This window comes from Prionailurus bengalensis, chromosome A3, assembly GCF_016509475.1.
Source record: "Prionailurus bengalensis isolate Pbe53 chromosome A3, Fcat_Pben_1.1_paternal_pri, whole genome shotgun sequence".
Lineage (NCBI taxonomy): Eukaryota > Metazoa > Chordata > Mammalia > Carnivora > Felidae > Prionailurus > Prionailurus bengalensis.
Genome location: NC_057354.1, coordinates 22,277,632 through 22,341,188, shown reverse-complemented (window position 1 = coordinate 22,341,188; position 63,557 = coordinate 22,277,632). Strand labels below are relative to the sequence as shown.

Here is a 63,557-nt window from a genome sequence, read left to right as displayed (position 1 = left end):
GTATTCTTAGGCTCTTAGAGGGACACACATATCTCAAGGATGTCCCTTTTGAAGTTGTGTCCAGGACCACCATTACCTGGAGGTTATATACTATCACATAGAGAAGAAATATTGAATAATAAGGTTAAGTGTATAGACTTCAGTGTTAAGCAAACCTGCTGTCACCACTTGTTAGGGTGAGGGACGTTGGGCCGGTGGCTTAAGTTTTCTAAGCCTCCTTTTCTTCTGTAGAAGAGAGATAATGACTGTACTTACATCATATGACTGAAGGAGTTTCCTGCATCTAAAGTGCTTGGCTCGGGGCACCTGGGTGGCGCAGTCGGTTAAGCGTCCGACTTCAGCCAGGTCACGATCTCGCGGTCCGTGAGTTCGAGCCCCGCGTCGGGCTCTGGGCTGATGGCTCAGAGCCTGGAGCCTGTTTCCGATTCTGTGTCTCCCTCTCTCTCTGCCCCTCTCCCGTTCATGCTCTGTCTCTCTCTGTCCCAAAAATGTTGAAAAAAAAAATTAAAAAAAAAAAAATAAAGTGCTTGGCTCAGCTCTTGGCACCTTCCCCAATTAGCTCCTAGTTACATACTTGCGCTCATCACCTCTGATTCTATTAATTGAAACATCATAAATACATTTAGATTACTTTTGAAAAGCAGGTAATCCTCATGGTATTTATTGAATTTGGGAGGCAGAAATGATTTGAATCAGATTGCATTCCAGTGCAAGCTGGATTTCGCTACAGTGAGGAAATTGGGATTTTTGGTTGGGGAAAAGAGATTCTGGAACTTTGGACTACTTCTGAATGGGATTCTACAGGTGAGAGAGGGTGATGTGGGCAATTACAGGGTTGTTTCCAAGGTGGGAAGAAGGCCTCACCTTTCCCAGAGGCTGCAACCAGAGGTGGCCCATTGATAGGTTTTATTTGATCCATATGTTTTCTCAAAAACTGAATAAGCTGCTAACTTAACTGAGAAAGTAATAAAAATACAGGTTTGGGGTGCTGGATTCTTTTTTTTTTTTTTTTTCATTTTTTATTTTTGTTTTTAGGGAGGGAGAGCATGTAAGTGAGGGAGAGGGACGGGGGGGCGGGGAGGGGGGGGAGCAGGGAATTCAAAGCAGGCTCCATGCTCAGGACAGAACCCCACACGAGGGCTCAATCCCATGACCCTGGGATCATGACCTGAGCTGAAATCAAGAGTCAGACCCTCAACTGACTGAGCCACCCAGGCTCCCTGGGTTTTCATTTGTCTTAAAAAAGAGAATCTGAGCCTGTGACATTGGGCCTGATCACTACATGGCAACAATCAGCTGGAGCCGAGCAGCAGCAACTCCCTGTCGGTGGGGCCTGCTCTTTCCAGCTTGCCGGAGCTCCGTCCCCACAGGTGTCTGTGCCTCTCACCACAGCACGGCGCCTCTGCTGTTCCACCTGCCAATTTCACCTGCCTGGTTCCTGTCGACTATGACTTTGGAAGCCTTCTTTGCTTTTAAGTGTTTGTTTCTTATCCCACTCTGTGGGGAAAGGGTAATATTGGGCTCTAGAGTGGCTCCTAGTGACCCTACTTAAGCTGGCACCACACCAGCTCCGTGGTGGGGGAGGGATGACAGCAGGGGGAGCCCACCCAGCTGGGACTTACACCTAGAACCAGATGGGTACCATTCTGGAAGACAGATCAATGAGACCTGATGGACAGAGGTGTAGAGAAAGGGTAAAGCCTGAGAACAGAAGTGTAGGGGCTGCAGGAAAGGAAGTCAGAAAACAGCTTCCAGGCTGGTTGAGGGTTGGCCTGTGGACCCAGAAAGGAGCTGGGGAGTAAAGCACAGCAGACTTGCTATGTGCCACGCTCTGTGCTGTGTCGAGCTGTAGCCGGGAGCAAGACGGACAGTTCCCTGCCCTTGATCCACTTAAAATCGGAGGAGACAGGGGAAACAGACTGCAAATCTGAAGGGCTTTCAAGGAAGCACTTTTTACCCAGCGGGGTTGGGAAGGCTAAGCTGACACCAGAAGGACAAGAGGGAGCCTGTGCAGAGCTGGGAGAGAGCACTCTGGGCATAGGGTCAACATATGCAAAGACGCTGAGGCAAGAGCTTGGCATGGCATGTTCGACCTGAAGGCAGGCCAGTATAACCAGGGTGTAGTTAGCAAGGAGGAGAGTATCCTTGGAAGCCAGAACAAGTACAGCTTTTAAAGGCTGTGGTAAAGGTCACAGATTTTATTTTAGGACCAATGGCAAATTTTAGGCAACTTGAATTTTATGCTGGGACAGAACAGAGTGTAATAATGTGTAATAATGATTGCAGGAATAGAATTTAGTGATTCATCGCTTAACATATAACCCCTAGTGCTCATCCCAGCAAGTGCCCTCCTTAGCCCATTTAGCCCAACCTCCCACCCAACACCCCACCAGCAATCCTCAGTTCGTTCTCTGTGTTTAAGAGTCTCTTAGGCTCCTGAAACTTCTCCTGGACCCATCTCTGCACTTTCTTGTAAAATCTAGTTTAATAAGAATTCTGCTAAGTCAGTTTAACCAGAACCTACCCCCCACCTCGATATCTGATCAGGTCCTTCATCCTCTACCAACCCCCAGGTGATGTCTGAGCACCCTGGCCTGTCTACAGCAGGGATCTTGTTAAGGTCCATTTGGTCAGAAGCCATCCACCTATCCCCACCCTACTCCTTGGCTATAAATCCCCCCTTGCCGATGCCGTATTCTGAACTGAGCCCAGTTCTATGCCGAGGTCTCTTTCGCCCTACTGCAGTAGTCCTGAATGAAATCTTACTATTTTTACTAGGTGGCTCTGGTTTTTCTTTGACAATGTAGTAGTGCTGAGCCTGGCTTTCTCTAAGAAGTATTAAACATGGTGATTTAGAGCCCAGCTGACCTGCTTGATTAGCTCTGTGCCCTTCTTTACCCCTCAGGGTCTTAGTTTCCCATCAGTAAAAATGGGGATAATACCTCCGAGAGCTTTAGAAGGATTAAATGAGGTCACAGCCAAAACACATACCACAGTGCCTGGCGCTTAGCATTGACTCCGTATTTGCTCTGGTCAGCGCAGATATCAGTATCACCGTTATTTCCCGTGTGTCATTAGTAGGATCACAGAAAGCAGTTTGTACCAGGTCCACGTGTTTATTTGTCTGATTGTTTAATTCACTCGATTCCCCAGCTCGCATTTCCTGAGGGACCTGGAATCGTGAAACCACATAAGAGCGCTGCCCTGGAATGAGGAGTCCGTTCCCGGCTTTGCTCCCTCTGCGCGGGTGGGACCTGGCTGGGGCGCCTGACCTCTGTGAGGCCACCCCTCCCTGCCTTTCTCCAGAGGGCTGTGGGAGGGAGCAAATGCAGTAATGGATGGGAAACCTCTCTGTGAACTTTAAGTTAATACAAACATAAGGGATTGTTATTAAAAGCAACAAGTCCCCCATTGATTAGAGCATTTCCTTAGGGGGAAAAAAATAACACTGGGTCTTAAGTGGGACCCCCACGGGAATGGGAAGCTCCCAGCCCCTCTGAGGGGAGGGGTAAAGTCTTTTAAGACCATTAGTGTTGTAGTTAATGGTGATAAAGCACCGGAATTGTGGCCATCATGGTTTTTTCCTTTATAATTGTATTCGCCTTGAAAACCACAAGTAGCAGTGGGTCCCAGTGGTCATTATTTCATTTGAAAAACTAATTGGAAGTTGGGAGAGTCCTCAGTGTTTGTTTCTGTCGGCGTGGAGGAAAGAGATGAGCAGGTGGGTCTGGGGGAAGGAGGGGGCCTCGGGGCTGGCCATGGCGAGCCCACCATTCAGCAGCTTCCTCCTTTGTTCTCCTTCCTTGGCAGGTTCTCGGCCTGCCCGCCTCTCTTGGTTGAAGTGGACTGCCAGCCCTCAATGGCCAGCCTTCTCCTCTGGAGAGGGCTTTTGTCCCCCATTGTTGGTATGGTCTCCTTGGCAGAGCCGCCACAGTGGTCCCCTGCAGAGCCTTTCCCATGCCTGACATTCTTTCTTGGAGGGTAAACTGGGGACTCCCAGGGAGAGCAGGTGGTCTAAACCCTGTGAAGAATCAAGCTGGCTTTACAGTTCTGGTGCAGGGAGACAGGAGACCTGCCTGCCAGGCCCCAGGTCAGTGCTGTGTGTCCCTGGCTGCAGAATGGGAGTAGGGATTGCTTGTCTCTGAGTCCCCATCAACTCCAAAATGCTGTGATTCTTCTTACACTTTTAATCAAAACAGACTTCCCATCACCCGGACTTTTCATAGTTGGTTTTTTGTTTTGTTTTGTTTTTTTTAATTACAGCAAAATACACAAATCTTAAGTGTACAGCTCAATGAATGTTTATATCTAACTACACTGGTGTAACCATTGCTCAAAGCAAAATATAGAACAATTTATCCCCCCGGGAAGCTGATGGATTCTAAGAGGCATGTGTAGGGTAGATGATACGCGAGGGTATCTGGCCCAGGGGAGAAATGGTTCATCAATAGAAAAAGCTGAGTAGTCACTGGCCTAGGTACCTGTGGTCAGTGGCTTCAGTTCTTTGCTTTCCCTTATAGCAAAACCTCAAAGTGTGCTGGGTGGCTCAGTCAGTTCAGTGTCTGACATTGGCTCAGGTAATGATCTCAAGGTTCATGGGTTTGAGCCCCACATTGGGCTCTGTGCTGACAACTCGGAGCCTGCTTTGGATTCTGTGTCTCCCTGGCTCTTTGCCCCTCCCCCATTCACACTGTCTCTCTCTCTCTCTCTCTCTCTCTCTGTCTCTTAAAAATGAATAAACATTAAAAAAAATTTTTTTTAACTCAAAAGGATTAGCTCTACCAGCACTATTTCATAGAGATGTAATGCAAGCCACATGGGTGCTTTTTAAATTTTCTAGTAACCACCATAAAAATGTAAAAAAAAAGGGGGAGGGTACCTGGCTCATTTGGTGGAGCATGGGACTCCTGACCTCAGGGTTGTGAGTTCAAGACCCACAGTGTGTGTAGATGTTACTTAAGTAAGTAAGTAAATAAATAAATAAATAAATAAAATCTTTTAAAGAATAAGTTTCTTTAAAACATTTTTTTTAATGTTTATTTATTTTTGAGAGAAAGAAACAGAGCACCAGCAGGGGAGGGGCAGAGAGAGGGAGACACAGAATCTGAAGTGGGCTCCAGGCTCTGAGCTGTCAGCACAGAGCCCGATGTAGGGCTCGAACCCATGAACCATGAGATCATGACTTGAGCCGAAGTTGTACGCCCACTCAACCAACTGAGCCACCCTGGCTCCCCAGTTTCTTTTTTTTTTTAAGAAAGATATTTTTTTAAAAAGTAAAAGAGAAACAGGTGAAATTAATTTTAATATCTTATTTAAACCAGTATATCTAAAATATTATTATATAACCAATATAAAAAAAAACATTGTGGTATTTTGTATTCTTTTTTCATACTGTCTTTGAAATCAATGTCTATTTTACATTTACTGCACATTCCGGCTTGTACTAGACACATTTCAAGTGTTCAGTATCCACATGTGGCTAATGGCTACCATATTGGACAGCCAGGTCTATAACTACCAGCTCTGATTCCTCTCCTTCCATGCTCTTGCCTCGGGGCCTTTGTGTTGGGTTTTCACTCTGCTTGGAATGTTCTTTACCCAGATACTCACACAGCCAACCCCCCTCTCCTCCCTCAGGCCTTTACTCAAATGTCACCCCGTCACGGAGGCCCTCCCTGGCCACAGCACAGCACAAGTATGGATTCTAGGTACAAAAATGCCCTCCCACACTCTTCAACCCTTTAAATGTTTCTCCTTTGCAACTGCTGCCATCTAACATTTCTGTATTTACTTGTTTTTATTATTCTTCCCCCTTATTAGACTATAAGGTCTTTGCCTGTTTGCTCACAGTTGTATTCCCAGTGCCTAGAACAGTGCCTGGCACATAATGGGTACTGTATAAATATTTGTTGAATGAATAAATGATATTGCTCGTGGATGAACAAGCCACCGGTGGATGAAGGATGCCTTTGGCCCAGAGAGGATGGGTATGATTAAGAGCCTGGTTCTGAACCAGCCCGCCTGGGTTTGAATCCCTGTACTCTCACTTGTCAGCAGTGACCTTGGCAGTTCAGTTACCCTTTCTGTGCCTCAGTGTTTTGTCTGTGAGATAAGGATATCGAGACCTCCCATTAGGCTGTGTGAGGAGCATATGAGGTTCTATGCATGAAGCTTCCCGGCTACCACTCCGCGTACTTGGTAAATGTTAGCTATTTTTGTAGTATCCCTGGTAATACCTCTTTGGGAAATGTAACTGTGTAAAACACGTAAAAAATTAGGCAGAAGATAAAAGGAAATTGAGATGCAGAACAGTATGGGGGAATTTTATTGTATCTGTGAAGGAAAAAGGTAGGTCAGAAATTAAATAGGAGTAACTGGATGCAGTTGTGTTTTGGCTGCAGGTGGCATGAGACACAGGTGGAATCCTCATCCTTGGGAATTCCTGTTTCGGAAAGAAAGATAAAGCTCAACTAGGGAGACCGAAGCAAGGGTGAGTTTGGGCAAGACACCCGGAACTAGCGTGACAGGTGCTCCAATGTCAGGCCTAGCTGTCTGGCTTCCAGAAGAGGGACTATGGGAGGAAGGGAAGGATCTCACGGCTTCCAACACAGCGAACATCAGTCTCAGCCCCAGCTCTGCTCACCTATTCCCACGGAGATCCTGGGCCAGTTACTTCCTCTTGAAGTAGCCACCTCTAATCCCCAGACAGGGTTAGATTAGGTTATTCCTTCCGGCACGTACATTCAACCACACCCCTTACATCTCTTACCACTTATCACAGATTAAATAATCCACTGTTCGGGGACTTGCTTAATTTCTGTCTGCCTCAGTGCGTCAGTGAATTCCACGGGAGCAAGGACCACTGTTGTCCTAGTCACTGCTGTAACCCTCAGTCCAGGGCCTGGCACGTCGTAGTCAGGGGACGATATTCCAGAGAGAGGAGGACAGGTAATTCTGAATCTCGGTTTCCTCACAGGGCCATTAGGTGGACATAAAGTGTGGTGGGTGCACAGATGTGCCGTCTTCCAGATCATTCTACTCTAAGCTCTAAGAATTCATTCTTCTGTTATGTGTCCTCAGGCCCACCAGGAGATCCTAGGATTTGCAACCCTTAAGCTGGAGGGGGAACAATGTTTGGAGCAGCCTCCAGGCCCCTTCCTGCCCGCTCTGTGACCTTGAGCTCTGCAACTGTCTCTGGCTTTTAACCTGCAGGAACACAGCCTGTGTTCTTAGCACTTGGCCCTCCTTGGGGCCACTACACCCTATCCCACCAGGGCCTGGCGGGAGCCCTAAAGCAGGTGAATGATGACCTAATCCCAGCGTGGGCTGCTCGGGGGAGGCATTATTTTTAGAATTCTAGTCTTAGGATCCTTAGGGGTGATTGGAGTCCCTCCTCCCTTCACAAAGGAGGAGACAAGGAAGGCAACTTGCTGTGTGTGCCTCCCAGGCTGGCTCTCGCCCCTCCTGCAGCCTGCCCATCTGCCTGCCGCTCGTGTCTCCACAGGACTGTGGTTGGTGAGATCTCTGGGCTCTTGGTGTCTAATTAGGTTGGGAGGAAGGTGCGGGAGCACATGGAGAGCTCTGCTGGGAATGGATTTGCTTAAAAGGCTCATCCAGAGGTGACTGGCAGAGCCCTGCTGGGACATGTTTGTGCTCACAGTTAAAATCAGGCTCAAAAATACAGCAGTTTCTCCACAAACAGTCCTGTCATCCCTGGGGAGCTGTGTCTGTGAAGTGGAACTCCGTGTGAAGAAGGGAAGAAAACAGGTCTTGGGTCTGGCTTTCCAGTCCCTGACTTGGGGCCAGCTGCTGCCCCTCTTTCCTTCAGTTTCCCTCCTCTCTAAGCCGAGAGCACTCCCTGATCTTCCCTGATACCCAGGGGAACATGAGGGGCCATGAGAGGAGGGGTGACTGTCCTTCCCAACTTTCCTGGTCGTGAGTGCTGCCCACGCTAGTCTGCCCGAGGGTGTTGGGAGGGGCTGGCCTTTCCTTGGCCTTGTAGTTTTGGAAACTTGCCAATGGACCCAGGATGTGCCTGTCACATCGTCTGCATCAGAATCCCCTGGACATTTTTTAAAATTCAGGTGCCTGGTTCCTATCCCAGAACTACTGAGTAGGTAACATTTTTGTACACAGACGCTGAGCCTGGCCTCTTGCTTCTCACTGGAGATACAGCAGTAGATAAGATCTGGTCTCTATTATGCATTTGCTCCCCTTCCTCCAGTCCTTCATGTGTGTAGGAAGGAACCTTGTTCCTTGGCAGGAACCCATGTCTTTGGAGAAGAGGAGATTCTTTCCTTTTCCTGGCAACCCATGCGGAAGGAAGCCTGCAAGGTCCCTAACTACACACACACACGCGTGTGCATGCACACACATATTCCTACCTGTGCTTCTGCAGCAGGGCCACCAGGATGCTCTCCAACGCCATCTGCTTTTGACCTGCCCACACGCTGTCCACCTGACGGCCAAGCCGTACCTTTGCTCCTTGCTCCTGGTTTCTCTCTCTGTTAGATTAGAAAAAGAGCAGCAGTGGAGGTGACTATTTGGATAGGATGTGGAGAAGCCTGGGAAAGGCCAGGGCCAAGTAAGCAGAACAGGTATGTCCTTATACCTATTCCAATATCTGGTGTGGACTCTTTCACCCAATCGAACTAGATTCAGCAACACTTAGGAAGGTGCTCGATATAGTAGTGAAGAGCATTGGCTGTGAAATAGATTTACAAAATACCTCCCCACAGATTACTTGTTAATTATAAAGGAGAAATGTTAACTGGACAGAGGAGAAACGTGGCAGACATCACGTTAACCAGGCGATTAAAGTTACCATCACCAATAAGGGGATGAATTGACATCATGTGCCTCCTGATGTAATGCACCAAGAAGGAACAATATCACTGCTATGAATGCATAACCTGAATCTAATCAGGAGGAAGCATCAGGCAAATCCAGTATGAGGAACGTAGGGACGTTCTATAAATAATAATTGAACTTTACTAATAAAAAATGTCAATGTCACAAAAGACCAAAGAGCAGTTCCAGATTAAAAGAAACTAAAGAGACATGGCAATTAAATGCAATCCATGACCCTGGCTTGGATCCTGGATCAGGAAAATGAAAAATTGCCATAAAGGACATGTTGGGAAAACTGGTGAAAGGTGAATGTATACACTAAGTGATAATTACACTGTGATTATATCAGAGAATGTCCTGTTGTTAGCTGTTTGGAGACACCGTGCAGAGCTCCTTAAGGGTAAATGGTTGTGATGATCGCAGTTTACTCTCATATGGTTCAACAAAGTAATGACAAAGTGCACATGTGTTTGCGTGTGTATATAAGCAAATATGATAAAAATATTAGCAATTGCTGAAGATAGGGAAAGGGGATGTGGAATTCCATTGTATTATTGTTGCAGCTTTTCTGTATGCGCCAAACTTTTTCAAAATAAAAAATATACAGGCTGTGATGTCAGGCTCTTTGGATGCTAGCTGTCTGGTATGCGTCCTTTAGAAGCTATGAACTGCCCCGTAAGATGGGAGTAAACAGTACCTACTTTGTAGGGTTGTTACAGGCAAGAAACCAAGAGTAATGGCTAATATTACCAAGGGCTTCCTGTGAGCCCAGCACTGTCCTGAATGTATGGAAATGTCTGAGGGCACAGCCTCTGTGTCCAGCACAGAATCATGATCAGATGGTGACTATCATTGGTATCATGCCTGTTGGAGCCTAACATGGGGAGAAGCACATCGTTGGTGTTCAACAATCATAGCATAATTAGAGGTAAGCTGGGGCTTTGCGTTAGGGCCTTTCTGCTGTGGCAAATCCAGAAATAATAGATGCTGTGCCAGGCAAGGGACCAAAAGTCCCTCCAAACTCTGATGCTTGGAAGACTGGGAAAAAACCCACTAGACCTGCTTACCCCTGCTGCCTGCTCATGATGTCCTGCAGTAGCTTGCGGGCAGACAGCTGACCCAGCACCTTCCGGTAGCTGTTGGTGAAGATGGCATCTGCATACCGAGGCATTCTATATGGAAGGAGTCAGACGTCAAAGGGAGGGGTGGCAGGGCCAGGTGAGGAAACGGGGGTGGGGTGAGGGGTACTCACCATGTCCCCGTAACGTCCTTCTGCCCTTTGCCCTACTCATCCCCGGAGAAGGTAGGACCCAGGGCTGGGAGGCTTCTCTGGAACTCAGGATCTGCCCCCCTCCCAAAGATAGGCAGTGGGGGCTGCCTGAGGAGATGGCTGGGGCCTGCTTAGGGCTCTGTTCTGCACGCCCTAAATCATCCCCCGCTGGGCTGCAGGGATGGTTCTGGGACATTGGGTATCTAGGCCCTGGCGGCGGGACTGCTCACCTGAGGGGCAGGGATGGCGGGGAGCAGTGGGAGCCACTGTCGAGGGTGAGGATCACCAGGAAGAACACCCAGAGCAGCATCCTTCACCCCTGCGGTGGCTCCTGGAAAACGACAGAAGGAGAAGGTCAACTGCAGCCATAGCCACAAGGATGCCTTTTATTGGCTGGGCCCAGTTCTGGGCTTGGCTGTATACAAGCCCTAGTCCTCGTCATTTGGAGGTGGTGAGGTACGAAAAAGAACCCAGACTCTGGAAGTCAAACAGACCTAGATTCAAGTCCTGTTTTTGCCAGTCACAAGCTTTGACCTCATTTTCTGCATCTATAAAATGGGCCTGATAAGCTACCCTGCTGACCCTATAGGGTTACATGGAAAATTAATGACATTGGTGAAAATGCCCCTTGCTGTAAAGCATCATATGTGGAATTCAGGCCTCAGCAAGGGTTGGGGGCTACACCTTCTCCTAGTCTCCTAAGTCACCCCACCCACTGTGACACTTGACAACAGTGAGCAGGGCCAATAGCTCAGGCTCTGAGTCAGACAAATCTCAGTTCCTATCTGGGCTCCACCGTCACCAGCTCTGTGTCCCAGGACACGTGGCTTCTCCTTTCTGGGCCTCAGTTTCCCTATCCATGAAATGGGTCTATGACTATACTGACTGCATAGGGCCCTTGTGAGGATGAGATGAGATGAGAGTTGCTTGGTGCATAAGGAATTCTCCCAAACACTTTTGCTGCGACGACCTCAGATCAGACCCACTCGAGGGGGCAGGCTCTCGTCCTGTTTGGTTCTGTGTGAAGTCAGAGGGAAGGGAAAGCTCTACTTCTCGCTCCAGACATTTCGATTTCGCTGAAGGCTTTTAGCCTTGGAAGAGACCAGGGAGCCTGGGGAGCCAGTGTGGCAGAATCATCTAATAGATCATGTAATTACCCTTAATTGGGGCCTGCTGACACCGTGCTCTGCAATCAGGGAAAGAACAGGCAACGTGAGAAAGAGCCCGCCTGGGCTCAGGGAGGAGGCTCCACGGTCAACCCAGACCTGCCCAGTGTGGAAGCAGGGGCTCAGCTAGGAGACCTAGGAATTGGGTCTCCCCAACTCTCATGCCCCCCTCAGTAGAATATCCATTCCATGGGGCTACAGGCCCATGCAGGGACCCAGCCAGCCCAGAGAAGGGCAGGAACCCATCCTAGCCCAACTTCACCCCCTGTCTTCCGTGTTCTCTCCTGTCCTGTTGAAGAGCGATCTCCAGCAAGCAGGGCCGGCACTGACAGAATCCACCTTCCTTTTCTGGTCTCGCCCGCCCTCTTAGGGCATCCCCTCCCTTCTACCAGACACCAGGGTCTTGACTAAGCCAGGGAGCATCTGCAGAGCTGGGCTCAGAGCAACCTGTGACTCTGCACCTCCAGAGCAGAAGGGAGGAGCCCTCCAGGCCTCACTGTCTCCCCAACAATCCTCCAGTTCCTGCTCAAATGCTCTCTGCCAGCGAGTGGCAGAGAGCTCACTACCCCCGAGCCAGGACGTGCTATCTCCAGGCAGCTCTTCTTGTTAGGATTTTTTTCTCATTGTGTCAAGTGCAAAAAGACGTGTTAAGGCTTCTACTCTTCTGGGAAGGACTGGGGCTGGAGGAAAGATGAGAACATGGCATTTGCCTGCCCCTCCCTCTCCCCGGCTTTGACATCCACCCTCTGTGCCACCCACAGCTTCTGCACCCTCATCCACATAAGGTGGATCTGACTTAGGCCTTTGCTCTCCAGACCAAGGATCTCAGTCTTCTGTCCTCTTCGTCACACCATATCACATCTGGCCCCCCGTCTCCCGGCCCGGTTCCAGGCTGCCTCTCTAGCAATGGAGTTTCCTAAGCAGGGAGTTCTTTGGAGGTAAGGAGGGCCCCTTGTAACGAGCCCTCTTTTTTTCTGTCTCTTGGCTGGACTTCCTTGCCTTCTGTGCTGCTGATCTTTAAAAAAATTCTTTTAAATGTTTATTTATTTATTTTGGGAGAGAGAGAGATAGAGAGCGAGCAGGGGAGGGGCAGAGAGAGAGGGAGACAGAATCCTTAGCAGACTCCACACCAGCAGCGCAGAGCCCGACACGGGGTTCGAACCCCCCAACCGTGACATCATGACCTGAGATGAAACCAAGAGTCAGATGTTCAACTGACTGAGCCACCCAGGTGCCCGCTGCGGATATTTGAAAGACCTGGGCACGTCCAGGCCCCTAATCACTTCATTCCCCTGCTCAGAGGCCCTTGGTTTCTCTCCAGAGCAAAGCCCAACCCCCTGCTCTTGGGCTAAGCTCTCCCTTGGCTTCCCCACCTCCCGCCCCTTCTCGTGTGTTTCGCAGCCCGTGTGCTCCCCTGGCCTGCACAGCCCACCCTCGCCCTCTGGAGCAGGTATCAGGGTCTTCATCTTACAGCTGAGGAAACGAGCCCAGAGAGGAGAAGAACCTTTTCTCCATGGTCCTCCATCACATTGGTTTCTGACTGGACACTTCAGAATGGGCCTCAAAGTTCCCAGGCCAGCAGGCCCCTCCCGCTCCGTGGAGGCTGCCTCCCAGATACAATACCCTATTCGCAGCTCCCTATTCAGCTCCCCGTTCATGGGAGGTGCTGCAGGATTCATCACCTGCACATGGGAAGCCGTTCTGAAAAACAGAAAGCTTTTGCTCTTTGTCACTGGATCTCCAGGGAAATTAAAAAAAAAAAGGGACACACACAGGAACACCTGCCTGCTTGGCGCCTTCCTATGTGCAGCCAGTGGTTTCAGGGGGTTGAAAATAACCTGATACGAGGGCAGACTTTGGAGGGCAAGTCACAGTAAATTCTGTAACCCCTAGCTTATTTGGAACGAGGTTGAGCAACTGTATAGTCTGGTCAACCAAGAGGCACATTTACTACAAACCGTGTGCCCCAGGGGTGAGTCAAGACACCATTGCAACCTCTAGGCTTGGGGTTGCAACCTCTGATCCTTGGGGTTGCAAAATTCCACTGGACAAAGTTGGGAAACGACAAGAATTCTCTTGCTTATGGTCCGATGAGAATTAGATGTTGTATCACCACGGATAAAGTAGCTATTGACAGACGTATTCCACGCGAGCAATCTACAGAGACAGAATCCCACTGAATTAAGTGTAGTACAAATTCAACAGCATCCTCAACAACTCCTTGATAGCTCCAAAGGTATTTTAAGGTTTATCATCTATCCTCATGAGTATCAATTAGCTTTCTGCAGTGTTGACAAGTGAATTCTGCGGTTAGATCTAATTGAGGTCATCAGGATTCAGGATAAATGGACACTTGACCTACATTAGTTGGCACCTCTTGCCAGCCTCTATGCCAAGAATGCTATGAGAATTCTCCAGATGCACCTTTTGCTAATGACAGAGGTCAGGTCTCATGTGCCCAACCTAGCAAGGCCACTTTTGGACAACTAGGAAGAAAATCTTTTACCTTTCTTTTTTATTTTAAGTTTATTTATTTACTTTGAGAGAGAGAGAAAGTGCGAGCAGGGAAGGGGCAGAGAGAGAAAGGGAGAGAGAGAATCTCAAGCAGGTCCTGTACTGACAGCACAGAGATCGATTTGGGGCTCAAACTCCATGGACCGTGAGATCATGACCTGAGCCAAAACCAAGAGTCAGATGCTTAACCAACAGAGCCACCCAGGCGCTTCTCGTTTACCTTTCTCAAACATTCTGCTTTGTAATTTAAGAACGCTGAGGCACTGACGTCCTGATTTAGTTTATAAACTGTTTCAGCAATAGCATTCCAAATTGAAAGAGATCTAAGTTTTTAATGAGGAAGCATCTTGAATTGTCACTCAAAAGAGAGACACCCCACCTCCTTCCTGAAAGAGTTTGAGGCGGCTTATGGTGAAAGACACAAATACTACGAGACCATCAAAACATGGATCAAGAAACAAGCGTGGGGGTAATGGAGTGCTCCAGGGGCAGATAATTGTGTCTGAACCCTCGAGTAAGGAGCGCAGCAGCAATTGAGCAAGAAAGCAAAATGTTATCAATTTCCAGGCAATTATGTTGAATGGGTTCAGAGCGATAGATGGGATGTATTGATTTGCACAGCCACTTGGCTCCTTTCCGATCCATGGCAGACCCCCATTGTTGATGGGAGAATCTAGCCAGCTTGTGTCTTGCCCCAGACACCTGCCTGCACACCGGAGAAGGAGTGCTGAGATCTCATCCGCCCCCTGACAAACCCCTGGAACACATCCGTCTGCCTGCCCCTTCTCCATGGTTGAGGTGCCATGTATCCAAAACAACCTCAACATGGAGCCAACCATCAAAAGCGTGTTCCAGAGCCCCTAACCAGGTACCTGAGTGTACTCACTAGTCCACAGGCGACGAGGATGATGGTGGGCCTCTTTGACTCGGTGTCTCTGAGTTGGTGAGGTCAACCGTCTTGCCCCCATCCAGCCCAGCCCCCAGGACCACCCCCTCTCACCTCCGATATGGCAGGTGTCCCCTCTGCTATGAGGCGCTGCTCCAGCTGCCTGGACCTGGGGCTCAGCGTTTGTTCGGTGACTGCGTGACGCTTCCATCATTTATACCTTCATTTTCCTAAGCGTCGCCAGCGTCAGAGAATCAATTACCCACAAGTCAACCAAAGGACCGTTTTTAGCATCATACTGACAAACCCTAATAGGAGAAAGAGGTTTTCCCCTTGCAGATGAAGACCTGTATGGAACTTCCCCTTTACGGACAGAATGCAAAGTTATGATATTATTCCGAGGGGAATAGAGAATATAATACTGCTTCTCTAATAATTGGAGTAATCATAACAGTGAAACAACAAAGGTTCATTTACTCGCTGAGTTAAATGTGCGTTTTAAAAAGTTGATATAATTTTTTTTGTCCGTGTGCAACTTTATCTCACTTTCAGGTAGTCCACTTATTACAGATAAGTGTTTTTCTCTCCTTAGCGCAGCATCCAATTATCAAGATTTCCCCCTATTCGATCTACATCTGCTGCAGTCATAGGCCACTGTAGGCAGCTAGCCCGGGGAGCACCTGTTCTCATGTGTCAAGGCAGCCAAACATGGAAGGAGATGGAAAACCTTGGGAGGGTTGTTGTGTTTCCTGATTTTGCTAGCCTGTAGCTAAAGAATCCTCGAGAATGGTCTAAAAGCGTGTGAGTCAGAAACACCAGTTTTCCACGAGGCTGTTGTGGAGGGGTGGAAAGAGCCATAAGCTTCAAGTCCAGAGCCCTGCCCAGCCCTCCTATGTCTGTTAGTCATGACCTCTGTGACCCTCAACAAGTTACTTCTACCCTCCAGATCTCAGTTTTTAAACTTGGAAAAGCGAGGGCTGCCAGAGAATAGCAGCTTTCAAACTTAAAAAAAAAAAAAAAAAAGGTGGCATAGAACTTTCTTCGGAAATCTTCTATGGAAGTGCAGTATATAAAGCAGATTTAAAACAGGAAACTGCTCTGGTTGAAAAGGGGGGAGTGAAGACTCCCTTTGGCTGCACCTGGGGTACCTCCATGGGCAACAGAACCAGTAGCTTCTGAATGAACCTCTTAGCAAATGTTATGTTGTGATCCTCTGCTTAGCCTGCACCGAGCCATGTTCTTGGCACAGAGCACACAAGGGGTGTTTCCCATAGAAGCAGGGACTGAGTGGCTTGTCACCGTGCCGGCCTGGACACAAAGTGGTCAGGTCAGGCCAGGTCCCCAGGGACTGAGAGTGGGCAGATGGAGCGTTCGGGAGCCCCCTGGGCAATAGGTTCTCATACAGTCAGGAGGTGTGAGGTCATCTCAGGGAATGCAAGGTGGGGACCACCTACAGCTCGAGTACCCACAATGGACACCAGGCCAGAGTACAGATGTAGGACACATGGAATTGCCTGGAGAAGCCATGGGGATCAGAATGCAACCTTAGTTGAAGTTCTGTTGCTAAGGGCTTCATGCCTCTTCTCAAGTTTTCTCATCTGTAAGAGGAGAGTGATAGGGCTCGACTCATGAGGCTGCTGGGTGAGGATTAAGGCACAGGCCTGGTATAGAGTAAGTCTCAAAAATTAGCTCTCACAGGGGCACCTGGGTGGCTGAATCGGTTAAGTGGCTGTCTTTGGCTCAGGTCATGATCTCTTGGTCCGTGAGTTCGAGCCCCGCGTCGGGCTTTGTGCTGATAGCTCAGAGCCTGGAGCCTGCTTCTGTTTCTGTGTCTCCCTCTCTCTCTGCCCCTCCCCCATTTGTGCTCTGTCTCTCTCTGCCTTTCAAAAATGAATAAATGTTAACAAAAAATTTAAAAAAAATAGCTCTCACTTACCGTTGCTACTATTGTAATAAGCGGGAGAGAACAGAGGCACAGAGAGGTTACCCACTCATCCACAGGCACACACCTGGGTAGAGCCAGGACTCAAACAAAGGTTTCCGACTCCCGAATCCAGTGCCCCACACCAGGCTAATGTTCTCCTAAGGCCCTTCCGTGGCCCACTGGGTCTTCTACTCTTTTTTAAAGAACTTTAACAGTTTTGCTTTTTACTTTACTTTTTATTTTATTTTATTTTATTTTTAAACAAAATTAAAAAAAATTTTGTTTTCAACATTTATTTATTTTTGAGAGACAGACACTCTATTTGAGTGTGAGCGGGGGAGGGGCAGAGAGAGAGGGAGACACAGAATCCCAAGCAGGCTCCAGGCTCTGAGCTGTCAGCACAGAGCCCAACGCGGGGCTCAAACCCATGACACGGGGAGATCATGACCTGAGCTGAAACCAAGTGTCAGACGCTTAACCGACTGAGCCACCCAGGCGCCCCGAGCACTTTAACAGTTTTATTGACGTATATATAACTCATACACCATAAAAGGCACCTGTTTGAAGCCTATGGTTCAACAAGTTCTCATAAGTTTATAAAATTGTGTCACTGTCACGCAACCCCGTTTAGAATACCTCTGTCAGCCCAAAAGTTCCAGTCCCATTTGCTATCAACGCCCACTCCAACCCCAGCCTTCAACAACCACTGATCTGCCTTTTGCCTCTATACTGTTTCCTCTGCTAGAACGTTCATACGGATTCATGTGAATTATGGAGTCACATAATATGTACTCTGTGCTGTCAGTCTCCTTCACTCATCCACCTGTTTTTGAGATTCATTTGTGTTGGATCCATATCAGCAGCCTGTTCCACTTTATTGCTCAGTAGCGTTCCGTTGTACAAAAGTCTGACAGCTTGTCGACCCATTCACCGTGATGGACATTTAGGTAGATTTCAGTTTGGGGCTGTTACAAAAAACGCTGCTATGAACATTCGTGTATAAGACTTTGTACGAACGTGTGCTTTTATTGCTCTTGGGTGATTACCTAGGAGAGGAACTGCTGGGTCATGTGGTAAGTAAATGGTTTGCTTTTTAAGAAGCGGCCAAGCTGTTTTCTGAAGTGGCACCCCCATTCCATTTCTGCCAGCTGTGATGGAGAGTCCCCCGGGGAAGTCCTTAAACCAGCCTTTCTTTACCCCGCAAACACCTCCGAAGCACTGAATTAGGCCCACACAGAGCTCGCTGGGTTAGGAGTTTGTCAGTCTCTGAAGCCCCGGTCCTATTCTCCTCTTAGGAGAGTGGGCTGGGCCTTTCCCCCTGCATGGCATTTTCTTGAGCACTAGGAAGACAGTGGCATGTGCTTGTACTCAGAGCTGCAGGAGGCAGGCATGTGAGGAGCTGAGTGACTTGCCTCAGGCAGGAGATGGAGACAGGCACACAGTTATGTGGGTTAAATGTCCCAAGAATTGAGAGAAGGGGAAAGTCACGCTAAAGCTGGGAGAGCCTCAGGGAGGAGCAGAGAGAAGCCTAAAGCCTAAAGCAGAGAGAAGCACAAGGCCCACGGATTTAGATTTGAAACTCAGCTCTGCCACTTGCAAACTGTGTGATTCTGGGCGAGGGGTTTATTCTTCTCGGAGCCTCAGTTACCGCATCTGTACAATGGGGGTGATGACATCTACCTCCTCAGGTTGTTTTGAGGGTCAGGAATATGCTTGTAAAGTGTCTGACGCACCAGGCAAAAGGCAGCTGTTACTGTAGCTCTTACTGATCAGAGCGGAGCTCTGAAAGCTGGGCAGGGTGGTGGCCAGAAGAGCAGGAGCCATCTGGGACGAGGGGCTTCATTTGCAGCGTATTCTCAAAGCCCTTGAGGCGGAGGATGAGGGAAGAAGCCAGAACCAGCCTTGACAGTGAGAGCGCAGCCCCCCCTCCACCAATCCCCACAGCCAGCCGCCTCGTCCTTATCCTCTGAGAGGCGGTGGGAACGCCTCGCTTGCCACCCGGCTTTCTTCCCAGGACGGGTTTTAACCCAGAGTTAATTAGCGATCGTGCCTGCTCTAGGGGCTGGGGACTTGAGCTGTGGAAAAAAATGCCCCAGAGAAAGGCAGGCTTTAAAAAGCCCCAAAAGGCTGGGGCAGAGAGGCTCCGCTGGGAGAGAGACAAGCCGCGCGTTTGTGTTGCAAATTTCCAGTGTGTTGAAGCCAGCCATTCAGGGAGGGTGATGCTAAAGGCCGTGGGCCTGCGGGTGGGGAGGGCAGAGGAAGTCGACAAAGGGGGCCTGTCTGAGGGCCTCAGACCCTGCTTTATAAAAGCTGCTTTCATCGCCCTCCCTGGATGATGGCAGCGTTCCCAGCCCGAGGCCAGTGTGCAGGGAAGGGGAAGGCCTGGACCCTAGACTCCCAGATTCCCTTGACACCCCCCACCTAGTGTGCCTTCTAGGCCTGTTTTTACGGAGTCAGCAGCAGCAGATGTCACATGAGCACTCATGAGTGCTATGTCAGGGCGAGGGACCAAGGTTCACATGGTTGGCCCAGTTGGGGGGCCTCAGGCAAAGTCAAGGGACTTTCCTGAACCTCAGTTTCCCATTCTGTAAAATGGGGCTGATGGGGTCCTTCCCCCTACTTCATATCCTACCCAAGCAGAAGTGCCCGTGATTGGTTGGTGATCCAATAACCTTCAGAAGTTCATCTCTTTCTGGAAAAGTCTGCATTTGAGAAGATCATTAGGAGAGCTTTTTTAAAGAGGTGAAGTTGATTGTACTTAGCAAATCAATTAAGCAATTCTGGGTTGCTTGGAAATGTTACTCTCATAAGTGTTTTAGATATTCACCTTGCATGGAATCTTTAGGCCTGTCCCAAGTCAGTTATGAATGCTAACCAGGTTGGTTTTCTGGGTTGGTAGGTACCGTGCGGGAAGGCTGTCCCCAGCTGATCCTGTAGGCAAGCTCTCCCTGGTGGAGATCTGACCAGCCTTTAAAGACCTCTTTGAGGGTAGAGTGGAAGAGAGCCAAAGCATAAGAGACTGTTAAAAACTGAGAACAAACTGAGGGTTGATGGGGGGTGGGAGGGAGGGGAGGGTGGGTGATGGGTATTGAGGAGGGCACCTTTTGGGATGAGCACTGGGTGTTGTATGGAAACCAATCTGACAATAAACTTCATATATTGAAAAAATAAAATAAAATAAAAAATAAAGACCTCTTTGGACCCTACCTCCCCAAGAAGCATTCTCACACCCTGCTCCTCCCTCCTGGCCTTGCCTGGCGGTTGACCGATTTTATATGTGGAAGCGTCTCCTTTCCTGAGACACTTGGGATGTCTGCAACCAGACCTAATTAAAAAATTTTTAATATATATTGATTTATTTTGAGAGAGAGAGAGGGAGAAGGTGTATGAGCTGGGGGTGAGGGGGTGGGTGGGAGAGGGAGAGAGAATCCCAAGCAGGCTCCACGTTGTCAGCACAGAGCCCAAAGTGGGGCTCGATCCTATGAACCGTGAGGTCATGACCTGAGCCAAAATCAAGAGTCAGAAGCCCAACCGACTGAGCCACTCAGGTGCCCCACCTCTGATTAATTTTTGAGCCCCCTAAAGCCTTCTTTCTTTTCCCAGCTTTATTAAGATGTGACTGGCATAGGGGCACCTGGGTGGCTCAGTCAGTTAAGCATCGACTTCGGTTCAGGTCATGATCTCACAGTTTGTGAGTTCGAGCCCCGCATCAGGCTCTGTGCTGACAGCTCGGAGCCTGGAACCTGCTTCAGATTCTGTGTCTCCCTCTCTGTCTGCCCCTCCCCTGCTTGTTCACACGTGCTCTCTCTCTCTCTCTCTCTCTTTCCCTCCCTCTCTCTCTCTCTCAAGAATAAAGATTAAAAATTTTTTTAAAAAGATGTGACTGGCATATATAAAGCTTGATAATGAAGGTGTGTTTCCTAGACCAACAGTAACAGTATCTCCTGGGAGTTTGTTGGAAATGCAGAATCTTGGGCTCCACCCCAGATTGACTGAATCAGAGGCCAAATCCTCTTTGTTCTAGGATTTTAAAGGCATCAGGTCCCTAAGATGGTTTCTGAAGGCCTTGCGATTTTCTCACCAGGGAGGAGGGCCTTGACCACAGGCAGCCGGGAGATGTCGCTGTTCTCCAGTCTTTGGGAGATGTCAGGCTTCCTTGCAAACACCAGAGGCCCCAAGTGCCGGGTTTTGTTTCTTGTGAAATCCAGGAGAACCGAGGGGTCCAGGTCCGTTATGTATTCAGGCCACCCCCTCCTCAGCCACCTGGGCCGCCTATCTCTGCCCATTTCCTGCCTTGGGTTCTGAGTTGTGTTTCCAGTTAGGGAAGGCTGTGTGTTCCCCAAACTCAGCCCCTGCCCCAGGATCCCCAGGAGAAAGCCCAGAGGAGAAAGCCCAGCATATGGAGACTTCTTCAAGCCTGGCTCATCAGGCAACAATGTGGCCCGGCAGAGGAGGGGACATCTGTCTGTCGGGAGGCCCCTTCTCACTTGGAAGCTGAGTTGGAGGATCTTAGTGACAACGGGACCTGCAGACACAGCCAGAGGAACTTCGCATTATTTGACTGTCTACAGGAAAACCCCGCAGCCTGCCTGGGACTCCAGTTTCTGGTTCCCATCTGAACTGGGTGCCCAGTGTCGGGGCCAGGATATGGCTGCACTTCCCCATGGTGGTGATAGGGCAGTTAACAGAGCTCCATTAGCCATGGATGCATAAACCTGGGCTCCAGAGTAGGGCCAAAGTGCCCTCAGACACTTCCAGACTGGAAGTGGAGCTGCTAGTTTCTCTCCAGAGCTCAAGTTTCCAGTCTAGCCACCTCCTCCTGACCTCCCCCCATCCCGTGTCATCTGGTCCCTGAACACCCAGGCCACAGAGCAGAATGAAGCTCAGCTTCCACACCCAGCCCCACCCTTGGAGCTGGAACTCTCCTCTAAAAACCCCACAATCCACCCCTAATCCACGGCTGACACCTGGCTTTCTGCTTAACTCCTGTCACTCCAGCCCCAGGGTCAGCCCCATTCACCCCCACCCAACTCCTTATAGGAATCCAGTTGTCTTGGATCACAGCACAGCAGTATAGCCATAATATCTTTTGATGCCTACTATGTACCAGTCATGTAACATGCATGATCTCATTCAACAAATTTAAGGGTTAGGAGCACAAAGTGGTTGCTTTTTTTTTTTTTTTTTTTTAAGATGGGGTGGGGGAGAGAGTGGGGCATAGGGAGAGAGAGACTCTCAAGCACTCTCCACACTCAGCACGGAGCCTGATGTGGGGCTCTATCCCATGACCCTGGGATCATGACCTAAGCTGAAATTAAGAGTTGGACACTCAACCGAATGAGCCACCCAGGCGCCCCAATTATTGTGGAAGAAGCTGAGTGTTGGAGCCATTGGGTAACTCATCTAATCTCACTCAGACAGTAAATGGGGAAGCCATGGCCAGAAGTGGCACAGGTCTGCCTCCAGACATGCCCTAGTGCCCTGGAGCAGTGCTACTGCCACCCCAGCCTTGGCATCTTTAAAAAAAAAATTTTTTTTTAATGTTTATTTTTGAGAGAGAGATGGAGTGCAAGTGGGGACGGGCAGAGAGAGACAGAGACACAGAATCCTAAGCAGGCTCTAGGCTCTGAATTGTCAGCACAGAGCCTAATGCAGGGCTTGAACTCACAGACTAGCAAGATGGTGACCTGAGCCAAAGTGGGATGCTTAACCGACTGAGCTACCCAGGCGCCCCCAATGCCCCCAGCCTCAGCATCTTAAGGCTGATTTCTGCCGACTCCTCACGACAGATACCAGATTTCCCTTTGGGCAGTATCAGTAGGGTCTCTGTGGACCCTGTGAGGTGTAAAGAGTGAGGATTTCCCATGTCTGATGACCAAGTGGCACTGTACTTTTCACATGCATTTGATGTGGTGACAGTGACATTTCTTATTAACATCAGAACTTTGGTGACCTCCCCCGTTGAACCTGGAACCAAAAGTCCCAGCCTCACATCTGACCCAATTCACACATCCTTCAGGTTCGAAATAGACCCGGACAGGCACAAGCATTTCAGAACGATGAACACTCATCACCAATACATTTGCATATTTCATCATTCATTCAGGGTTTCATCCATCCTTTGACAATTCACCCCTCAGACCTCCCTGTAATTATGCCCTCTGGGTGTTAAGCATTGTGTTTTGGCATCCGGGAACCAAGGAGTGGTAAGATACAATTCAAATGAATAGATATGTATTCAGTGCTTGCTGTGTGCCATTCGCTGTGCTGGGGGCTCCAGGCATTCCGTGGGCTTGCTTTGGTGGAGACTTCATTCCAGCTGGGAAGGCAGGCAGGCCAACAGATAATTAGATATGGTGTGATACACATGGTCTATAACAGAGGTGTGTTTCATGTGCTAAAGGAGCAGGGTGGGTGGGGAGTTTGCTCTGCTAGGGCTCAGCAAAAGCTGCAGAGGAGATGGCGTTTAAGCTGGGCCTTGAAGAAAAGGGAAACTCTACTACAGCATGAGCAGAGGCCGGGCTGCACGGTCAGCGCGTGGCAAGTCGTTTGGGTGGCTACCGTGAGGGTCCTCAAGCCTTTGCATTGGGCCTGGACCCCCACGTTCAGTTGTCTGGTGTAGGCCCCAGGGTTCTGCAGTTTTAGCCAAGGCCTCAGGTGATTCTGATGCAGGTGTGAGAGACCACAGTCTGAGAAACCCAGGCCTACAACTTCATTGGCAGGAAATACAGAAAACGACTCTGGAACGATATGTGAAGACCAAGGCGTGCAGGGTGTCAAACACCACGCTTGGGAATTTGGGCCTTTTCCCTTCTCAGTGGAGAGAGCCCCATGGGAGGCTTTCAAGCCAGCAGCCCGGAGGGGGTACTGAAAAGCAGAGTGGCCACAGGGAGGGAGCCTGGCTGGGAAGCTTTTACAGGTGTTCAGGCCTGTGGTTCTGAGGGTCTGGGCCAAGGCCCAGCAAGGAGGTGGCGGGGAGCACAGGGGGCTGGATGCGAGAGGGCCTTGGGAGATGGGACCGCTGGGCCTGGGGTAGAAAGGACAAGGGAAGTGGAGGAGGGGGAGATGTTGAGAATGAGCTGATGTTTCCAGCTGGGGGCCTGAGGGGTGATGGGTACTCTGGGGGAGCAGGTTGCGGTGAGCTCCGATTTCCATGCGGTGAGTTTTTAGGACTCAAAGGACGTCCAGAAGGAAGCAGGTAACAGGCAGTTGGACCCAGTCTGGAGCTTGGTTCTGGGCCAGGGGCCGGTGCAGAGAAGAAGGTAGCCAAGCTGTGGGGCATCGGCGGGATCTTAGAATGCACATCCCAGGGCAGCTGGCAGCAGAATGAGAAACAGCGGGCAAGAAGACAATCAGAAAAGGAGGCCGGTTGCTGTCAGTTTATGACTTCCACGTCACGGATAAATGTCTTGCCTTTGGTCACTGGGCTCCTCGGGGCGGAGCCAGGGTTTTGAATCTGAGCCTCTTTGGCTCCAGCATCCACACTGTCTTCTCTGCTGAGACTCCAAGAGGCAAAGCCCATCCCCAGATACAAAATAACCAGATTCATAGATTGGGGGTGGGAGGCTGGGGGAAGATGTTGCAAAAAGAGCTTACAAGAGAAACGGGGTAGAAAACAGCGTATTAAGGAGCGTATTTTTCTTTACCTTTCCCCACTGGTGTATTTTGAAGCAAATCCCAGACCTCTTATCATTTCATCCATAAATATTTAAGTATGTAACACAAAAAAGATAAGGACGCTTTCTTTGACATAGTCACAATGTCATTATCACACTCGAAAAAAAAAAACCTCTAACAATAATTCTTATTAAGTGAACCTACTGAGGGCAATTTGACAAGACCTCAGAATGGAAGCCTGGCTTGCTTATCTTGAGCCGGTATTGTCACAAAGCCATGATAAGGAATTTAAATTTTCCCAAGATAATTACAGAGAAGGGAACAGGGGATTGGCAATGCAGATTTGCGAAGCTTGTCGGGGCCCTGGGAAGGAAATGTTATAAAGGGAAAAAAAAAAAAAGTCTGGAAAGATTTGCAGAGTACAAAAGAAGAGATCCTTCTTTCTGACTTCCCTTTTCCTCACTCAGAGGCCTCTAGTCATAAATGTGAAATAGGAACCGGGTCTAAAGTGAAACCAAACAGAATAAAAATAGCACGAGGAGTAGTTGCTGAATGCAACGGGACAGATTTCTGGGGCTCATTTCCCACCAAGGCTCCCCAGACTGCTCACTTCCTAGCTAAGGACTGCTCTGCTTCCTGCGGCCGTTCAGAATGCTAGCTTCCTGGGAGGTCCTGTATATGGTTTAGTAATTGGGCTCTGCCCTTCTGCTAGGCGTCAGGAAACCTGGATTCTGGGTCCAGCTCCTCTACAGACTTGCAATGTGACCTTGGACAAGTTCTTTCACTTCTCTGAGCTGATCTGCAGCGTGAGGGTGCTAGACCACAAGATCTCAAAGTTCCCTTTAAGTTCTGAATTCAGAGGGACTGAACTCAGGGTGGTTCAGTCGGTTAAGCATCTGACTTCGGCTCAGGTCATGATCTCCCGTTCCTGAGGTTGAGCCCCACACCAGGTTTTCCGCTGTCAGCACAGAGCTCGATTCTTCAGATCCTCTGTCTCCTTCTCTCTGCCTCTTCCCTATTTGTGCTCCCGCCCCTCTTCTCTCTCTCAAAAATAAACATTAAAAATAAATAAAATATTTCTTAAAAGTTCTGAATTCTCTGATCCAATGAACACCTAGTGAAATGTCGCTCATCCCCTGAGTTTCAGAATTTGGTTTGATGTTACCCCATGTCAGCAAAACGCTTGGATAGCTTGGATGAAAGATGCCGTGGAGACGCCACGTGTTTATTATGCAGGCTCGTGCTTCCAAATCACCCAGGGTCGCACTTGGCTGACCCCCCAGAGGAAATCTAGGAGGTGGCTCCATGTGCCACTCTTGGGAAACCAGTGGTGGCTGAAGAGCAGCTGGAAACAGCACAAGCCACCCACAGATGGAGCCGGTGGCCTGAGGCCCTGGAAGCAAACGGTAGAAATAAGTGTAAAGGACAGCCCGATGTTCTTTCTATGGCAGGTAAAGAGGTTGGTGAACTGCAGCCAGGGATTTGGGGCTGAAATGGAGCTAAAGGCCAGTGGTGGCCATATGGTGCGTATGTTGTGGCATTCTGGCCCAGTGGCACCTGGGGAGCTGCATTTGAGCAGAGTCTTTAAGAACTAAGGGCAGAGGGGAGCCAGAGGAAGACACACAAGAAAGTGGATCGAAAGGGGCAGGGGAGAAACAATGCGGACTCCTCCCCGGGCCAGAAGAGCGGCCCTCTCCTGAAACCCTGCCCCGTGCCCCAGCTCCTCACCAACATGCTGAGCTAGAAGGCGAGGGTGTGGCAGCTCTTAGCCCCAAGGGCCCATGTTTCATTTTTTTTCGGTTCCTCCAATGTGCTTTTGTTTCCCGTGAAAGGGTTTTTGCCGGAGCCCTGTCCTCTGCCTGGAAGGCAGCTGGCTCTCTTCTCCCGGTCAACTTCTGCTCAGACCTGAGGTCAAGCCTGCCACTACAACAAAGCCTTCCTTGGCCTCCCTACCTAAGACGAACCACTCCAGTTTTAGGTCCTTACATCATTCTGTACTGAAAAAAAAAAAAAAAAAAAAAAAGCACTCGTCACTGTTACAATCTGTAAGTATTTATGTGATTCTTTTTTTGGAGGGGGGGTGATGCTTTTTAAAAAATCAATTTGTAATACACACAAGAAAACATGACACTAGATGGGACCATTTTAATGTTACAGAATCTTATACAGATGAATTTGTTCAAGAGCTTCTCTGTCAATATGCTTTTCTGGATATACGTTGTAGTTCAGTGGTACCTCTTCAATCCAGGGAGATAACTGTATATTCATTTGAAGACCTGAGAGAGAATCTTCAAGGCTTCGTACTGTTACTAAGCTTTCAGAAAAGTTGCAAGACTAGTACAAAGAACTCCCATACATTCTTGGTCCGGATTCAACAATTGTTAATGTTTTGTCACATTTGCTTTATTATTTTGTTTCTCTCTCTGTGCATGATCGATTATATAGCTTATATCTACATTCATACATGTATAGCTAATACACTATATACATGATTGTTATTTTTTTGAACTACTTGAGAAAACGTTGCAGGCATCTGGTCCTTTACCCCTACATCTTTAAGGATTATTTCCTAAGAACCAGATCACTCATTTGCATAACCGCAGCACAATTAAATCGTATGATTCTTTGAGTAATGTCTGTCTCCTTTCACTTAAATGTAGACTCCATGAGGGCAGGGGCTACCCTGGCTCATCGCCCACGTGTGGGTCACCTGACATGTCTGGCACTCTCCCAATATTTGTTGAATGTGCTAGAAACCTGAATAGGGAAGGACTTGTCCTCAAGGGTTGCATTCTACCCTAGCCATGAACTTTCTCGCTGAGCACGTTCTGTGTGTTGGATGGGGTTGGGGGTTTGGATTTGTCTGCCTGTTTCCATTTCTATGGGGAACGGGAAGCCCACTGTGGTAAATTATAATGCCTGAAGATTTGGCTTCTGTCATTTTTCAAATCCTCTCCAACCAGCCCTGGCCCTTGCTCAGCCTCAGTCTTAACTGGCAGCCGCCCTTCCTCTGGCCCAGCAGCACCTGTTGGCTATTGCACCCAGTTAATTAGCCCCATGAGAGAGTTCTGGCAAAGGCAGCTGGAATGCCAGCCAATCTTTCCATGCAATTGCTCGTATGAGGTGTTGGCCTCTGCCTTGGAAACTGCCCTGTAAGCTCTTGGCCCGCTACTTGCTTTGAGCTACCTTGAGACCTGTGTTGGGCCATCCTTTGAGATGGTGTAGCTGCTTAGTTAACAGAGGAGCTGATGGAGGGGATGGATGTGCTCAGGGAGAACGGGAGCTGGAGCACATGGCTCACGGAATCCCCGAGTTGGAGAGGCCTTTAGAGCTCTTTTAGGACAGTGGTTCTCTAAATATGGCCCCAAACCACAGTATTCGCACCTCCTGGGAACTTGTTAGAAGTGCCCACTCCAGGGGTGCCTGGGTGGTGCACTCGGCTCAGGTCATGATCTCACAGTTCTTGAGTTCGAGCCCCACATCGGGGTCTGTGCTGACGGCTGGAAGCCTGGAGCCCGCTTGGGGTTCTGCGTCTCCCTCTCTCTCTGCCCCTCCCCCACCCGTGCTCTGTCTGTCTCTCTCAAAAAATAAATACACATTAAAAAAATTAAAAAAAAAAAAAAAAGAAGTGCCCCACTCCAGACCTCCAACCAGTCTCTGGGGTTGGTTAAAACATAGCAGTCTGCGTTTTAACTAGCCTTCCAGGTGATTTGGATATGTGCTCCAGTTTGCAACCCTCTGCTCTCGGACAATTTTTTTGTTTTTTTTTTTTGTTTGTTTGTTTTGTTTTTTTTATTTTTGAGACAGAGAGACACAGAGCATGAATGGGGGAGGGGCAGAGAGAGAGGGAGACGCAGAATCGGAAGCAGGCTCCAGGCTCTGAGCCATCAGCCCAGAGCCCCACAGGACCCCGAGATCGCGAGATCATGACCTGTAGGGCTCGAACTCACGGACCGCAAGATCGTGACCTGAGCTGAAGTCGGACGCTTAACCGACTGAGCCACCCAGGCGCCCCTCTCGGACAATTTTTAAGGGGGGATCTCAAGCCCCAGGAAGGTCACCCTGATGCTTCCTTTCACACAGGCTCCTTCTCTGCTCATTGCTGCCTATCTGCAGCTTGCTGTTGTTGGCTTTTTTTTTTTTTTTAATGTTTTCAGACTCATAAATAAGCTTTTCACAGGCTATTACATTACCATGGCAACCTGGCAGCTGGCTAGAAAGAAGCAGGTAGCACACAGCCTTGGGGTCTCAGTGGCACTAAAGTAACTGTGATTTTCTCTCTGCTGGGGTCAATCTCTTTAGGCACGGCCTCTTTGTTTCTCTCTGCTTTTCCTCCTTCTTTCTGCTCCTTTCTTCTCTGTTTGGCCCTTATTCCTACCTCGTCTCATTAGGAGCAACATGTGTTCTAATTGTTTTCTGTTTTCCAACATGTGTTCTAATTGTTTTCTGACCTCTCCTTTGAAACCAACAATAACACCGTAAGGTGGGGTGGATGTGAGCAGCCCTACTTGACTGCATTTGTATCCCCATGAAAATGTTGTATAAAAAATGTTAAAGAATCGATTAGTTTATCTTTCAAGACATTACACGCACAGAGTGCAAGATCCAACAGGTACAAAATGGTACACAGTAAGAGGAAGTGTCAGGGCGTCTGGGTGGCTCAGTTGCTTGAGCGTCCAATTTTGATTTCGGCTCGGGTCATGATCCCAGGCTCATGGAGCCCACTTAAGATTCTCTCTCCCCCTCTGCCCCTCTCTCCCGCTCGAGTGTGCTCTCTCTCTCTAAAATTAAAAAAAAAAGAGCAAGTCTCCCCATAACCCCTGGTGTCCAGGTCCCCTCGGGGGGGGGCGTGTCCTATTACCTGTTTCTTGTGCATCTTTCCTGGGATAGCGCATGCATAGATAAGCATGTTCCTTTATCTCCTTTCTCCTTTTTTTTTTTAAATATTTTTTTAACGTTTTTTATTTATTTTTGAGACAGAGAGAGACAGAGCATGAACGGGGGAGGGGCAGAGAGAGAGGGAGACCCAGAATCGGAAGCAGGCTCCAGGCTCCAGAGCCCGACGCAGGGCTCGACCTCACGGACCGCGAGATCGTGACCTGAGCTGAAGTCGGCCGCTTAACCGACTGAGCCACCCAGGCGCCCCATCCTTTCCCCTTTTTTATGTAAGCAGCTGGGAACATTCCATACCCACCATCCTTGACCTTGTTCTTTCACTCAGTGATGTCTTAGCAATCCTTCTCTAGCATTTCGGGTTGTCTCATGCTTTTTAATAGCTGCATATTCCATGGTGTAAATGTACCATCATTTATGTAAACAGTCCCTGTCGATGGGTATTTGGGTTGCTTCCAGTCTTTTGTTATTTCCATTCCCATTTTATAGCTGGGAAAACTGTGATTTAGAGAGGGAACTGATTTGTGGATATTCCCAAAGCAAATGTGGGAATCGGTAGGCATTGCTCAGCCACAGAGTCTAAGAAGAAAGGAAGAATTGACTGACCCTGAATTATAGAAAACAAGGAGCCATCCAGGCACCTGATTTCTTTTCTCACCCTGCTAAGTGTCTTACCCAGTTGAGTTACATTCTGTTAACACTGGCTGATGATCGATGTGTCTAATTAAATAATTGTTTGTGGAAGGATTTTAAATCTGTCTTCCCTTCTAGACAATAATCTTTGTTAGGATATGATGATGTTTTCCTCACCACTGCATCCCTACCAAGTACTATACTCCTAGCAAGACTGGGTATACAGTAGGCGCTCAATAAATACTTGTTGAATGAAAGAACAAGTGGGCCAGGATTGTGTGTGGTTAAGACAATGGGCTTAGAGGCCTGGGTTTGAATCCTGACTTCTGACGCTTATTAGCTGCACAATCCAAGACCCCTCTCTCAACTTCTTTATGTCTCAGTTTCCCCCGCTATGCAATGGAAGCACTCTCTCAGGGTTGGTGGGGGGAGGGGACGACCAAGTGAGTGAATGCAGGCCAAGCATCCATCACAGGGCCCTGGACACAGTGAAGGCTCTGCCGATGCTCTCAGCTTCTTTCAGTGTCATGTACTTCAGAGAAATTCTGATGAGGGAGCTGAAAAACCTTCAGAGAAGAGGTCATTTGAGCTGGGCCCCGAAAGAGAAGAAAGATTGGAGCTTTATGTGGCTAGCGCCAGATCTCTTTACCGAGTTCATCCAAGTACAAAATGGAGATGATGACACCCAGGTTCTGTCTCCCTCTGAGGAGATGTTCTGGCTTAAAGTCCCTCAAGATGAGGAAACCACACAATTAAAAGACACCATTATTATTCAGCTGGAAAAGTGCCTTCGCAGGACAAGTGAACTAATCCCTGCCAAATACGATTCTGCTTGTGCTGTGTGTAATTGAATATTTAGCATGGATTTAGCCCAGGGAGCCAACCATGCTGTTGGTGAGAATCAAGTTTAATGGGGCACTTAATAAACATGGCGGTAATTAATATCACCCAGATGCTAGGTGCATGTGACGTCTGTGCTGCTCCTATGACTGAAGCATTTCAGAGATAGAAAGTTCTGGACTCGCTCCCTGAGGGGAGAGCTAGAGGTGCGAGCCCTGGCCTGGTCCTTTGCTTCTGCTGTAATCTCCTTCTGGAGAGTGACTATCACCTATTCTGGGACGCCTTCCATGATTGCCAAAGGCAGAAATCTGAGGCTTCTCCTGGGTTATGTCCCTTTGCACACACTTCTTTTGGAGAATTCAAAATATCCTATTGTATTAGTTTGTTTCTATGTCTCTCCCCCACCAGAGCCCAAGATCTTGTCCCCAGTGGTTACCTGACATACGGTTGGCACTCAAAGAATGTCTGCTGAGTAAAGCTTTTCAGGTCTCAGGACTGTGGGAGATCCTGGGTCTCAAGAACAAGTTGGAGTGTTTGGATTTTCCTGGGAAGGCAGGCTGGTGTTGACATGTAATCTCTCTTCTGATGGAAATTCTCTTTGCTGACCAATCTCATGAGCTCCACGCTGGAATGTGAACCTCCCCTCCTTATAGCAGCTCTGCTCCTGGAAGATCCTAGAGCACAGGAATAGGACTTGGGTACCTTGTGTTTATAGACATCTGAGCGTGGAATCCAGCCCTGAGTCCATTTCATACGTGGCAGAAAACAAGAGAACAGGCCTTGTCAATCAAAGTTGGTTACCTGCTATGAGGCTCCTGGAGGCCCAGAGCAAGAGACCAGGATGTGACGAGTCTCCATGGCTGTTTGGGCCTTGCTGCCTCAGAGGGGAAAACGTCCCTGGCCTCTCTGGCACGTAGAAGATGTCCAGATCACCTGTTTCAGCCCTGTGTCCTAGATTTATCAGGATCTGCCACACTCAGCATTCTGGGTTTCACACCTGAGCTGAACCTAAGACAGAAGGAGGTGATGGGACACTGCAGAACTGGGCTCGGGCAGGAACCACCCAAAGCCAAGTGGCTAAGATCCTGCCCCTGGAGCCGCCTGCTCCAAACAAGGCCCCCAACTCTGGACTCGCCTCTGTCTCTGGCTGACCTTTACCGCTGGAATTTCTGCCTCCGGACTTGGTCTGGGGTGGGGGACTCTGACACATCATGAGTACATCCAGCATCCATGCTCTAACAGGAATTGAGGTGAGGGTATGTTTACCCCATGCATCTGCCGTAGTGGGAGAGGGGGCTGCCTCTTTCTGCTTCTTGAGATTTGTACCCATGGGGGTTGGGCAGCCCAACTGACAAATTCCAGCTTTTCCCCCATCCACGAACTCTATATTCTCCCCCATTACTCTACAGAAGGGTTCCATCTCCCGGGCACAGTTAGTCACTCAACAAACATTCATTCACTTGTACCTCCACGCACCAGGCAATGTGCTAGGTGTTGGCAGAAGGAGTGAGCAGAGGAAACAGAAGTTACACTCTAGTGGGGGAGAGGCTGATGATGAATAATCAAGGAAACGAGACAATCTCAAACTGTGGTAATGCTATAAAGGAAAGGGGCAGGGAGCTGTGATGGAGAGTAAGAGAAGTCTACTTAGTTTCCGTTTTCTGTAACTCCAAAATTAGTGGCTTAAAGTACTCATTTGTTTAGCTCATGATAATGCGGGTCAGGAATTTGGAAAAGGCTGGACTGGGAGCTTCATCTCTGCTCCGTGTGGTATCAGCTGAGGTATCCGGGGCTGGAGAATCCACCTCCAAGATGGCTTCTCTTTGCCCCGAACTTTGTAGTGAAACATTCAGGCATATAAAGAAATCAAAAGGATTGTACAGGCAACATTATACTTACCACCTGGGTCGTACACTTAACATTCTACCATCTTCCCTTTATCTCGTATCTATCCATCTCTTCACCTCTCTAAGATGGCTCTTGACTCCCTGACCTGGTGTCTGATGCTCCTCGGAATCTCTCCCTCCCATGTGGCTTGAACTTCTCACAGCTCACTGACCTCAGGCTAGTCACGCTTCTTACGTGGCTGACTCCCAGGCCAGGTAAGTGCCATGCCTGAGGCTGACACAGTCTCTTCCAGAGTAGGCTATTGGCCGAAGCAGTTACGGGCCAGAAGAGCCTGTGGGATGGGTAATATGCTGGAGCCATGTTTTAAAACAACCACCAGCTAGAATGGGTGGTCAGGGAAGCCTTTTCGGTAAATGTTGTATTTGGGCTGAGCCCTAAGGGATGAAAAAGAGCCTGTCTTGTGAAAAGCCAAGAGAGGAGAGCATTCCAGGCAAAGAGACCAACAAAACCAAGAGCTCAGAAGTAGCAAATCTGGCACCTCGACTTCCCTTTTCCCATATTCAATCCAACCCATTATCCGGGACCCACATTGAGCTGCTTCCTTCGCGAAGCCTTCTCAGATACCTCAGTCCCTGTGGATCCTTCCTTTCTTCCTGGAGCACCTATCTGGCTTGCACAGGTTGGCCGGGTGTGCGTTGGTTATGCACAGAGTCTCTGTGGGACCTTGGGAGGTTGCGTAACTTCTCCATCCCTAGGTGTCTTACAAACGAGAATAATTACAGCTGCCTTATAAGGCTTGCTGGCAGGAGAATATTGATATATGGCAAGTGCTTGGCACTTAGTGAACATGGAATAAAGGTACTTATAAACCAGTTTATACTGTCATGTGTTCATCTAGTTTAGAAATTGTTTTCAGAGCAGAAACCATATCTTTTTCAACTTTTTCTTTCACGGTGCGAGCAGTGTGCCTTGCCTGGGTATTATGGATAGGAGCAAGCATGGCACAGAGTTCTTCACCGTGCTGCAGTGCTGATGGAGCCATGCAGGGCACAGGGATGAGCAAGACTCAGCCGGAGCCTTTTCCAGGAGCTTCCAGAGAGTGCAACAGTAGCTATGTCTACAGCAGCCACATTGGATATCTTTTAAATTTGGAGATGGAGTGGCAGGTCTCAAAGCACCTGCACATCCATATTAGTCTGCTAGGGCTGCCCGAAAAAAGTACCACAAACTGGGTGGCTTAAACAACAAATATTTATTTTCTCACAGCTCTGGAGTCTAGGAATCTGAAATCAAAGCTGAGGGCTGGGAGGAAGAATCTGTTCCATTGCTTCCCCTGGCTCCTAGTGGTTTGCTGGCAATCTTTGTCACTTCTTGGCTCGCAGAAGCATCATCCTTTTTATTTATTTTTATTTTTTTAATGTTTATTTATTTTTGAAAGAGAGACAGAGGGCAAGCAAGGGTGGGGCAGAGAGAGAGGGAGACACAGAATCCAAAGCAGGCTCCAGGCTCGGAGCTGTCAGCACAGGGCCCGACGCAGGACTCAAACTCACAAACCGCGAGATCATGACCTGAGCTGAAGTCAGACGCTTAACCGACTGAGCCACCCAGCTGCCCCGAAGCATCATCCTTGATCTTCCTTCATCTTCACATGGCATGCTCCCTGTGTGTGCATCTGTGTCCAAATTTCCCCCTTGAATAAGGACACCAGTCATATTGGATTAACGCCCATCTTAATCACCTCATTTTAACTTGATTACCTCTGTCAAGACGCTACCTCCATGTATGATTACATTCGAGGTACTGGGGGTTGGGACTCCAACATAGATTTTTTTGGGTGGGGTGTGGGGTAGGGAATACATTTCAACACATAAAACATCTCCGTCTCCTATGACCCTCCTCATCCACATCCCGCAGTGAGTCCCTTTAAGGGCAAATACCAAGTCTTGTCCTATATATCTGTACCCTTCAAGCTCAGCTTCTCCCCCTTCTTATGCTCCAAGTCTTTCCCCCAGCCTTTCAACCTCCTGCCATGCTCTTTCCTTCCTCTCTTTGCCTGGAAAATTCCTACGCATTCCTCATTTCTTAGCTTAAATGTTACCTCCCCAGACAGGCCTTCCCTGATCACCCTGTCTTGATTGTATCTCCCATGTCATTTATTCTCTCGTGGTTTCCCTTTCCTCCCAACAGATCTCCTGATTCATATACATTTCTCTGTGTGATTAATGGGGGTGTCAGACATTAACCCCTACTCTGTAAGCACAGTGAGGCTGGGAACCCACCTACCTGCCATTGTCTTCCCAGTTCCATGGTACACGATCCAGCGTAGAAACTCCATAAATATTTGTTGAATGAATAAATGAATGCTACAGTTTTGTAGCCTCTGTATCACCTCATAAAGCATGGAGTTGGTGGATGTTGACTGAATTATCATTATTTTCGTGTCCTCTAAGAGTGAGCTCCTTGAAGGTAAGATTAGGTCTCAATTCTTTTTGTTTTTGTTTTTTCCCTTCAAACGTTTACTTATTTTTAGAGAAAGAGAGCACAGAGAGAGGGAGACAGAGGATCTGAAGCAGGCTCTGAGATGATGGCAGAGAGACAGATGCAGGGCTGGAACGCATGAACTGTGAGATCATGACCTGAGCTGAAGTCAGAAGCTCAACTGACTGAGCCACCCAGGCACCCCAGGTTAGGTCTCAATTCTTTTTTGGATCTCTACCATCCAATCCCTTCTCTTTGACAGTCTATGGACTAATAGAAGAATAGACTAATAAAAGTCTACTAACTTTTATTAGTTATCTATGCTGTGTAACAAATTATTCTGAAACACAGTAGCTCAAAGCAGTAACATGTATTATCTCACAATTTCATTTCATCTCCAAAAACCAGCACAGGGCATAGAGTACGTGTTCAGCAAAATTTTTCGCTTTTTAAAAGTAGGTTCTACACCCAACGTGGGGCTCGAACTCACGACCCCCGAGATTAAGAGTTGCATGCTCCACTGACTGAGCCAGCCAGGCGCCCCTGGGTGAAAGTTTTGAACGAATTCTATAACATACTTCTGTTTGAATGATAAGAATTCTTGTCTCGCCTCTGCATTGTAGGCTCCTAGCTTCAGGATCCAGTATAGAATTAAAGTTATAGACGTACACTTGATCTTAGCCAAAAGGCCGAGAAGCGATAAAGTTATAGACGTACAGACGTCTGTAAACATCTGCCGAAATGGGCCGAGGACAAACGGGCTTAGAGAACCGAGGACGTCTGTACCGCGCTTCCCCAGGGCTCTCCCTTGGGATCAAACCCACAAAGCGGGGACAAAGACCGGAACCCCAGCCGCGCGGGCGGAGCGGAGCCCGCCGGTTGCTCCACGCGTCACTTCCGGGATCCGCCGCGGGGAACCACTTCCGGGGGAGCGGCCCGGCGGCGCGGGAGGTAAGTGCGGCGGCGCGGCGGCCGGGCTCGGGCTTCGGGGCGGGGCGGAGTCGCCGGGGTGGCGGGAACGTTGAGGGGGTTGGACTCCGGCGCCCGCGGCCCTGCTGCTCCCGGCGGCGGCGCTGCTCCGCCGGTCCCGGGCACGCTCGGCGCGCGGCGAGAATAACTTCCCGGGGCGCCCCTCAGGAAGTTGCTTGCAGAGGGGAGTTTGAGTCCCTGGGAGATGGACGGCCTCGCCTCTGCCGCCCCGAGCGTTGTTCCGAGCCCGGGCTCGACCCCAGCGCTCGCTGCCGGGACCTGGCCTTTCCTTCCATCCGTGGAGCATGGGAGGCGCTCGGGCGCCGGAATCAGTCCGGCCAGAATTCGACTGCTGAGTGGGCCCCATATTGCTGTGTGTTGCCCCTCTGGTCCTCAGTTTCCTCCTCTGTAAAATGGGCGCATAGCTTGATCTGAGAATTAAATGAGATGGCGAGTGCAGAGCGCTCAGTAGGTGCACAGTGCGTGTTTGTTGGGTGAATTCTTTTAAAAATTTATTTATTTATTTATTTTAAATAATCTCTACACCCAACCTGGGGCTGGAACTCACCACCGCGAGATCAGGAGCCCCTGCTCTTCCGACTGAGCCAGGGAGGCGCCCTGAGAATTGCCCCTGTTCTTAAGATCTTACCTTAGGGTAGAGCATGTGTCATAATGAACCAATATTGATAAGTTAGTGTTAACTAAAGTCCATGCTTTATTCACAGTTGCTCAGTTTCCGCCTAATGTCCTTTTTCTGGATCCTATCCAGGATACTCTATTATGTTTAGTAGTCACGTCTGCTTGTCTCCTCTTGGCTGTGATAGTTTCCCAGACTTCCTCGTCAGCTTGACAGTTTTGAGTATTACTGGTCAGATATTTTGTACAGTGATCCTCAGCTGAGGTTTGTCTGATGTTTTTCTCATGACTAAATTGAAGTTACGGGGATTGGGGAGGAAAACCACAGAGGTAAAGGGCCATTCTCATGACATCATATCAAGGGTACGTACTATCAATATAAATGGTCACTGTTGGTGTTAACCTGGATCACTAGCTTGAGGCAGTCAGGTTTTTCCAGTAAAATTACTCCCTTCCCTCTTCCATATTGTACTCTTGGAAGAAAGTCATTACATGGAACCCATACTTGAGTGTGGAATCATGCTTCACGCTTAAAGTCAGATAAATCTACGTAAATTATTGGGAATTCTCCCTAGGAAATTTGTCAACTCTGCCCTATTTATTTATTAACTTATTCAGTTTATATCAGTGTGGTCTCATATTTATTTTCATACTCTGGATTACAGTCCAGTGCTGCTCTATTTTATTGCTCAGATTGTCCCAGCTTCGGCGGTTGGGCACTCCTTTATCCCTTTGATGTACCCGGCACATGGCGTTTTTTGTTTTATTTTGTGAACACCTTCTGTTCCAGGTTCATCTTGTACATTTCATGCCTCAGTCCCAGAATCAACCATTTCTCCAAGGAGCTTGGTTCCTTTTATTGGAGAAAGTATTAAATGCCAAGACCTCGGTGCTAGGTGTGATCATTATGCCCATGTTTCCAGGCCTTCGGTGCAAGAGACAGATGTGTGTGTACTAACTTGTATATATACACGCATACCTATAAATATTTCTCTGTGGAGTCACCTGTATCTATATTAAGCTAAATACGGGTTCATACTGATATCTGCAACTCTCATCCATTCCACGTGGATCATTCTAGCCTCCTCCTCTGGCTTATCTGTGACTAATCTTAGCTCCCACCATCTACCATCCATTTACCCAATTCAGTTTCAGTATACCTATGTAATGGTTTCAGAATTGTTAACCTCTATCCCCTTTGGGAAATAATGTTATCAACTAGACTTGTGCAAATGCAATTCCTTTTATCTTTAGTCCCACAGACTCCACTCATTTCCAAAGTTACTGAGGTCAACACCTGATTCCCCCTGCCCTTTCAGTGAAGTTGTTTAATACAGTTGTCAAACATTTCTTTTTTTTTTTTTAATATTTTTAAATATATATATATATATATATATTTTTTTTTTTTTTTGAGAGAGAGACAGAATGCGAGCAGAGGAGGGGCAGAGAGAGAGGGAGACACAGAATCCAAAGCAGGCTCCAGGCTCCAAGCTGTCAGCACAGAGCCCGACGCGGGGCTCAAACTCACAAACCGCAAGATCATGACCTGAGCCGAAGTCAGATGCTTAACTGACTGAGCCACCCAGGCGCCCCATACATTTGTAAAACATTTCAATTCAGAATGTCACATTTTGTGTTCCCTACTGGGATACCTTGACCTCCTAAATGATTTTTTTTTAAAACATTTGCATCCATTAAAGTTTACTCATTGTGCTATAAAGTTCTATGCATGTTGACAAATCCTTATATTCACCATTACAATATCATACAGAATAGCTTCACCTTCAGGGATTATTTTTAACTTCTTTCAGATTTCACCTCAGCAATGCCAGTAGCTCTCTCTTCAAAATATGTCCATAACCCCAGAATTTACCATCTCCACTTTACAACCGGGTGCAAGCAGGTCTTTTTGACTGTTACAGCAGCCTCCTAAGTGGTCTCCGTGTTTCTTTTCCACTCTTACCCCTCTGCAGTCTGTTGTTCTCAACACAGCAGCCAGAGGGACCATTTTGAAATAAGTCAGACCATATCATCTTCTTTGCTAAGTAGCTTCGAGTGGCTCCCCTTTTATTAAGGGGAGAAGCCAAAGGTCTTATAATGGCCTGCTAGCCCTACACAGCTTGCTCACTCTACTGTTCTCCTGGATCATCAAGTTTCATTCCTGACTCAGGACCTTATCCTCGCTGTTCCTCCAACCTGGGGTAGTCCAGCAGACATTTAAATGACTCATTCCTGTGCTTTTTTTTTTTTTTTTTTTTTTTTGCCTCTGCTGAAATGTCACCTTCTCAGAGAGGTCCTTCCCTCACCGCCTCACATAAAACAGCACTCCCTCTATATTTTCTCCTAATACCTTTGACATTGTATTACGTGTGTGTGTGTGTGTGTGTGTGTGTGTGTGTGTGTGTGTGTGTGCTTGGATGAAATTTCATTTGGATGAAAACTCCCTGGCAGGAGTCAGAATAATATCGACACATAATAGGCGCTGAATAAATATGTATCCAATGAACGACTATCTGAGACCACTAGAGTCTGGCATTCAGGGATGAGCCTCAAGGGTTCTAGTAGCTTATGAAATTATTTGCCATGTTTGGTAATAGATGAGTAAGTAGTTTTTATTAAATTCTGGTAGGGGTAAGAGATTTCCACAACGTGTGAAAACCTCTGCTCTTAAAGTGACTCTGGCTAGAGTCACACCGGAGGATAGTCAGCTCTGCCCTGACTCACCGGGAAAGCCTAAGCAGGCCCCAGGCTTCTCAACTCCTACTTCTCATTGTTCAATGAGGCATTTGGTTGAGGCATCTGCTCTTGCTTTCATGGTGGGAGACAGGCATAGGCATCGTCATTTACCAAACATTTGAGTCAGGTCCGGACCAGGGCCTTATAGTGAGCAAGTGAAAAACATTAAGACTCCAGACTCCTTACTTCTCAGATAACAAGCAATAGGTTTTGAATTTTGGCCTAGGGCACACATACTTGGATGTAAATGGCTACAACTGAAATAAAGCTTCAGGAGACAATATTGATCCTTACTATTACGGTATTTTCTGTTGTTATTTATTTAATTAAAGTGCTAGCTAATGAAGGGAAAGGGAAAACGTGCTGGATACAGCCCCCTAAGTGGTTTCCATAGCTCACCTAATGGGTCACAGCCTGCAGCTGGAAAGCCGTCGACCTGGTGGGGAAAGCTCAGGCTCTGGAGGAGCCAGCCAGTTTGAACCCTGACTTTACCACTCATCCACCAAGTAATCCCTGGGCAGGCCATGTAACCTCTTGAAGCCTCAGTTTCCTCATCCTCATCAGCAGTTAATACCCACCTCCCCACTGGTTGGGAAGCGAATGAGATACTGACTGGGAAGTGTCGTGCGTATCCGGCAAGTGATTCGCTCCTTGCTGTTGCTGCTACCGCAACAGTGGCCCGGGGAACCACTGGGCACCAGGCAGCCTGAGGGCAGCCGCCTCCCGCTTGAGATGTGAAGGATGAGTCGGACTCATGGGACTTCTGTACTCAGGAAAGGAAGACCCAGAGGACTGGCAGGAAGGCCGGGAGGTCAAGCACAGGGGTGCAGAGAAAGCTAGGGAAGCGTTCTAAAGCATACACTACATGTGTAGAGCGTTTGACGTTTCCCAGGACCCTTTTACAGCCACCCTCCCATGACACCTGTGCTGTCCAGTATAGGAGTCCTCGCTTGAACAGCAGCGATTTACATTTTCCTAGTCTCTTCTGATCTCTGGCCGGTGAAATCACTTTATACGTGGTCACGGCCACAGGGTTTATATAATTGTTTTCTTTTTTCAGCTCATGTTATTCTCAAAGACTTTATGCTGGCCTGATACGTGTTGTTTATATTTGCCATTGTAGTGAAGGGGGACTGGGCCGGGATGCGCCATAATCGGGTTAACTGCTTTACTGTTGGACATTTTGGTTGCTTCCTGTTTTGCAGCATAATGAATGGCATTGCCATGAACTTTTTTGTACCTGAAGCCTTTTTTCTTGGTTTGAATTGTTTCCTTGCTGTAAATTCTAGGAAGTGAGTTATTCAGTCAAAGGATATAATCACTTTTATGGCTCTTGTTATAGGTTGTCTTACTGCCATTAAAAAAAAAAAGAATCCTAAATGCATTATAGCTCAGAATAGAGATGATTGTCATTTGGCTCCTGAGAACATCGAGTCCCCAGGAGGTCAAGAGATGGGCCCAAAGTGTAGCTAATTGCTGATAGAGTCTGGCTTTTTGCCTCCACCCCCGGGCCCCATCTTTTTATGATATTCCAAATATTCATTAACAGTGTTGCTGTTCAGCATACTTCATCTAAGTATCGATAAGTTCAATAGGCTTGTTACAGCTTTGGGACCAAGGGCATTTTTAAAAATGTATACTTTATGAGCTGCCACTGTGAAGGAATGTGAGCTTTTTCTTACACCTTGGTGTTCACGTGGTGGTGCCCTGGCAGAGCCGCGTGTTTCCTCCAGAGAAGCTGTTCTCGTGGCCACCCTGGAATTCACTTCGGGGCCAGTTCATGAGCCACCCCAAACAAGCTGCCTGGTGTCTGAGCGGCATACCTTGTATTTGACCAAAAATGGTATTCCTGAGCTCGAGGCCCCACCTGATTCACCACACTTGGATCCAGATGAGGTTGGGTTCTTTCCAGAAGTCAAATCCTTCCTGGGAGGAGGAAGATCTGCCAGCTCTGAGGATTTTTTTTTTTTTTTTAAAGAGGGGCCTTGGGCTTTGAAGGCAGCTCCCAAAGAGAGCAGAAGTGATGGGAGAGTGGCCACCCTGTTGGCTCAGGCACGTGACCTTCCTGTGTGCGCAGGACAGTGTGAATTTGCATAGGTCCCACTCTGTTTACTGAGAAGGTGGTTTTGTCATCCTTTAGTCACTCCCTGGCGTTGGGACAGTCGTGCAAAGCAGTGATGCTGCAGAGCCAAAGTGGAGGAAGGTCTTAGAACCTTTTCTTCAGCCCGGAGCAGAACGTTTTCTTTAGCCCGGAGCTATGCCACAGGAACACAGTGCAGGCCACTTGGGGTCATTTTACATTTTCTAGTAGCTACACTTAAACAGTAAAAACAGGGGCACCTGGGTGGCTTAGTCCCCTAAAGTGTCCAAGTCTTGACTCTTGATTTCCGTTCAGGTTTTCATCTCAGGGTCATGAGTTCAAGCCCCATGCCAGCCTCCCTGCTGGGTGTGAAGCCTACTTAAAAAAGTAAAAAGAAAAAGGTAAAAAACTTTTTTATTGTGGTAACATATATATATAACATAAAATTTACCATTTTAACCTTTTTTCTTTCATTTTAACCATTTTAAATTATTTTTTGTTAAACAGGTTTTTTTTAATGCTTATTTGTGTGTGTGTGTGTGAGAGAGAGAGAGAGAGAGAGAGAAAGAGAAAGAGAGAGAGAGGAGACAGCATGAGCAGGGGAGGGGCAGAGAGGGAGGGAGACACAGAATCCAAAGCAGGCTCCAGGCTCTGAGCTGTCAGCACAGAGCCCGACGCGGGGCTCGAACTTGTGAACTGTGAGATCATGACCTTAGCAGAAGTCGGACACTTAACCAACTGAGCCACCCAACGCCCCTCATTTTAACCATTTTTAACTATATAGTTCAGTAGCATTCACAGTGGTGTCTAACCATCATCACTATCTATTTCCAGAACTTTTTCATCATCCCAAACCGAAACTCTGTCCATTAAACAATAACTCCCCATTCCTCCTCCCCCAGCTCCTGCTAACCTATAGTCTAGTTTCTGTCTCTAGGCTTTGCCTCTAGAATTTGTGTCTGTCTCTAGAATTTGCCTATTCTAGGTACCTTTTAGAAGTAGAATCATACAATATTTGTCCTTTTGTGTCTGGCTTGTTGCACTTAGTATCATGCATCATGTTTTCAAGCTTCATCCATGTTATAGCGTGTATCAGAATTTCAGTCCCTTTAATAGTTGAATAGTGTTCCTTTGTATGTATGTACCTCGTTTTGTTTATCCATTCATCTGTTGATAGGCTCTTGGTTGTTTCCATCTTCTGGCTGTTGTGAATGCAGCTGTGAACACTGGTGTACAAGTGTCAGTTTGGGCTCCTGCTTTCAGTTATTTTGGGCATATACCTGGGAGTGCAGTTGCGGGATCATATGGTAATTCTTTTTTTTTTTTGAGTTTATTTATTTTGGGGGAGAGCATGAGCGAGTGTGCAGGAGCGAGCCCACGTGAGCAGGGGAGGGACAGAGAGAGAGGGAGAGAGAGAGTCCCAAGCAGGCTCCGAGTGTCAGCACAGAGCCTGACATGGGGCTTGAGCCCATGAACTGTGAGGTCATGACTTGAGCAGAAATCAAGAGTTGGATGCTTAACTGATTGAGCCACCTAGGCACCCCTTCATGTGGTGGTTCTAGGTTTAACTTTTTGAGAAGCAACCAAACTGTTTTCTAGTTTCTATTTTCACTCTAGTATAATTTCACTCTAGTTTGTATTTTGATAGTGTTCTTTGATGCACCAATTTTTAAATTCTGATGAAGTCCAATTTATTTTCTATTTTGTTGCCTGTGCTTTGGGTGTCACATCAAAGAAATCATTGCCAAGTCCAGTTTCATGAAGATTTTCCCCTACGTTTTCTTGTGTGAGTTTCATAGTTTTGGCTCTCAAGTTTAGATCCTTGATTCTTTTTTTTTTTAAGCGCATTTATTTATTTTGAGAGAGGAAGAGAGCGTGAGCAGAGGAGGGGCAGAGAGAGGTGGGGAGAGAGAGAATCCCAAGCAGGCTCCATGCTGTCAGCACAAAGCCTGATGAGGGGCTCAATCCCACAAACTGTGAGACCATGACACGAGCCGAAATCAAGAATTGGACGCTTAACTGACTGAGCCACCCAGGTGCCCCATATCTTTGACTCATTTTTTAGTTCGTTTTTGTATATGGTATAAGAGTCTAGCCTCATTATTTTGCATGTTGCTATGCAGTTTTCCCAGCAGCATGTGTGGAAAAGACTGTTCTTCCCCATTGAGTGGTGTTGGCGCCCTTGTTTGAAAATCAGCTGACTACACGTGAGGATGTATTTCTCAGCTGCCTATTCCGTTAGTCTATATCCTTATCCCAGTGCCGGTTTTGCTTACTGTGGCTGTCTAGTAAGTTTTAAACTCAGAAAGTAAATCCTCCAATTTTGTTCTTTTTCAAGGTCAGGTGAAAATAATACAACTTAATCCAGTATATCATTTCAACATGTAATCAATATAAAAATCTCGTTAATGAGATATTTTACATTTTTATGTTCCTGCTAGCTCCTAAATGGAGTATATATTTAACAGCCCTCTCAGTTTGGATCGGCTCTGTTTCAGCTCTCAGTAACCACATGTGGCTCATGACCACCATATTGGACAGCTCACTTTTAGCATGAAGTTGCATTGTGGCACAGATCTCTGAAAATACAGAGGACTTTGGAGTCAGGTGGGCCTGGTTCCAAAGTAAGTTTGCCCCTTTCTCATTGGGGTGGGCAGGAGGAAGACGCTGTTAGGTGCCGTGGTCGAGGGGAAACAGTTCAGTCATACCAGGGTAAGAGGATGGCGATAAGGAGGGCATGCTGGAGAGGTGACCCTTGAGCTCAGCCTTGGAGGTACAGTGGGGGCTTCACCATGCAGTCAGAACAGAAAAGGCCACTCTTGGCAGAGTGTGCAGCCTGGGCAGAGGCCCAGGATTTTGTTTTTATTTTTGTTTTTGAGACAGAGAGAGACAGAGCATGAGCAGGGGAGGGGCAGAGAGGGAGGGAGACACAGAATCCAAAGCAGGCTCCAGGCTCTGAGGTATCAGCACAGAGCCTGACGCGGGGCTCGAACTCGTGGACTGTGAGATCATGACCTGAGCTGAAGTCGGACGCTTAACTGACTGAGCCACCCAGGTGCCCCAAGAGGCCCAGGATTTTGAAAGAGCCCGGGCTCTTGGAGAACTACAGGCAGTTCTTTCGGCTTGACCAGGGTATTAGGAGTGGGGTCCCTGCTGAAAGCAGAAGCTGGCTGAGGCTGGACCTGTCACCACTGGCCACCACCGTGCCCCCTGTCATTCATGTCCCCAGCATCTCTTATTTGGGTTACTGGCAGTAGCCCTCTCACTGGCCTCCTGTGTCTACTCTGTACCCCCTCATCCCACCACTTAAAATGTAAGACACTCGGGGTGCCTGGGTGGCTCAGTTGATGAACCGTCTGACTCTTGGCTCAGGTCATGATCTCACGGTTCATGAGTTTGAGCCCCGTGTCTGGCTTTGTGCTGTGGAGCCTGCTTGGGATTCTGTCTCTCTCTCTCTCTCTCTCTCTCTCTCTCTGCTCCTCTCCTGCTCTCTCTTTCTCTCAATAAATAAGCATTTTTTAAAAAGTTAAAAAAAATAAAAAATAAAATGTAAGTCACTCTAGGGGAGAGTGGGGAGGTTCCTCAAAAAACTAAAAATAGAAGTGCCCTACCATCTAGCAATTGCAGTATTAGGTATTTACCCACAGGATACAAAAATACAGATTTGAAGGAATACGCACAACTCAATGTTTATAGTAGCATTATCAACAATAACCAAACTATGGAGAGAGCCCAAGTGTCCTTCGACTGATGAGTGGATAAAGAAGATGTAGTGTATGTACATAATGGAATATTACTCAGCCCTCAAAAAGAATGAAATCTTGCCATTTATGATGTGGATGGAGCTAGAATGTATAATGTTAAGCAAAATAAGATAGCATACTTTTTCAATCAAAGAAAGATACCATGTGATTTCACTCATGTGGAATTTAAGAAACCAAACAGATGAACATATGGGAAGATGGGGGGAAGGAGAGAGTAAAACAAACTGCAACAGACTCTTAACTATAGAGAACAAACCGAGGAGGGTTGATGGAGGGAGGTGGGTGGGAGATGGGCTAGATGGGTGGTGGGTACTAAGGAGGGCACTTGTGATGAGCACTGCGTGTTGTATGTAAGTGATGAATCACTGAATTCTACACCTGTAACCAATATTACACTGTATGTTAACTAAAATTTAAATGTAAAAAATATGTATATATATAAAAACGTAAGTCAGATCATGTCACTTGTCTGCTCAGAACCTTTCAGTGGCTTCAGTCAGTTCGGAAGTGTCAGGGTCCTAGTGGGTCAGCCTGCACTCCTCTCTGATCTTTCTTCCTTCCCGAGCATTCTTCTCTGACATTTTGGACTCATTTCCCTACCCCAGGGCCTCGACACTTGCCTTTCTCTCTGCCTGGATATGCTTCTCTCATGCGTTCCAGTGGTTTGCTTACACTTTGTGTCTCTGCCACTCGATTCCTGTCTCTTTCAGAGCCCTTCCTGTCTGTCACCCTGTACAAATTAAAATAGTACCCTCAAGTTTTGTTCAAAACAGTTGTCACTAGCTGACGTAGCATGTCTGGATGCATTGCCTGCCTGTGCCCTGAGATGTAGGCCCCAAGAGAGCAGGGATTTGTCTCTTTTGCCCTCTGTTCAGTACTTGGTGTTCAGTAAGTGTTTGTTGAATGGATAATTGGATGAATAAGTGAACGAATGAACAAAACCTGAAACATAGCTGGCCTTCAAACGTATGTTGATTAGAGATTTGTGTTGAAGTGTTTGCATTTACTTATTTATTTTCTCTAACTTGGAAAAATTTCAGACCCACAAAAAAGTTGAAAGAATAGTCCAACGACTATCCATATGTATTCTCCTTAGATTCAAGAATTGTTAGCATTTCACTATAATTGCTTTATGTATTCTTGCAAGTTTGTGTGTGTTTGTGCAAGTGGAACTATTTAAAAGTCAGTTGTAGAAACATGACACTTAACCTTTGTGTTTAGAAGTTGGCTCTGGAGGGTGGTGAGTCAGAGGAGACCGACCAAAGGCAGCAGGCGGCTGAGGTCATGGCCTCCGACCTGGACTTCTCACCCCCCGAGGTGCCCGAGCCTACTTTCCTGGAGAACCTGCTACGGTACGGACTCTTCTTGGGAGCCATCTTCCAGCTCATCTGTGTGCTGGCCATCATCGTACCTGTTCCCAAGTCCCACGAGGTGGTGAGTTCTTCCCTGTGAGCCTCCACTCCTCAGACGGGGTTCTAGGTACTAAAAACAGCACAGCAGAGAAGATCGGTTGGGACGATGTCACATTCCCACCCAGTGGCCTCGAACCACGTGACCAGTATTTTCTTTGTTCACATGTGTGAAGCAGGTTTTTATTTAGTGCCTACTACCTGTCATCCTGCTTCGAGATGTAGTATCTGTCTTCACGGAGCTTCTAATCCTTGAGAGAAGGGCAGATATGGAACAAGCGTGCATGTTGCCATAAGTCCAGGGCACTTGTGCCGGTGTGTATCGAGGGGAAGGGCCTGATTTTACTGGGGCAGGGGCCCGCCTGTTGCCCCTCCCCCAAGGAGAGGGAATTGCATTTGCAAGGACTCTAGTTCAAGTAACTGAATGAAGGTAACTGTGGCCAGAGCACAGAGGGGTCATGATGAGAGGTGCAGCCAGAAGAGTGGGCAGGGCCCAGAGGGTTTTAAGTAGGAGACTGACAGGATCAGATGGGCTTTTTGTGGTTTTGACGTTTTCCTATAGGTCTCTTTATCCTGTAGCCATTCACACTCCTTCTACTACCCTCTGTTTGCTCATGACATTGATCTGTTGGAGAAAGCAGGTCATTGTCATCTACGATATCCATATCCAGGATTTAGCTGATTGCCTCTGTGTGGTGTCATTTAACATGTTTCTCTGTTCCCCATACTTCCTATTAATTGGAAATTCAGTCTAGAGGCTTGGGTCAGCTCCGATCAGGTTATTTGGTAAGAACACCTCATAGCTGGTGCTGTGAACTTCCTGTTGTATGTCATCAATGGACATGTGTCTGGTTGTCTCATGTTTAGAGCTTCTAGGATTGATCGGTGGATTCAGGTGGTGTTAGCTGATCCCTCTATTAAAAAATCCCCACCAGTCTTTCACCGAAGTCGTTTTAGCATCCCTCGGTGATCATTGCTAAGTTCCATTATTTCCTTCTGCTTTTACTAGCTGGAATTCTTCAGTGAAGAAGACCTTTTCTTCATTGCCTGTATGGTTATTCTGAAATGCTATTCATAGTAACGGCTGGATAAATTATTGCTTCTTTCCCTTTATAATTTTCAGAGCAGTAAGTTTGGACTCCAGCAGCCTCCAATCTTGACCAATGAAACTTTGATTTTTATATCATTCTGAATATATATTTTTGTACATTTGACACGTTTTTAGTTTTTTTAATTACAAAAATTTTTAGTGTTTATTTTTGAGAGAGAAAGAGACGGAGCATGAGTGGGGGAGGGTCAGAGAGAGAGGGAGACACGGAATCCAAAGCAGGCTCCAGGCTCTAGGCTCTGAGCGGTCAGCACAGGGCCCGATGCGGGGCTCGAACCCACGAACTGTGAGATCATGACCTGAGCCAAAGTCGAACACTTAACTGACTGAGCCACTCAGGTGCCCCTTTAGTTTTTTTAATGCTCAGATGGTCTCAATGGGAGCCTCATCAAGTTGTGTGAAATATTGTCTACCAGGGAAGTTAATTAGAGACTCATTGCCTAGGACTTAATAATATTGAGTGTACGTTACATAAGCTGCTTATGGACAAAATTCTAGACTTATAGCAGGAAAGCAGGTATTCAGCATAAACCATATTGTTTGGTTTAGGTACAGTGAGTCACCCTTACCAGTTCTGGGAATTGTAGGAACCACCCAAAATCCAATTTCACTGGTGCCCTCCAAGGGCCAACCTTGCAAGTAGGCTTTTCTAAAGAAAGCAGGGTTTGTTTTTTTTTTTTTATGTTGATTCTATTCTGCACACTTATAATATATTTATTATAACTTAAAACTGCATTGTTTTCTACTACTAACAGTAAGACTCAGAATGAAATTTAAGATTTTTCTGAGGTTCTATTTGGCCTTAGAATATGTCCCAGTAGGGATGTATGGTCAGAGTACTGTGTTTAGTAATTCTTTTTTTCATATAGTTATACTCCCATCGTCATACAAATTTAGCTTAATTTGTTTCAGCTTGTTTTGAACTTTTATATGTTTTTCCTTTTTGATTTAATTAAAAGATATAAAATGTGTACGTACACCATTTTCCCACATCAAAATGATACAAGATAAAATTGTCTTCAGAAACAGAAGTCTCCTTTAATATCAATATCCTCTACCCTTATTCCCTTCCTCCCTCCATAGGTAACCATTTTTATTATTTTTTTAAATTAAAAAAAAAAGTTTATTGGGGTGCCTGGGTGGCTCAGTCAGTCAAGCATCCGACTCTTGATTTCGGCTCAGGTCATGATCTCACCATTTTTGAGTTCGAGCCTTACATCGGGCTCTATGCCAATAGCATGGAGTCTTCTTGGGATTCTCTCTCTTCCTCCCCACCCCCCCCATAAATAAGCATTTTAAATAAGTATTTATTTATTTTGAGAGAACGAGCACGTGTGCATGTGTGCACACAAGTTGGAGAGGGGCAGAGAGAGAGGGAGACAGTGAGAATCCCAAGCAGGCTCTGTGTTCAGTGAGGAGCCTGATGTAGGGCTTGATCTGACTGCAAGATCATCACCTGAGCCAATATTAAGAGTTGGACACTTAACCAACTGAGCCACCCGGGCACCCCCATTTTTATTATTTTGATTTATTCTTCTTTTGTTTCTTTTTGGAAACATAAGCAAATGTGTATATATGTGTGTGTGATGTGTATGTACATACGTACATATATAAATATTCTCCCCTTTGACACGTAAAAGATAGCATACTATTAAATACAGCTTCACATGTTTCTTTTTTCGCTAAACAACGTACAAGATATTCTGGAGACCAATTTTTCTTGGAGATGACTCTGTCCCAGAGATCCTGCTCACGTAGCTGGGAGAGTCATAGCCATTTACTGATGCAGTGGGGAGCCCTGGCAAAGGAGCCACTTGGGGTGTAGCTGGGGAAAGAGCGTGCTGAGTTCAGTTTTAAACAGGTGCCTTTAAGATATCCAGGTGGTTCGGGGGGCACCTAGGTGGCTCAGTTGGTTGAGCTCCTGACTTTGGATGGGGTCACAATCTCGCGGTTTGTGGGTTCGAGCCCCACATCAAGCTCGCTGCTATCAGTGCAGAGCCTGCTTCGGATTTTCTGTCCCCCTCTCTCTCTGCCTCTGTCTCTCTCTCTCTCCGTCTCTCTCTCTTTCTCTCAAAAATAAACATTAAAAAAGAAAAGATGGCCAACTAATCTTTGACAAAGCAGGAAAGAATAGTCAATGGAATAAAGACAGTCTCTTCAGCAAGTGGTGCTGGGAAAACTGGACAGCGACATGCAGAAGAATGAACCTGGACCACTTTCTTACACCATACACAAAAATAAACTCAAAATGGATGAAAGACCCAAGTGTAAGACAGGGAGCCATCAAAATCCTTGAGGAGAAAGCAGGCAACAATCCCTTTGACCTTGGCTGCAGCAAATTCTTACTTGACATGTCTCCGGAGGCAAGGGAAACAAAAGTGAAAATGAACTGTTGGGACCTCATCCAAATAAAAAGCTTCTGCACAGCGAAGGAAACAGTCAGCAAAACTAAAAGGCAACCAATGGAATGGGAGAAGATATTTGCAAACGACATCTCAGATAAAGGGTTAGTATCCAAAGTCTATAACGAACTTACCAACTCAACACCCAAAAAACAAATAATCCAGTGAAGAAATGGGCAAAGACATGAATAGACACTTCTCCAAAGAAGACATCCAGATGGCCAACCAACACATGAAAAAATGCTCCACATCACTCATCATCAGGGAAATACAAATCAAAACCACAATGAGATACCACCTGACACCTGTCAGAATGGCTCACGTTAACAACTCAGGCAACAACAGATGTTGATGAGGATGCAGAGAAACAGGAACCCTTTTGTATTGCTGGTGGGAATGCAAACTGGTGCAGCCACTCTGGAAAACAGTATGGAGGTTCCTCAAAAAATTAAAAGTAGAACTACTCTACGACCCAGCAATTGCACTACTAGGTATTTATCCAAGGGATACAGGTGTGCTGTTTCAAAGGGACACATGCACCCCCATGTTTATAGCAGCACTATCAACAATAGCCAAAGTATGGAAAGAGCCCAAATGTCCATCGACGGATGAATGGATAAAGATGTGTATGTATATATGTATGTATATATATATACATACACACACACAATGGAGTATTGTTCGGCAATCAAAAAGAATGAAATCTTGCCATTTACAACTACGTGGATGGAACTGGAGGGTATTATGATGCTAAGCGAAATTAGTCGGAGAAAGACAAATATCATATGACTTCATTCATATGAGGACTTTAAGATACAAAACAGATGAACATAAGGGAAGGGAAGCAAAAATAATATAACAACAGGAGGGGGACAAACAAAACATAAGAGACTCTTAAATATGGAGAACTTGCTGGAGGGGTTGTGGAGGGGGGATGAGCTAAATGAGTAAGGGGCATTAAGGAACCTACTCCTGAAATCATTGTTGCACTATATGCTAACTAATTTGGATGTAAACTTAAAAAATAAAATAAAAAAAGAAAGAAAAGATACCGGGTGGCTCTGCCAAGTATGCAGAAGGTCTCTAGCAGGAGGAGGGTCTGGGCTGAGTGTCCATCGACACGTGAGAGTCGAGATGTACTTGAAGTTGGGGCGAGGACGAAGTTTCCGGGCTGAGAACATGGGCTGAGATGAGGAGAGGTCCAAGGCTACAGCTGCGAGGATTTAGCATTTAAAGGGCGGGCGGGGGGAAGGCAGAGCCAGTGAGGGCATCGAGAACTTTGGTGAACATGGACATGGGCCCGTGGCCTCCGGATGGTTCTGTCCATCTCTGTTTCTTATTCTGGTATTTGGAGAAGGAGGTCACGATTGGAGTGTTTCCATCCACAATTGTATCACACTCTAAAAGCGTAATCCCTGTGCTCTGGGGCTCTGTCCTCCCAGCCTCGGCATGCTATTGGCGATTATAAATAACAAACATTTTTACTGTCATTGGCCACTGATGAAGCCAATGCCAAGAGTCCCAAGGGAGGGAGGTGATGAATGTTTTTATTTTGTAGGCAGAGATGTAGAGTCAGAGGTGTGTGGCCTTTTGGAGAGCTGCTGCTCACCTCCTGTCATGTTCTTAACCCTTCCAGGCTAGCCACAGAGGCCTGGGTCAGTTCAGCAAACAAGGGAAAAGGGGTGCCTTTCCCTCCTCTCTCTGCTGTCCTTAGCGGCGCAGTGGGTGGCGGTCTTTTGAGACGGGGAGTTGACAAAGGGCTCAGCAATATGCCTACTTCCCCACTCTGCTATTTAGAGGTTAATTTGGGACAACAGCTTCGTCTTTTAAAATATAAATAGAGTACATAACATCTCGTTTTAATTTATCTTGCAGTTTAGAGCAGTAAGGCTCGCATAAGTGAACTGTCTTCATGACTGAAGCTTACTGTTTTAGCTTTTTAAAGCTTTTCAGTGGATCAGTAGCAACAAATAACAGTACCGGTCATTAAACTTTTTATTGGTGCCTCAGGCCCCCGGTTATGCAGAGACTCTGCTGCTAGCTTTCCTCAGGGTGCCCCCATCAGGCAGCCTTCTCGGACTCCCCACACTCCTAAATGGATAGAAGGGGACACAGCACTCTGCGCACAAGCCATCTCATGAAGGGAGGGTGGGCGCTGAGCCTGTGTTCAGGGATTGAGCCTGGCAGCTAGCTGGGATGCGGGATTTGGATGGGGATGGAGAAAAGAAGATTTTGCTTGGAGCCAGGGAGCTCTTGGGGAGGAAGGGTACCTGTGGAGTGAGAATAGCTGGTGGGGACCCCGGGCAGCCTGAGGGCAGGAGGGAAGTGGAGGGTGCCAGGAGGTGGGAGAGGGCAGAAGGGGGGGTGGGAGGACCCAGAGAACAATCTCGCTCTTTTTGACGGTTTGCTTCGGGCAAAATCATCCCTCTTGCTTGGCCTATAGAAACAAGGTTTATTAGTGGCTTTTTGGGTCAGAAGATAATATTTTTGGCTCTAGATGATGGGAAAGCCTTTGAAAAGCGAAAGAATGTCTTTCCTGTTGTTCCAGTAAGCCGATTTTTTGCAACTAGTTTATGACTTCAGTACTTCAATACTTAGCAGATTATTTTGAAAGCTCTTTTGGGGGTAATCAGGGAAGAAAGAAGGAACACATACGAATGCTTCCCACCCCACCCCCTTCCTTTTCATAGTGGGAGTAAGAACCAATTTGCAAAATCAAAACTAAAGTCCTTCCAGTCCTAAGCCAAATGAGAACTGTTCTCGTCAACACCTCATTAAACTAAGACCTGAGAAAATAAACATTTGTGTGAGAATGATTGAGGCCTGGGCCACACTTAATCCAAGCATTTTCTTGTAGGTTGGATTCTAAAGTATAAGATCGTAGATCCTTACACCGTTTCTCTCTAGTCCAGGCTGGCAGGTACATTTCATCTCTCATGCCATTCTGATTGATTTTGTGGTGGCCATAGTGAAAGGCTTCGGGGCTGCTTCTGGGCTCCAGGTAAAGCCTCATTGATGTCTGCTGTGAGTAAGGGCCTAGGGAGTCCTCGGGCTGGTCCACTACTTTCCATCTGTCTGCGCCTGCCTGGGGAGTTTTCAAAGGCCTGGACTGCCCCCATAGAGATTCTGATTCTGTTGTTCACTGTAGCCTGGATCAGTATTTTCTTGAAGTGTTCTGGTGATTCTGTTATGCAGCCACTGGTCCAATCTTTAGACGATTTCCCTGAAGCACAAACCAATTTTGGGAGGGTAGGAAGTGTTCAGTTCTACATGTGTTAAGATTGAAATAATAGCAAGACGTCCAAGTGGGAAAGAAACAGCCAGTGAGAAGTTGGGGATAGAGGCCTGGGAATTATTTTATCAATATGGCATTATTACTTGAAACCCTGAGAGTGTGTTGCTGAGCTTTTCAACAGAAATTAAGATTCAGAAAAGGCCTGAACCTGGGGCATTCCCAACCTGCTTGAAGTGGTTTCTGTGCAGTGTGGGTATACTGAAAAGATGTACTGAAAAGACAGCGGGTGCTGTCCCAGAGCGGGGTGGGCCTCTGGAAGGGGTGAGAACCAGGGACTCTGTCACTCACCATCTGCATCTCCTCTGTATCCCCTCCCTGTCCATCTCCTGTCTTTCATTTATCTTACCAGGGCCCTGCTTCCTCTGCTCACTGTCCCTGTGGTGAGATGAAACATGGCCACTGACAGCTTCCAAAGTTTATGTCTTTCAGCTGCAGCATCTGGAGGCTGCCTTCCTGCTTGGTCCCAGTTCCAGAATCCCCAGGGAAGGAACTGTGGCTGACCCAGCTTGGGACAGCTATGGCCAGTGTGGCGGGAGGGGAGGGTCCCGCCCCGGGAGGGACAGGGGTGCCGTGCAGACAAAGCTGGGGTCTCCGTTCCTGTCGCTGTCTCAGGAGAGACAGGGCAGAGCGGCGGGCAGAGGGGACTGTGGTCTCCCTGAAAACCGCCGTGGTTCAAGGAGAGTACGTGTACAACCCAGTCCCCATGGGGACCGCACAACAAGAACTCCTGAGCGACCGAGGAAAGGCTGCTCTCCTCCAGAGTTCGGCTTCAGTGGAGCAAAGTTCTTAACAGAGTTCCTGGGTCCCTGTGGGTCCCTGAATAGGCTTCAGAAGTTCACAGGGTCCCTGAAATTGTGAACAAAAATGTGCTAGATATCTTTATGCTCAGGCACATTTTCTGGGAAGACAGGCTATAGCTGTTCTCAGTTTGATGAGGTGGGAGCCAAATTCCAGGAGTTTAAGGAGCAGATAGTGAGGCAATAAAGGTAGCACGCTCCTCCCCCTTCCCCAAAAGCCTGCTGGAACTTACTCCCAGCCTCTTTCGGATCAGTTTCTACACAGAATGTTGATCCAGTTAACCCTAAGCAAGTGGGTGTTGACTTTTAGTTCAGCGACTCACCTAGCAGATAGGAACAGTTCCTCTGGCAGTGAATCACAGACTCTCCTACTAGTTCGAACGCTGACTGTTCCCATCTCTTCATGTGTTGGGTTCATGTCTCCCCAGCCGGCTGCCAGCCCCTAGCCAGTACCTTCAACTCCCTCTCTGCTGTCTTTGTGTGGATTGCCACAGTCTCTTCCTGCAGTAATGGGGACTCTGTGTTGAAAGTCAGAAACAGCTCCAGCAGTTTTTCCAGAAAGAAATTGTATTGGTTCTCAGAACTGGGAATTTCAAGGCACATCTGGGTTCAGAGGCTCAAAAGGTCTTCAGGGCTCTGTCTCCGTCTCCTGGCTTTCCTGTGAGTGTTGGCCTCATTCTTAGGCACTCGTCACAAGTCAGGAAGATGGCTGCAGCAGCCCCAGTCTGCATCCTTACTGCTCATGGTTTATAAGCAAGAGAAGCCATCTCTCTGCCTGTGCTCACTTTCCAGGTCTCATGGAAGTCCTCTGCCTGGCTCTGGCTTGGCCACGTGCTTGCACCTTGCCCCATCGATAGGAAGGGGCAGTGGGTACCATTTCTGGCCAGGCCACATTTAACTGGCCACAGGAGTGGCCACCGTGACTGAGAGTCCCCCTAGAACCGTACGGGATAGAGAAATGGCAGAGCCCCAGTGCAAAAGGGGGTGTTGGGCAGACAGAGACAACTGATGCCCAGCATTGTGATCCAGTGGAGAACTCACCAGAATTGATAGCAAGAGTGGTGGCTTTCAGTGTGATGCCCACGTAGACTTCACTGTCAGCCAGAAAGCTCTGCAGATTTGGAGCCCTAAAAATGAGGGAGGCTTCCCAGCTCTGGCTGTGGCCTGGAAGTTCAGGAGCCTGTTGGAAAATTCTGCCCGGGATTGCCAGAGTAAATAATTAACTTGGGCAAGTGTATATTATACCTACTCTCAACACCTTAGGAGACAGCCTCGTAGAACTAACTTTGCACTTCTGCCCTGTATTTTTTTTAAGCTTGGGAGCAGTTTGCAGTTGAATTGGGCAGCAGGGTGTTTTTTACTTAACGAGCCCTTCTGGAGAGATTGCTGTGTGGCGGGCAGGGTGACGGTATAAACATGGTCTCGAGATGTGTGCCGTCTCATGGGAGAGACAGCCGGACGCAAAGGGCCACAGCCCAGCCGGTGGGACGGGCCTGCAGTCGTGCTGAATTGTGTCTGGAATGAGCTCCAAGGCTGTTGTCTGTAATCACAGTTCTTGCCTGCCAGGCGCATCCTGGACACTCCGTCTTCGTGCGCCTTGTTGAGCCGCCACGGAAGGCCTCCCCCACGCCCTGTTTCGGCCAGTCCTCTCTCCCCCTCAAGGCCAGTGCTAATTCTACCCCTGCAAGGTCTTCTGGGGGGGGGGGCACCCCACCCAGGCCTGGGGCAAGAGACCGGGACCAACAGGAGCATCGGCACTGGGCACGCCCTTCATGTCCCTGAGCCTGTGTCCTGAGCTATAAAAGGAGGGCATGCAGACCCAAGCCAGAGTTCTTGGGGATCAAGTGAGATAAGGTGCGTGAGGGTGCCTGAGCATAGCACAGTGGTTTTCCTTCCCGGGACCACTTGAGAGGAGAGAGTGGTTTCAGCCCGTATGGAATGACATTCTGTCCTGATTTATCGGACTCAATCCACACTGAACTGTATAGTGGAAATCATAAAATCCTGAGTGCCTTCCCTGCTGGAAGGGATTTGATGCATTGTGGCACAGATTCGATTATTCGAATCTGATGAATAGCAGCAATTTTCTGGCCTCGTAAGCAGCTGTGGAACTGCTTCATTATTGATGAGGCCTGTGTCCACAGAGGACGGGTGCCTCCGCAGAGCCCGGAGCCACCTGGCAGGGGAGGTTTCCTGATCCTCCCGGTGGTGGTGGCCATGGCTGGGCATGGCGTGCTCGCTGAGGAGACTTAAAACTTGCCTCAGGTGAGGCCCGGAGTTCCCAGATTTAAAGGTGGGGCTGTGGTACTCGGAGTCTGCCTCGCTTGTACCAGCAACGTGCGTTTGAAGAGAAATTACGAGTCAGTCATTCATGCAGAGTCGTCCTTACTAGCTAAGAATCCGGAGCTACAGCTCTTTGTGGCTAGGACCCCAGAGTCTTATCATGTGCATAAGAGCTGCCTTTTCTTCCCTATAGCTTGGGGGGGAAGGTGGCTGTGCCCCATTGGACCCGTCACCGAGACTCAGCCTCAGTTTCCCTTCTTGTCAAGTGAGCTCACAGTGGCTGGCTCATTGGGGTGATGGGGGCTCAGTGAGCGGACGCTTGGTGCGCATCACTAAGCATGTGCTCTCTTCATTACCCCGTGGTGCCTGGCACGGAACCTGCATCCATTGGGTGTGGATAGATAGGTGGGGGTGCGGGGGACCTAGGCAGAGCAGGAAAGGGAACAAAGCAGTGGGCGATACTGGCGGGCCGGCAGCCTGGGGTGACGGAGTGGGCTCTGTGAGGGGGCGTGCCGGGGGGCAGGGCCGGCTCTGGAGTGGAGTGGCCCTGGAGGCCACAAGGAAGGTCTTGGAATTTGTCTCCTACGAAGAGGGAACCAGAAACATATTAAAGCGGAAAACAGACACGGTTGGGACTGTTGTTCTAGAATAGACTGAAAGCGGTGAGGTAGGTGGCGAGGAGAGCGTGTGGGAGGCTGACACAGTGAGGGGGCAGACCGCGGGCTGTGACCTGGTGCAGCAGTGTGTGTCCAGGGGGGCCGGGTGGATTTGAGAGACCCTCAGAACGTAGAGCGGGCAGGACCTGGGGCCGATGGGATGCGGGGGGGCACGAGGGGGCGGCGAGAACTCAGAACCGGCTTGGAGGTTACTAGCTTGGGTAACTGGGTGGGTGACGATGCCAGAATCTTTGATGGGGAGGAGAGGAGGAGGTCTGGGGTGAGGAGGAGACAGATCATGCATCCAGATGACTTGATGACGGTAACATGTACATACGCCCACAGAGAGCTGCTTTCAGCTGTGGGAAACAGCCTGGTGCGGGGAGCACTCACCCGCCCTCCTGACTCCCGTGGGAACCTCAGTCACAAACAAGGGGTCCGAGTGACCCATCGACAGAATCTGGAACAAGCCATTCTTGTCGTTCCACACGGCCACCTGTGGAACCTGTGGTTCCAGCCGCTACTAAATAGAGAATCGATTTCACAGTTGACTCTGGTTCTCAGTCTCCAGCCCTGAGGTCCCGAGGAAACCGGGGACAGATGATATCCTAGAGCCGTTAAAGACCGCACTTCACATGCTGGCACCGCTGCTCACCAAGTGACACCTTGGGCAAGTCACACGATCTGAGTGTTTCTTTCATCTGTACAATGGGACTCATTATGGCACTTTGTGAGGCTAAAATAAGGTATGTACACACCATATAACCCAGGGCCCGGCCTCCTGTAAACAGTAGTATCAGCAGCCGTTGTGGCTGTTGTTGTTGTTATTATTACTGGTGGCTATGTCTGGCCATGCTTCTGGGAATGTATATTGGGTTTCAAAGCTGCTTATGTCCTCTGTGCCCATGGGAAAATTGAGACCCAGCACTAAACGTTATGTACATATATTTGTAAATATTTACTGAAGTTATCTCTATGCCCCAAGTGGGGCTTGAACTCAGCAACCCCGAGATCAAGAGTCACATGCTCTACTGACTGAACCAACCAGGCACCCTTAAGTGTGTTCTGTTTTCATGATGATAAACAAGAGTGAAGTCCCCATGGTTATGGGAGATCTTACCTGATCTTCCATTTCTTTTCTTTTCCCTTCCTTTCCCTTCCCTTCCCTTCCCTTCCCTTCCCTTCCCTTCCCTTCCCTTCCCTTCCCTTCCCTTCCCTTCCCTTCCCTTCCCTTCCCTTCTTTCTTTTCTTTTCTTTCCTTTTCTTTTCCTTTTCCTTTTCCTTTTCCTTTTCCTTTTCCTTTTCCTTTTCCTTTTTCTTTTCTTTTCTTTTCTTTTCTTTTCTTTCACAATTGAAGCTGTCCCAAGGAGCTCACAGCTGGTAGGGGAGACAAACAGGAGAATATGTTACTGTGGTAAGGTAACAGTGGCAATGCACAGTTCCTCGGTACTGGGGGTGGGAGGGGGTAGGAGTGGAGGGAGGGATGGACACTGCTGGAGGTGGAGGAGCAGGGAAGGAAGGCTGGATGGTGAGTAGGAGTGTGTTCTTGTCCTGGGCCACAGGGAGGGCTTTGCTGGGTGGCCAGGAAGGGCGCTCCTCTTGTTAAGAGTGACTGGCAGAAGCCCCGACACCTGACCCAGTGTGAGGTCTAGAGAAGAGCCCAGAAGAAGCTGGAGATGTGGCCTCCTTAGATGCCATCCCGTGTGTGGGGCATGGGACCGTGGGGGATAGAGAGCCCCCTGGAAGGTTTAAGGTGGGGGGATCTGTGGCACTGAGCAGAGAGGTCAGTTAGCAGTGGAGGGACCAAAGGAGGGACTTTGGTGCTAGAGAGGGTGACCAAGTCAGGAGGTGGAAGGGGTTGTTGAATCACTGGTACCTGGTGACTGGACAGTTGGGAGGAGAGAGGGCTGGGGTTACTGGGACTCCAGTTGCTCTGCCTCGGGTGGGGAGGAGGACCCGGCCTGCTGGAGAAGGAGCCGTGCTTGGTCTGGGACAGTGGGGTTGGAGGTGCCTGGAAGGTGCCAGTCCAGTCATCTGACAGACAGCTGGATCGGGAGCGAGGTCTGCTCAGGAGAGATAAAGATAAGGTGCCTAAGAGAGGGTCTGAGGGAAGCACTGGGGATGGCAGCCGGGTGTCACCGTCCCTGTGGATTCTGAACTGGGCCCTACTGAAAGTGGAGGAGGCACCCAGCTTCGAGCTCCGAATGGCGGGGGAGGGGGGCTCCATCTGTGGAGATCCTGGCGGGCTTGGCAAGTTCCCTGTGCATAAGCCATCGTCTCATGGGGCCTTTGCCTGGGGCACTCAGGGACTGACTGGTTTCCTCTGGCCTCATAGGTACTGCAGTGGGGACGGTTTCCAGCTCCCAAGGTCTCCAAAGGCATCGTGCCTTGTGGGGTTTGCCTTAAACAGTAGCCTTCCTGCTGTGCTCTGCAGCCGGCAACTCCTGCACTTGACACACTGGCTCCTCTGAGGTTTTGTTTTGTTTGTTTGTCTTTCTAACAGGCCAACTTTTTTTTTTCTTTCTTTCTTCCTTTTTTTTTTTTTTTTTTTTTAGCCAAGTTACATTAACAGTATCACACAAGTAGATAGGCTGGGAAAGTCCAGAGCCACCGTCGGAGACCTGGCCAGGGGAGGGACCAGCCCCCTCATTATCTTGGGAAGGTCACCCGCGGGTACCCGGGGCTGGTCTGGGCCTTTATATCTGGTGTCTCTGCTGAGGCTGGCAGGGTGGAGAGGAGGCAGTGATGGCTGATGAGAGGGAGCCGACAGATCTCTGGAGTAGGCCAGTACATAGGTGTGAACTGCCTCTCCCAGCCACGGTCACGCGGCTTCTGTGAGCACATAGCTTAAGGTGCAGGGCCAGGGAAGGGCAGAGAGCAAAGCAAGCTGGAAGCTGGGAGTCGGCCGGTTAAACATGGGGAAATATTTTTCTCTTCCAGAAGTGTGCTCCTTCTTAGTATTCTTAGTCTGCTTTTTATTTTCCCGTTTTTGATAAAAGGACACAGGTACTGAGAAACATTTCCTTTCTGTAGTGCTGGGGACAGCGGGCCGTGGGGGGTGTGGGGAGCATGGGCACCTGAATAAAGGGGCAGCCGCTGCCCAGCCCATTTTTTTCCACCGGGGGATTAGGGGCCAGCGTTACTAGGTGTTTAAAGTTTTCAAGAAAAGCTAGGAGTCCAGATTGAATGGGAAGTCTACCAGTTGGCTCAAATGCTTAGAAATAAACACTGCAGGCCAACTGAAGTCTGCCTGTGGGCCGGAGGAGGCCCAGGGGCTGTGGTCAGTGTTCTCTGGGCTGGACCTGCCTCGCTAGCATCCTGCCTGGCCGAGGCACAGCGTGACTTATCACCCAGGGGAGGAGGGAGCACTTGACAGGACTGAATCCACTCCAGATTCTTGGACATAGGCTTCTGTGGCTGTGGCAAGCCGAGTCCCTCGCCTGGAGTCCTCTGTCTTCATCTGTGCAACGAAGGCCAGGGCTGGATCTGCGGGTTTGAACCTTTTTTTAGCAGCGGGACCTCTGTGTAAACCAGATCTTACAGGGAACGAGTCCCGACAGATACAAACCAGGGCTGCCCCAGTTGTAGGGAGAGTCTGGAGTTCCGCCCAAGGCTGGCCTCTGCCCTCCCCCACAGGGCACCTCTGCCAGGCCCCACAGAACACAGTGTGGGGGTTGCCCACCTGCCGGCCGGCACTCTCCACCCCTCCCGGCCCTGGCAGTCTGTGGGTTGAACGGGAGAAGGAGAACAGCAGGGCCGGAAGGAGAGCAAGCCACAGTGGGTCTGTCCCCCAGCCGGCTCCCCACCTGCCATCTGCCCAGGACCAGCACAGGGCCAGCAGCCAGCCGGCCCCGGGGCGCTTCCCATGCGTTTTGCCTCCTCACCTCAGCCCTCCGGGGCGTGTATCACTATTTCCATCTCAGAGGTGGGTAAACCAAAGACACAGGAAGGGGAAGTGAGTTGCTCACAAGGTCACTTGGCTGGTACGCGGAGGAGCCTCAACGCCACCCAGGCCTCCTGAGACTCCAGAGGCTGCCTCCTCCCTTGGGGCCTCTTCCTCTGTTCTTCACTGAGGACCGCCCTGCTCCCCCAGGGGCAGCCCTGCAGACCTGCGGTCTGGGGTCCCGGCGCTGACGGTTCCTGTCCCTGGTGTTTCTGTGGCAGTGTGCTTTAGTTTGCGAAGCCCCCTTCAGACACAGTCTCGTTTTGCTGGTGTCAGGCTTGACTCGTCTAAACGGGACTCTCCTTTCTATTGCCATGCAGGAGGCAGAACCCTCCGAGCCTAGAAGTGTGGAGGTGACGAGGAAGCCCAAGGCTGCTGCTCTTTCTGCCAGCAAGAGGCCCAAGAAGGAGGCCAAGAAGAAGCGGTAGAAGAAGAGGCCTGCGGAGCCAGGCAGGCGGGGCGCGGGCCCAGGGGGCAGCCCTCCCGGGACTCAACGTCCTGTTCCCTCCTTCATCCCAGGGGCAGGGCTGAGGTGGCTGGGCCGCTCTCTGACCACAGAGATCTGGACAATCGTGGCAGTCCCCAGGCCCCAGCTGGGCAGTTCCACTTCCTTCTGCTTCCGTGACAGTTTAGAGCCAAGGGGACTGAAACCCCCTACGAGCAGAGGCTGTCTAAGAAGTCTGCCTGTTCAGAAGTTGGGCTGGCTCAGAGTGACACTTCCATGCTTAATCATTGTGGCCAGCCTTTACTTACCCACCTTGTGGATTTACACTACATTCTAGAGTCATGATCTCACGCTGACAAGCACTGCCCCTCCCATTACTCGTGCACCGCAGATCTGCTCATCAGTCACCTTTGTCTCCCCTAGTACAGAAGGAGCCAAGCCAGGCCTTCCCTGTTTGTTTAGGTCAAGACACCATGGCCACTGTGATGTTGGTGGTCCCACAGGCACAACAGCCAGGCCCGAAGATGCCTGGTGTGAGAGCCTGCAGGAAAGCCGGCCAGGGTTGTGCCTGGTTCTCTGGCAAATGGAAGGGACTTGGCCCATGTTCTTGGGCCCAGTCTTTCTGAGCCTCTGAAATGGGGGGCTTGTCAATCTCAGACCGACCTCTTTTTAGCCCATCATGGTACATTCAGTGTGTGCCTTTTGGCTTCCATCTGACACGTCTCCACTTCCCCTAATTCTTTCAACCCCAGAACAGTGAGGAAGAGTCATCTGGGCAAATAAACATCAATAAACTGCCTCCCACGCTGGACCTCCTGTGTGTTGCCTGCTGCTGAGGGAAAGGGGGAGGCTGGGTCCCTGCCCTGGGTATAGGGAAGGGGCTCCCCCAGAGAAGTGGGACAGTGGGGCCGAGGATGGCCAGAGCAGTGCTTTAGACTGAGCCGTTCTGGGACAGGTTTCAGGAAGGGTCCAGCCAACTGCTTCATGTGGTCCTTAGTCACTGGAAACAGTCGTGAACGTCCATGCGTGTGTGAGAGTTTCCCTCGGGGCTGGGCCCCACTCACTCCCCAGTTCCCATTGCCAGAGGAAGACGCTGCTTGCCCTCCAAGTGGCTTGAAAAAAACCAAGTAGAAGGCTCACATGGCGTGGAGTGGGTCATGCAGGTCCAGTCACGTGCCCTGAATCATCTGCCAAGGAAAAGCCCTGAGCTACGGTAACTCCGATTTGCCAGACTGCTTTTCAGTTTGCCAAACACTTTCCCGAATGTTGTCACGACCAGTGAGGAGCCTGTATCACCTCCATTTTGGAGATGGGAGAATGAAGTCCAAAGTGATTGAAAGTGCCAGAAGTCAGGCTTGGACCAGAGTCCACGGCCCTTTCCTTGGTATTTAACAAATACTCAGTGAATGTCCGTAGGCGCAGTGCGTAAATGTCCCCACTAAGGTCTGGGAAGTCTAGGGGCTGGAGCTTCCGTGTAACAGGACCAGGAGTGGCCAGACACTGAGTCTCTTGGGTGCCTCGCACCAGGGAGGGACCGGGGTTGCAGAAAGGAGGAACCAGGTTTCTTGCCAGAAACCCAGGTGCGCCTAGCCCAGTGGGAGACTCAGATGTGGAAACTGGCTTGGGGTGGGGAGTTGTCCAAAGGGGGTGTCGTGCAGCAGATCCTACAGGAGCCGAGCAGAGGGGCACCCAACTCAGTCCGGGTGGTCAGTACGGCCACCTGGCAGAGGGGAGGTGACTGAACTGAGTCTTAAAGCCTGGCTGGAGGTGAGACCAGAAGGAGATCATGCTGGGAGACGGGGCCAGACCGCTGGGGCGGATGTGCTGAGCCTCCTGCAGGGGAGGCTGCCTCCGGCCCGCACGAACAAGGCTGCCTCAGTAGGCCAAACTCCTTTAAATTGTCTCCCTTGGAGGCTCTTTGCCAGAAAACAGCCCTAGGAGGCAAAAGGGTCATCTGTGCTCCACCAGCCCCTCATGCCGTGCTTACTGTGGACAGAGTTTGTTGCCTTCTGCTCTCTTGACTTCCAGAACCGCCCCCTCACATGGTTTTCCTCCTGCATCACTGGTCCTCCTCATTGGAGGGGCCCTAGGTCTCCGTTCTTGGTCCTCTCACCT

The 63,557-nt window shown here is 48.6% G+C and overlaps 2 protein-coding genes across 3 annotated transcripts; one reads left to right on the top strand and one right to left on the bottom strand.

Moving 5' to 3' along the window:
• Nucleotides 1-6,296: 6,296 nt before the first annotated feature.
• On the bottom strand, nt 6,297-11,760 carry GHRH (growth hormone releasing hormone). The gene is made up of 4 exons (XM_043553259.1): nt 10,351-11,760; nt 9,918-10,022; nt 8,385-8,504; nt 6,297-6,442 (listed from the first exon to the last, which is right to left on the bottom strand). Exons 1-4 carry the CDS (start codon nt 10,428-10,430, stop codon nt 6,427-6,429), a joined length of 321 nt encoding a protein of 106 aa, XP_043409194.1. The 5' UTR covers nt 10,431-11,760; the 3' UTR covers nt 6,297-6,426.
• A 24,063-nt stretch (nt 11,761-35,823) lies between these two features.
• Nucleotides 35,824-62,253, top strand: MANBAL (mannosidase beta like). 2 transcript variants are annotated; one of them, XM_043602413.1, is made up of 3 exons: nt 35,824-35,870; nt 46,326-46,538; nt 61,318-62,253. In XM_043602413.1, the coding sequence occupies exons 2-3, from the start codon at nt 46,389-46,391 to the stop codon at nt 61,423-61,425; spliced, it is 258 nt and encodes an 85-aa protein (XP_043458348.1). In that variant the 5' UTR covers nt 35,824-35,870; nt 46,326-46,388; the 3' UTR covers nt 61,426-62,253. The 2 variants fall into 2 exon arrangements, with proteins under 2 accessions (XP_043458348.1, XP_043458347.1); XM_043602412.1 differs by lacking the exon at nt 35,824-35,870 and adding an exon at nt 41,224-41,741.
• The last annotated feature ends 1,304 nt before the right edge of the window (nt 62,254-63,557 follow it).

Coding starts and splice junctions, on each gene's coding strand:
- GHRH (XM_043553259.1), bottom strand. CDS start 10,430: ATGCTGCTCTGGGTGTTCTTCCTGGTGATCCTCACCCTCGACAGTGGC. Junction 10,023..10,350: donor CCGCCATCCCTGCCCCTCAG/GTGAGCAGTCCC, acceptor CCTTCCATATAG/AATGCCTCGGTATGCAGATG. Junction 8,505..9,917: donor ATCATGAGCAGGCAGCAGGG/GTAAGCAGGTCT, acceptor CTAATCTAACAG/AGAGAGAAACCAGGAGCAAG.
- MANBAL (XM_043602413.1), top strand. CDS start 46,389: ATGGCCTCCGACCTGGACTTCTCACCCCCCGAGGTGCCCGAGCCTACT. Junction 46,539..61,317: donor TTCCCAAGTCCCACGAGGTG/GTGAGTTCTTCC, acceptor ATTGCCATGCAG/GAGGCAGAACCCTCCGAGCC.